The sequence below is a fragment of the Equus quagga genome, chromosome 15 (assembly GCF_021613505.1).
Source record: "Equus quagga isolate Etosha38 chromosome 15, UCLA_HA_Equagga_1.0, whole genome shotgun sequence".
In the NCBI taxonomy this organism is placed as follows: Eukaryota; Metazoa; Chordata; class Mammalia; order Perissodactyla; family Equidae; genus Equus; species Equus quagga.
Window position 1 is genome coordinate 80,647,350 of NC_060281.1, and position 69,572 is coordinate 80,716,921.

At 56.3% G+C, this 69,572-nt stretch overlaps 2 protein-coding genes across 7 annotated transcripts in view; one reads left to right on the forward strand and one right to left on the reverse strand.

Annotated features, from left to right (window-relative positions):
* Positions 1–6,961: 6,961 nt before the first annotated feature.
* TRPV4 (transient receptor potential cation channel subfamily V member 4) lies at positions 6,962–43,433 on the forward strand. Its single transcript, XM_046640915.1, has 16 exons — positions 6,962–7,019; positions 20,944–21,360; positions 25,691–25,863; positions 29,860–30,012; positions 30,742–30,882; positions 31,548–31,846; positions 33,275–33,454; positions 34,759–34,917; positions 35,152–35,244; positions 35,422–35,495; positions 36,202–36,367; positions 36,614–36,680; positions 38,993–39,309; positions 40,606–40,733; positions 42,137–42,258; positions 42,711–43,433. The coding sequence occupies exons 2-16, from the start codon at positions 20,975–20,977 to the stop codon at positions 42,851–42,853; spliced, it is 2,601 nt and encodes an 866-aa protein (XP_046496871.1). The 5' UTR covers positions 6,962–7,019; positions 20,944–20,974; the 3' UTR covers positions 42,854–43,433.
* A 9,107-nt stretch (positions 43,434–52,540) lies between these two features.
* The window catches only part of FAM222A (family with sequence similarity 222 member A), a 55,338-nt gene continuing 38,306 nt past the window's right edge, over positions 52,541–69,572 (reverse strand). For 5 of the 6 annotated variants that reach the window (XM_046640482.1, XM_046640483.1, XM_046640481.1 and 2 more), the window contains exon 3: positions 52,541–55,010. In XM_046640482.1, the coding sequence (XP_046496438.1) occupies positions 53,731–55,010 (1,280 nt within the window). In that variant the 3' untranslated portion in view covers positions 52,541–53,730. Of the gene's footprint in view, positions 55,011–55,375; positions 55,766–69,572 lie in introns of those variants that run through there. The other variant, XM_046640485.1, reaches the window with a different exon arrangement.

Sequence of the window (69,572 nt, forward strand, 5' to 3'; positions counted from 1 at the left end):
CAGGATTACATCAAATAATGTCTGTAAAATGCCTGACACAAAGAAGTGTTCAAGAAGCGGCTTTTATTAATATGTTTAACTATTACGATGCTGCAGCTTATAAGGGGTTCCTCGGGGGGCGCCCCAGCCCCGAATGCAGTTGAACCATAGCAGGCTCCCTTACTCCTTGTTCTTAAAGATACGCAGCACCCCTGTCAACACGTCAACAGCAGCCGCCCAGACCGCGTCGTGCAATCTGGCTGCCTCACCCTGCCCTGATCCATCGTGTGACTCTGGGCAAGTCCCTTCTCCCCTCTGGGCCTCAGTTTCCTCATCTGTAAAATCAGAGGGTTGGACAGTTCAAAGGGCCCCCGCAGCTCTGACCCTCCGCAGTGGACACTCCTGTCACTGTACCAGCCCCTGGTTTGTATCCATAATTCCAGTGAAGTCAACGCTCCATCCACAAGCAGGGACTTCGGTCTGTCCTTGTGACATCTAAAAAAAGCACTTAACACAGGGCAGGGCACCTACAGGATACTGGATAAAGGGCACCTCTGAGGGTCGTTAACCCTTAATCGGCCCTCTGTCCAGCCCAGAGAGGAGTGTCTGGAAGGCAAGTCGTTCAACGCCTGTTTGCTGAGCACCTACTCCATATGAGGCCCAGGGGGTCCTGCAGGGACAGGACGGGGAAAGCCCCACATCCGAGGGCCCCGGTCCACCAGAAGAGATTCAGATGGGGGAGGGTGGGAGGGCCTCTCTGAGGAGGTGATGTTTGAGCTGAGATCTGAAGGGGGAGAAAGAGCAAGCCATGCCCAGAGGCTGGCTACAGCTAGTGCAAAGGCCCTGAGGCAGGAGAAAAAGCAGCAGTTCTAAGGATAGAGAGAGGCCAGAGCAGCGGAGCCTGGAGATCAAAGGGGAAGACAGCGAGGGACAAACCTAGAGATACCAAGGCCAGCGGGAGCTTGGTTTTCGTTCTAACAGCAGGGGAGGATGTAAGCCCCTTTGAATAGAGGGAGACAAAGTTTACAAAGCAATTAGCTAGGATCTCTGGGTCCCTTCCCGGGACTCAGAAAAGGCTGTCTCCCCACCCCCGCCTCTGCCTCTTCCTGGCTGGGAAAATGGAGCCTTCGTCACCTATGTGTGTGTGAGGTGGGGGCCAGGCCTCTGGGTGTCAGGGGCCTCTCTCCAGAAGGTGCTCGTTCACCCACTCATGATTCCATTCACCATTCCATGGATCCCCAGGAGCCCACCCAGGGACCCCAGCTGGGAGACCCTGAATTCCTCCAACATCGCAGGTGCAAAGGCTCGGATGCCCCCCTCCCTCCCTCTGCCACAACTTCAGATGACAGCTGATGTGGATTACGGCTGCCGCAGGTAGAGAAGCCCAAGGTGACCTGGCCGACATGCCGAACTATATGACCCAGTGGATTTTTATGGTATGAATTAGGGCTGCCCCAGGGAGAGAAGCCCAGGGCATCCTCACCTACATGCCGATCTATATGACCAGATTCGTATCTAAAGTTATATGACCGCACAATAACCAGACCCCATCTGCACTGAAATCATTTAATGACTTTTTACATCATCTTTTCTTTTTCCAGTAAAAATAAGTCACGTACTCGTGCCTTATAAATTTAGCCCTAACCCTCAACTCAGGGCAGCAGCAGGAGCTCTGACTGCCCATGGGTCCTGTCCCCATGCAGCAGCTCTTTACTGCCCGTGGGTCCTGTCCCCATTCTATTCCGTACTATTCTCTAAATAAAAGAGCACCACTGCCAGACCTTGAGAGTCCAAGAAATCTTTCTTTCGACTCTTCGGCTCGCCATCCCCGCATCAATGGCCACACCCGCAGGCCGCCAGGCCAGCTGCCCAGAGGAAGGGGGATCACAGCCAGTGCCCGCAGCTGAGAGGCTGTGCCCATGGCGACGGTCAAATGAGGGGCAGGGCTTCCTCCCCACCTGGCCTCAGGTTTCTGCCCTGGGGAGGGGAGAATTCCAGAAGAGCTCCATTGACGTGTCTGACTGGGCGGGGCCTCCAGTCTCTGGGACAATGGCCAGCTCTTTGCAGGACCGAGGTTGACAAACCAGCTGATTGTCCCCAGCCTGTTTGTATTCTATCTCCATGGCTTCTCGGTAAATGTGGGGGGATGTGATTTCACGGGGTGGCCTGTTGTCCACTGGGGCAGGAAGGAGAGAGACCATCAGACGCTCCCACCTTCCTGGCTGTGTGACCTTAGGAAGGTTCCTTCACCTCTGTAGGTGTGCTTCCTCTCCTGTAGCTGGGAGGAATCCTTAAGGGCACAGCCCTACACAGTGCCTGGCATACAGCAAGTGCTGCATAAATGCATACATGCTAGCCCTGTACTTCCCCCTTGCTCTTTCCCCAATTGTTTCTCTCTTTTTTCTTCTCATCATGCTTTGAGCACATTCACAGCACTCATTGGCAAAAAAAGGTCCACTCTCCCACACAACCACAGCCCCCCATCTCATCCAGGTGGGTGAGAGCAGGGCTTCCCTCGTCAGAGGTGAGGGGACTGAGGCACATGGGGCTGTGTCAGGTGGCTGCTATAGGGGCTGGAGGGTGCAGTTTGAATTCACACAGCCCTGGGTTCAAATCCTGACTACTTCACCAGCGGGTACCTCGGGCAAAGGGTTTTCACTGTGCGGAGGCTCAGTCTGTCCGTCTGTGAAAAGGGCTGGAGAAGACGCACCTCTCTGCGGGGTGGAGAGGCTGCTGTGAGCGGCCGACGCCGGGCCTGCAGGAACCCACCCCACGTGGTGGTTTCAGCCGCATCCCTAACTGAGAACGACTCCAGGCCCCCAAGTACCGGACACCAGCCCCAGCCAAGCTCTGGAGCTGGGAGGCCCCCAGCCGGGCTGAGAGGGTGCCCATGACGAGAAAGAGAGAAGAGAGTGGGGCTAGGATAGCACGGGGCGTGGGGAGGGAGAGGAAAGAAGTTTCTGCCTGGGCATGTGGGGGATGCCCACAGTCTTCTGGACTCAGTAGTTCCCATCTGTAAAATGGAGCCAAGGAAATGGGGACAGTAATGCCAACCTCACAAGATGACCGGGACAGAAGATGTTAAGTAGTGTGAGGGAGAGCGTTGGCAAACATGAGCGCATTCAGGAGGGGTGTTGAGTTAGTCTGGGTTGGGGGAGCATGGCCGGGACTATTTACTGAGCAGTGACTGTGTTCCAGGCCTGCCCAGCCCTCACCGGCACCATCGTATTGACTCCTCCCAATCATGCGAGGCCGGCGTGCTTCCCCTCCCCGTTTTATAGATGAAGAAGTGAGGCTCAGAGAAGCAGGGTCACCTGCCCGAGGTCACACAGCTTAGAAATGTGATAGCGCCACACCCTGATCTTTTGATTCCAGAGACCATGTTCTTTTTTAAAAATCTTTTTTAGCAGCTTAAATGGAATATAATTCACATACCATACAATTCACCCATTTACAGGATACTATTCAATGGTTTTTAGTTTATTCACAGATGTGCGCAACCATTACCACCAGCAATTTGAGAACATTTTCATCGCCCTAAAAAGAAACCCTACACTCTCCAAACCCCACCTCCCCAGACCTGGGCACCTATTAACCGGCTCTCTGTCCCTGTAGATTTGCCTCTCCTGGGACATTTCATAGAAATAGAATCATATGATATGTGGCTTTTGAGGTCTGCCTTTTTTCACTTTGCGTAATATTTTCAAAGGTCCACCCATTTTGCAGCAGATGTCAGTACTTCCTTGTTTTTATTGCCGAATAATATTCCACTATATAAACATACCCCATTTTACTGACATACCCCATATCACTGAGTTGTTTCTACTTTTTGGCTATTGTGAATAATGCTGCTCTGAACATTTACGCACACGCTTTTGTGTATTTGTCTGTTTTCCTTTCTCTCGGCTTCATCCTCAGGAGCAGACTTGCTGGGTTCTATGGGAACTCTATATTTAACATCATGAGGAACTGCCAAATTGTTTTCCAAAGCGCCACACTGTTTTACATTCCCACCCGCGGTGCTTGGTGACAGTTCCAGTTTCTCCACATCCTTGCTAACACTCATGACAGTCTGTCTGTTTGAGACTGTCTTCTCACTGGCTACGCTCCACTCTAGAGTCTGCCAGGCTTGGGTTCCAGTCCTACCAGCAGTGGGATCCCAGGCTGGTGGCCTCTCTCTGTCCTTTTATAGAAAATGATGTAAGAATCTCTCCTTTCCAGGCTGTCAGGGGATGAGCTGGGTTGGTGGCAGCATCAGGGCTATACCAACTGTAAACGGAAGTGCACACGGCTTGTTTTTATAACTGGGTGCCTGGGGGGTGGGGACAGGTGCACCAAAGTCCCTCAGGTGCCAACGTATCTGCCTTACCCATCTCTCCCCAGCACCTGGCACTGAACCCAGCATACAGTAGGCGCTTACTAAGAGCAGACCCTCGGTGCTGCCCGGGAACCTCCCTTGGTGGAAGTGGCCGTGTCCCCCTGGGGAAAAGGGCTGGGCCCACCTGTAGCCCCCACTGGACTCTCAGCCTGTGCTAAGGGCCTTGAAATCTTTTCCTTCCCTAAGAGGAAAAATTCTTTCCGTCTGTCAAGAGTCTCTTGTCCTTCCAGCGCAGAGGCTGGAGAGGTTCACCAGCAAGAAAAACAATAAAATAATGGCAGCCACATCCCAGCAGTGGCCCTTGTTCATATTTAGTAAAACCAGCAAGTGTTCGCTGGGTGCCCTGGGCTCCGTGCCCAACCTTCTCGTCCTACTCACCCCTTCCAGGCAAGGCAGACCTTCAGGCTTTCAATCAACCAGTATTTTTCCCCATTTTTTTTTTTTTATTGGGGTAAAATACACATAAGCAGCTCTGCCCTCTTAAACCGATTTTAAGTGGACAGTTCAGTGGCATTCACACTGTTGTGCAACCATCCCCACCATCCGTCCCCACAACTCCTCCTCTTGAAAAAGGAAACTCTGCACCCATTAAACACTCACTCTATTCCCCCATCCTTCCAGCCCCACCAAGCAGGATGTTTTGGGTTTTTTTTGAGGAAGATTAGCCCTGAGCAAACATCTGCCACCAATCCTCCTCTTTTTGCTGAGGAAGACTGGCCCTGAGCTAGCATCCGTGCCCATCTTCCTCTGCTCTATACGTGGGACGCCTACCACAGCATGGCTTGGCAAGCGGTCCCATGTCCACACCTGGGATCTGAACAGGCAAACCCCGGGCCGCCGAAGCGGAATGTGCGAACTTAACTGCTGCACCACCAGGCCGGCCCCAAGCAGGATGTTTTTAAGCACCTACTAAGTGCTGGGAGCTGGTCCTACAGCTGCAAACAAGACAGACAGACACAGTCCTGGCTTCGTGGAAACTGATACCAGTTTTTTGATTGAGGACATTGAGGTGCTAAGAGGAAGGTGCTCCTGCTCACGGCTCCCACCTGATCAGACGCAGGGCAGAGCTGGAGCCCAGGCGTCTGGCATAGAGGCCAAAATCCAGCCTCCAGGCCCCTGATGAGTCACTTCCTTGCATGGGGGTGTCCACTGCCCTGTCTGTGAAATGGGGTCAGGAGGGAGTTGGTCAGCTATGTTGATGCTGAGGGCTCATGCCCCTTCTTGACTTTGGAGCAGAGCAAGCACCAGCCCCAGCCCCATCTCCTCCGGTCCCCTCCATCAGCCTCCTGCTGGCCTGGGTCCTCCTCGTCATCTTCTTGTCATCTGAGAAGGGCCTTCCCACAGCAATGGGCCCCAGACTAGGGTTGCCCGTTGCTCCCGCTTCCCGTCCTGGCTCCACCACAGCCCCAGCCCGGGAAGACCTCCAGCAGTAGGCTTTGTCAGAGAGGCCGAAGGGACGACTGTTTACATTCCTCGCCATGGCCAGATAGCCGCCTGTTTGCTGTTTGAGATTCTGGGAACACAGAGGGACGAGATTCTCTTCCCCACCCCCTCCTGGAGGGAGCAGCTTTTGGAGAGGCCACAGTCCTCTCCAGGCCTCAGTTTCCCATCTGCAAAGTGGGCACAGGGATCCCTACCTCACAGCCTGGTGGGGAGGAAGCTTACTTGCCATCCCCCCTCTAACAGGTGCTTGGCGAGTTCATTATTAGGGTTTATTTTTTCATAAATGTTTCCCACCGGTGGTTTGAACACATCCCTTCTGTTGAGGTCCTTTCTCTCCAACAATTCTAAATTCCACTTTCTAGCTACTGAGCCAACACCTCATGGGAGCTATCTCAACCTGCAAGCTGGTAGCTGGGGTGGGAGGGACCTACCCCACTGTCTTACCAACGGGGGAGTCAGCTCAATTTAGTAAAAACAATGATAAAAATGGCTAAAAACGTTTCTTGGGCTCTGCACGGTGCTCCCAGCATCTTCACGGTGACTGTGAGATGGGGACCTATCTACACGCCTCTCAGTAGGGACACTGAGGCACAGAGGTGAAGGGCCACTACGCTTCCAATCAGTCCCGACAGAAGTGAGCTGCCCGTCCTGCGGGGGTATTCAAGTGGCTGGAGTGGAAGATGAGACTACAGGTGGGGTCGCGTCTCAGTGCCAGGCCGTGTGCTAAGCGCTGGATAAAGAGAGAAAGAGAAGGATGGGCCCTGTCTGTAGCACCAGGGCCTCCCCTATTGGACATGGAGCGGGCCGGACCCCCAGAAGAGCAGTCTCGGAATTGTCTGCTGAACAAATGAATGAATGAATGAATGAGCCAACGCGTAGAGGAACCAGCCACAACCACCTGTTCTCAGATGAGGACGCGGTCCCAGGCCGGGGAAATCAGGACCCCGAAATCTCAGGATTCCATCCAGAGCCCTCTCTCCGGGAATCGTGACGCCCATGGTCCAGGTGAGGAAACTGAGGCCCCCCCGGCCCGCGGAGGCGGCGATCGCGGGGCGGGGCGGGGGCCGGCGGGGGCGGGGGCGGCCGGGCGGCGCGGCGGCTGGAACCTGAGCCGGGAGGAGGGGCGCGGGCGGGGGCGCGGGCGGGGGCGCGGGGCGGCGGGCGGCCGGGATTCAGGAAGCGCTGCGCTCCCGGCCGCCGGCGCCGCGCTGTCCCGGAGGTGAGTGGGGCCTGGGCCCTCGGGACGGGGACCCCGGGAGGGACGGCCCAGCCGAGATCCCCTCGCGCCCCTGGGGACGTCTCGGAGGCTCCGAATCCCGGCCCCGGGCGCGGCAGGCGCGGGGCCCCGCTGGGTCCCCTTGGGCCGAGGACCACCTCTCTGGGCTTCAGTTTGATCGCCTGTGAAATGGGCGCCACCCTGGGCCCTGGGGGTGCGGGTCTGCGGGGGGCATCCCCGAGCCCCAAGCCCAGGAACCAGAGACGAGGCGGCCCTGCAGCCCGCGCTGGGGGCATCCCCATTTTGGGGGCTTGGAAGCGGGAGTTGGGGGGCCTGAGGTTAGCCCTCCGCCTCTAAGCAAGCAGCAGGAACTGGTGAGTCTGGAACTTCCAAAGGCCGCTAATTAGTTACTGAGTCCTAGAGAGGACTCTTCCCCTGGGGGCAGGGAAATCTTTAACCTCCTGCCCTGCCCGGGAGACTCCTGGGAGGTCCCTGAGGACAGGGAGAGACTCCCACACTCTCCACTTGCCTGGAGATACCACCCACAGACACGTGGATTGAGCCACCCACCTCCCCTCTTGGCCTAGCCCCAGCCGGTTGCTCCGTCCGTCCTCCCCACTTTGTAGTTGGGGAAACTGAGGCTCAGGTTGGGGTTTTAGCCAAGTGGAATTTAAGCCCAGGGCTGTCTGGCCCCAAAGCCCTCAGGGCCTGGTGCACAGGGGGTGTCCTGGGAGCTGCTGGGGCAGGGGTGGGCCTGTCGTTGCTCCGGTCAGCCTCTAAAACAAGGGCCTCTGCTGGGGGTGTCGGTGGGGGTGGGGCTGCGATGATGGGGGTGGGGGCGCGATGGCGAGTGTGGGCTTTGTTCTCCATGCTAAGAACCACTGAGGATTTAAGCTTTGCCACTTTATCTCTGGGGCGAGGACACGGGTCACTCGGGGACTGCCCTCGAGGAAGGTTAAGAGCTGGCCTCTTTAGAGAGGTCAGGGGGAAGGGGCAGCCCCCCCCCCCCATCTGCCAGGTTAAAAGTGGGGTCCGTGTGGGGGCTGTGTGGGCGGAACCAGCTGTAAAATGGGACTGCCGGAGGGTGACCCCGGGTGAGGACAGACGGCCTGACTCAGAGCTCAGTGAGTGCCAGCCCTTTATCCTGCTTGAGCTGGTAATTTTTGCCCCAAACATCTTGTTAATGGAAGGGCTGAAGAAAGGTAATTGGCCACTTCCACATTTCTCTTGTTTATTCTGTTGGGATAACCGTGGGAACCAGAACAGCTGGGGACCCCCTTTTCCTCCCCTTATTGGTATGTTAGAGTGGGGAATGGCAGCTGGTGGTCATGAGCCAGTCAGGTACCCATTTGTAAAACCAGGGCGGGTCGTTCTGAAATGGAGTCTCCCAGGCTCATGGACGGGGTGCCTGGGAGCCAAGGGTGAGAGCGAGCCGGGAAGGTGCCCGGATGCCCCGGGCGAAATCCGGAGCCGCCACCTTGCATCCGGGTGAGGGGCTGTGGACACTCCTCTGGCCTCACGTGGTGTGAGCTGGGCCTCAGCCATTTCCTCCTTTGCTAAGCAGACCGCCCTGGAAAGCCCACCTGTGCCAGCCCTGGGCTGGGCACTGACATGCACCTGGAGCCCAGCCAGCTCCAGCCCGAGGGGCGTAAACTGAGTGGTCCAAGGGAGACAGTGAGATGGGAGGAAGGGCTGACCCCTGACTGCTGCCCCCCTGATGCTGGCATTGCCCCTCATGCCAGCCGTGGCCTCCAGGCGGGCAGCACCCTCACCTGACCCTGTGGGCACCCAGAAAGGTGAGCACATGTGATAGATACTTGACAGATGTATGCTGTCGAATGAATGGGGGTCAGGAGAGAATACTGAAGGGTGGGAGAGCAGATAGGGAAGGGATCAGGGAGGGCTTGATCAAGGTGGCGTTAGAGCCACACCTTGAAGAATAAACGCGGATGTCGGGGAAAGAGCATGCAGGTAAAGACCTGACTTTTACCTGTTGCCAGGTGGGTAAACCTGGGGCTTGTAGAGCCAAGAAATTGTTCCATTTGTCTGGAGTGTGTGACGGGAACAAGAAGGGCTAAGGATCAGACAGGCAGGGGCTAGATCAGACCAGAAGCCCTAAAAGTCCAAGCTAGGAGGGACGTGCCGGACGTGTGGTCTGGAAAGGTCCCTCTGGCTGCAGAGTGGGGGCCAGGCTCCCCAGGCCGAGGAAGTGGTCCATGCAAGAGATGTAAGGCCCTGGGTAGGGGGAGTGGAGAGGGGCGGCTGGAGGAAGACGGAGGAGGGAGAGAAACACAGGAGACGTGACCTCGCTGCCTGGTGCTCCGTAAATCTCTATTGCACGACCGAGTGACTGAACACATCATTTTGAGAGGGCTGAGTCCTTCCAGCTCCTTCATTCCTATGCCCCATAGGCCCCCAACCTGCTGTTTGCCTCAGTTTCCTCCATTTGGCTGTTGGAAAGACACTCCAGGCCCCTTCCCAAGTCACAGGGACCCGGGAAGCAGCTCCTTTTCTTGTCGCACTCAGGATCCAGGGAGCCGAGAGGACATTTCATGCCGGCGGGCCCTCCGGAATGCCCCGCGTCAACGGTTTGGAGTGGAATTTACCTGTTAAACATTAATTCAGATCTCTTGAGATACTTGTCGTCCTGGGCCCCGCAGCTGCCACTCTGAACACTGGGTGTGCTGTTCTGTCTGGCTTCATCCAGGCTTGGCTGCATTAGTAGTCATTATGATGGTAGCAAGCATTTATTGAGCACTTACTGTGTGCCAGGCACTGAGCCAAACACTGTCAGTACAATTGGATACAAAATGACGATTGTGCCCATTTTTGTGAGGGAGGAACTGAGGTCTGGGTAGTGAAGTCCCCTGCCCAGGGTCTCTTCGCTGGGGAGGGCAGCGCTGGGATCTGCTCTCCCTTTGTCTGATTCCCAAATCCATGCCCTTACCTTCCAAGCTGGCCTGTCCCATTCTTCTGGACCCCGAGCCACAGGGAAGCTACTCTGCAGTTCAGAGAGGAGAAGCTGAGTTGCTCAGACAGACCCGGCCTTCAATCCAAGGCCTGCTGCTCTGGTACCAGGGAAGCTCGGGCAAGTCACCTGGGCGTCTCTGAGCCTCAGTTTCCTTATCTGGCAAATGGGTGTCAAATGGCTCTCAGTTCCTGCTTTGCAGGGACCGTCCAAGGCACACAGATGGGGCTCCGAAGCACCATCTTCTTCCTCACCCCGTTCCCCGGCCTGTTCCAGGGCGTGTTTTCCTCCCGCGCATGCCTGGGCGCCCTCGGAGAGCCCCTCCGTGCCAGGCGGGCGGGCGGGCGGAAGGGAGCAAGGGCAGATCCAGACTTGCGTTTGGACCGAGGAGCTGCGTTTCAGCCGTGGAACATTCACGGGCCTCGACTGAGCGCCAGGAGCCCTCAGTGTTTCCTACTTGGGTGACTTAATGCTTAAAAACCAGCGCCAGAGCCTGGCCACTGGGTTCGGATCCCGGCTCCCCGTGAGTTCCCTCACTCCCTTGGGCCTCGGTTTCCTCGTCTGTAAAATGGGATGATGATGGCGCCTGCTTCGTGGGTGGGTGTGGACTGTCTCTGGCCCAACAGGGACTGTTTAGCTTGTAACCAACGTCTGTCACCCGATGTTCACTTCGATGGTGTCACGGCCTCACCCCCACTGGAGTTGGGTGGGGACCGGAAGGCTGAGTCCCATTTTACAGCTGAGGAAACTGAGGCTCAGAGAGAGAAGCGGTTTACCTGGGGCTCATGGTAGACCTGGACCTGGAAGCCAGATGCGAGTGACTCTGGTCCCCTTGGGTCCCTGAAAAGCCCAGTGGCCAGCTCAGCTTCCTTCCTGGAAAGCCACCTTGGACTCACCTCTGTTGGAGTCTGACCCACCTCGTTCAGGTCCCGGCTCTGCCACTTGCTGCTGTGTGACCTCAGGAAGTGGCTTAACTTCTCTGTTCCTGGGGCTGCCACCCGGGGTTTGCTGGAAGTCAGAGCTCTGGCAGCTTGAGGGGGATTCGGGTTATTCTGGCTGCCACTCCTGCCCCAGCCTGGATGCCTCCTGCCTTAGGTGTCGTTGTGTCCTGTGAACTGGCACCCTGGAATGAGGAAGGGAGGCCAGGACCTCCCTTTCACTGTGACTATGATTTCCTTCTTGCCTCTGCACCCCTTCCTGATAATTGTCTTCCGCTTTCCACCCTGAGCCCTGGCTGCTGCTGGCTGTGTGGCCTCAGGGAGGTCACCCCACCTCTCTGAGCAGATTTCCTCATCGGTGAGGGAGGGTCACAGAGACTGTGCCAGGGGCGTAGAGAGCCCTCCATGAATGCTAGTAGGTCTGCCCCAGATGAGGTCAGAGGGTGGGAAAGACCACAGAAGGAGGTGGGGGCCCCAGGGGCAGACAGGCGGGCCATTTACCAAATGGGAATACTCTTATTTTTCTTGGGGTGGTGAGTAATGGCCCCCCTCCCCCGCGACCCCCCTGCCCTCCCCTGCACAAAGGGCCTCAGTCTCACCGGGGCCTGTTTTTCCCCGAGGGTGGAGTGGCCTGGGTTCCACCCGGCTGACCAGGAGAGCTGGCCACCTTCTGGGACAGCTCCTCGTGGGGGTGTGTGGGGGGGGTGTGTGTTTATGGGGCGGGGCCTCTTCCAACACATGCCCTGGGTGCGCCCCACGAGCTCAGGGGAGACCCCAGCGGGCAAGGGGCCGACTACCCTCAGGTGGGGACGTGTTGGCCTGGTTCCCTCCTGTCTCCCCTTAGCATAGAGGAGGTGCCCGGAATACGTGCAGATGGAGGGAAGGAAGGAAGGAAGGAGTGAACAGACCCATCACCGAGGCAGGGGCATCAGGAGAAACCGCCTGCTCGGACCCAGTGGCCTTGGGCGAGTGCCCTGGCCTCGCTGAGCCTCTGTGTCCTCAGCCATAGGATGGACCCATGGAGGCTCTTACCCTCACAGGGGGTCTCGAGGCATTCGGTGCTACGTTAGTTATCCGTTAAAGGGTGGGAGGGGGGCAGCTGGCTAGCTACCTGGTTAGTTGGGCTGAGTTTCAGCGTTCGCACCCGTCTGTCCTGTGGGGAATGACTGGGCTTGTCTCTGAGTCCCTGCGTCTGTGTCCATGAGTTTGCTCATTGATTCCTTGAGTCCATTCATTCAGCAAGTGTATCTTGAGCAGCTACTATGTGCCAGGCCCTGGTCCAGGCCCTGGGGACCCAGCAGTGCCTGGAACAGAGGAGGTCCCTGCCCTCCTGCAGCTTGAGTCTGAGTTCCCGTCGTTCCACACACCGTCCTTTGGGGACTTTACGAGGTCCTGACACCCACAATGACCAAACAACCCACTGACAGGGGCTGCCATTTGCTCCCTCTTAGAAATGAGGAAACTGAGGCTCAGAGAGGTGAAGGGATCCACCTGGGGTCGCACAGCTACTAAGTGGCAAAGCCAAGTTCAAACTCCGTCTGTCTGCCTGCAGCACCCCAGCTCCTCATGCCCATGCCCGCCTGCCCCGGTGAGCTCCAAGGGCATTAGAAAGGTGGCCCCAGGGAGAGGGCATCCTGGACCCCAAAGGGATGGACTGAAGTGCGTTTAAAAGCCGATGGTTGGAATCCTAGCCACGTTCCCTTCCTGCTGAGTTGTGACCTCAGCTGGGTCTCTCGGTCTCTTGGAGCCTCAGTTTGCTCATCTGTGAAATGGGGATGGCAACAATGCCCACCTCAGACTGGAGGTAAATGTGAAGGTACTCAGCGCATGGTAGGTGGTGGGTAAATGTCAGCCCCGCGCTCCCGTCCTCCTGGCAGTTAGTTTCTTTGTCTGGGGATGGAGACAGTAGTATCTAACGTCTAGAGCTATTATTTGGGTTAAGCGGAAGGTGCTGGGTGAAATGTACCAGTGCAGCAGGCACCGCCGATGGTGGGGTTTCGGGCATTGGCCTCGGCTGCAATTCGAAGCAGGTGACCAGAGACGGCAGCCCGCATTCGGCACAGGCTGGTGGTGAGGTGGGCTGCGGCGGAGAGAGGGTCTCAAACCTGCTTTCTGCTGCCTTGGGCTCCCTTCCCCGGGCTCCCGCCCAACTCGTCCATCCCACGGTGTCTGCCCTCCTCTCTGACTTGGGAACCTTGGGACGTTTGTGCGTGGGAACGAGGTGGAGGGGTGTGTGCATGGCTGGGTGGGGGTCCTGTCCCCTCTGGGTCTCAGCCTGTCTGCTGGGAGATAGGGCGGTGCCTGTCCCGGCAGCCTCCCCGAGGTGGCAGAGATGGAACCGAGGAGGTGAGGAAACCCTTTTGGAAGGCGAAGGCTCCGAGCAGAGTCACCAGCCGGGCCTCGGAGCCGGTGGGTCCAGCCCCACTCCGCCCTGCGCTCCCTGGACCTCGTCTTTGTTGGTCACCTACTGTGCATCAGGCAGTGTCCTCAATGCCTGAATTAGCGCGTTCAAGCCTCACCACTCCCTTTGGGGTAGGAGCTCTCATTTTATTTTTTAATTGAAAGCATGAATATTCAGTACGACAGTAATTATAAAGCCAATATGGGGTCACCCCTCCCAGGTGGCAGTAATGATTTCCCCCATTTTACAGAAGAGGAAACTGAGCCCCAGAGAGGCAAAGTGACTTACTCAAGGCCACCCAGCCAGTGAGGGGCAGGTGGGGAACAGAATATAGGTTGGGCGGTTTCTGAGGCTACAGAATTTTCTCTGGCGGTGGGGGGGAGCTCTGTGGCTGTGACTGTCCTCCAGGAGAGGGGCTGGGCCGGGGAGAAGGGGGTCCCAAGCTTTTGAGGTCTCCCTCCTCCTGGGCTGGAGCATCGTGCTCGTGCTCCGAGCGGAGCTGAGTCTGAGGGGTGGGATCCTGGGGCTGTGCTCTGCCGGGATGGGGGTGAGGAAAGGGAGGAAGAAGCCGGGGCCTCCTGGGCCAGAGGCGCCATGTCCTGGAGCCTGTGCTGTGTGCCAGCCCCTTTATGGACGTTTGATCCCTGTGACGTCCCCACATTGTACCGAGGAAACTGAGGCTCGGGGAGGCAGAGCCGCTTGCCCAAGCTCACCGAGCCAGGAGGCGTTAGTGAGATGTTGTCCACGTGCCATACAACTCACCCTTTCGAAGAGTACGATTTAGTGGGTTTTCTGCATATTCAGAGCTGTACAGACATTACCACTGTCTAGTTCGAGTACGTTTTCCTCTTCCCCAAAAAGGAGCTCCAGACCCATTAACAATCACAGCCCTTCCAATCTCCCAGCCCCTGGCGGCCACTAATCTGCTTTCTGTCTCTGTGGATTTGCCTGTCCTGATGTTTCATGTAAATAGAGTCCCAGGAGATGTGGCCTTTTGTGCTGCACGGCGCATGCTCTGAACCCATTCAACCACACTGCCTCCCGGGGGTTCGCCCAGGCCCGGGGACCCTTGGACGTGAGTGGGTGCCCGTGACAGCTCGGAGGGGTGGTTGTGCACCCTGGCGGGAGCCCTCCACCAAGGACTTGTGAAATGACCGGGTGACTGCTGTGGCCGCACTGGCCGTGCCCTCTGTGGGGCCCGGTGAGTCACCCCAGCCCTGCCCCGCCTGGGTGGTGCGAGCTTGAGGGGGGCGCCCTCCTGGCTAGGGGGACCTGACAGGACACTGGGGCTCTGTCTGCCCTGGACAGGCGGCCACTGTGCGGCAAACAGGAAGCGGGCTGGGCTGAGACCTGCTAGGTAAATACAGGCTGGCTGAGGAGGGTGCCCGGCGTGGCGTGATGCCCCCACTGCTGCCGCCCACCAGGGGCCGGGGCCTCGGGCAGCCTGGCGGGCAGCAGTTTTGCCAACAGGCTGGGCTCCCAGCCGGCTGCTCCCAGTGGCGGCTGCTCTGAGGTGGCTGCCAGGGTGCCAGGCTCCAGGCCCAGCTGCTCCGCCTTCCTGGCACTCATACCTTCCTTGGTCCTCCGTCTGCTTGTTCATCCATCTCTAATAATAATAATATAATGATACCAAGGATGCTCACAGTGGCCGTCCTTTACCGACTGCGTGCTCTCTGCCAGGCCCTGGGCTCAGCTTAACCCTCACACCAGTCCCCTGGGAGAGATGGTATGATCATCACCATTTACAGCTGGGGAAACCGAGGCACAGGAAGGCCAGGTAACTTGCCCAGGGTCACACAGCTGGTGAGCTGGCAGCCACCCACCCCTCACCATTCTTGCTTCACCCCCTTCTTCCACCTCACCCGTCTTGAGGCCCCTGGTCCTTGTAAAGTACCCATTGAAGGCACAGGTCCTGGGGCCACACGGCTTCTAATCCTGCTTCCCCCTTGAAGGAGCTGAGCAACACTGGACGAGAGACGCCACCTCTCTGAGCCTCAGTTTCCTCCCCTGGAAGGTGGGGGGTTGGACAGAGCTGGTGTTTCCTCTCCAGCACCAGGAAACTTCAGGCTCCCTGGCCACCCCTCCAAGACTGATCTGGAATGACAAGTGCTCAGAGTCATGTTTAGTCTACGTACCACGGGAAGGGGAGGCCCCACAGATTGGGCAAGGAGCCCCAGGATCTGCGGGGAGAAAGTGCACTGGAGGGCCAAGCTGGTGGCATAGTGGTTAAATTCACATGCTTCACTTTAGTGGTCCAGGGTTCACGGGTTTGGATCCCAGGCACGGACCCACAGTTGCTCATTGTGCCATGATTTGGTGGCATCTCACATACGAAGTAGAGGAAGGTTGGCCCAGATGTTAGCTCAGGGATGATCTTCCTCAAGCAAAAAGAGGAAGATGGGCAACCAATGTTAGCTCAAGGCCAACTTCCTCACCAAAAAAAGAAAGCGCTGGGTCTCTCTAAGAGCCCAAAAGCTCCCCCCTGCTCTGCCTGCCTCCTACCCACCCACGCATCCACCCACCCACTTACCCATCTTTTCTTCCTTCCCACCTACCTTCTCCCAATGCCTCAGGCCTCACCATTCCTCAATGTCCCCTTAGAGGCACCTGTTACTCTAAGAGTGAACAACAAGGGAGCTGATCTAGACTGGGGAGCCAGGAAGGCTTTTCAGAGGAAGTGCTGGCTAAGAGGAGACCTGAAGAATGGGAGGCAGCCAGTGAAGGGGAGTTCCAGGCAGAGGGGACGGCCAGGGCTAAGGCTGGAGGAGGGAAAGGCCGGCTGTCTTCCCTCCTAGACTGTGAGTTCTCTGAGCTTCCACTCTTTCGTGCTTCCCCGGTGCCCTGCAAACAAGTGGCACTCCACAGATGCCTGTTGGGGTGAATTGATCCCAGGAGGGAGGGAACCAGCAGGAACTGGTTCTCTGGAGCCCTTCCCCGTGGGGTGGAGCACCTGCAGGCCCACACTTGCCCCCGTGTTTAAGCAGCTTTCCTTGGTCGCAGAATCAGGAGGACGGGATTTGACAAATATGTGCCAGGGTTTCCGTGAGATCGGGCAAAGCCACAGGGGTGAGGGGGAGGGGAGCGGTGAGGCCAGGCCCCTCCCTCCACCCTCTGTGTAGGGGGCGGGGATGGAGCCGGAGACCTCCGCCCTCCAGGGAAGGCCCCTGCCCTTTGCTTTGTCATGCGATTTGCTGCTTAGGGAGGGGTGCTCGACACAACTCTGGTTATTCCCACAATGACCCAGTTAAGATTCCCAGGGCAGGTGAGGAAAGAGAGACCCAGCTCTTGAGCAGGGGGTCTGCCAGCCAACTCCCTGATCTGTCTGTCTGACGTCAAAATGCTAGCTCCCACTCTGTGCCCTTTCCTCAGGGCATGGGCCCCAACTGCATCCCCAGGGGCCATCAGAGGAGAACGCATGACCCTTGGGCAGAGAGGAGGGCTTGGGGACCCTGGCTGAGCCCTGTGTCCCCTCCCCCTGCTGGGGACCCCTGCACCCCTTAACTCGGCCACTCCGGAGTCCTTCGGGTCTACACAGCTCTTCACACCGTCAGACACGACTCTGCTTCTTTCTTTGTCTAGCTGTTTACTTTGTTGCCCCCAGAAGGTCAGCCCCAGGAGGGCAGGGATTCCTCCGTCTTGCTCACCTCCGTGTCCCCAGTGCCTGGCACACAGTATGTGCTCAATAAACCCTTGTTGACTAAATGAATAGGCGAATGGTTTCTAATCCTGCTTCTTGGGCCCAGAGATTCAGATCCTCTCTCTGTCCATCCTGCCACAACTGCCCTCTGTGCGCAGACTATAATCTCAAATACATACTCAAAAAAACGATTTAGATGCGTAAAACAAAAATGTTTGAAAATCGCGGCTTTAAATGAACTCCATGGGGACGCAGTGTGGGAATGTTCACACTCATGCGTAGACGTCCTGGGTTGAGTCCCTCAGGCTCGCCTGGTGCCCGCTGGGTCCTGCCTGCTGCAAAGGCATTCCGGTGGGGGGTGGTGAAGGGCCCCGCGACGCCCTGCTCGCAGCGGGCACACGCACCTGCATGCACACGTGGGGAAAGACGCAAATGAGCGCACACAACATTCACGCGCACAGGAGGCGCACGAGGCCTCCCTGCCTCCCCCTGGCCTGCGCCCCTCCTTCCCCCCTCCGTCTGGCAGGGGTTTGGAATGTGTAATGACAGCCTACGGAGCAAATTAGAACAGGGAGTGAGCTCTCTCCCCGACCACAGAGAACAGGGCAGCATGGGGAGAATCTGCCACAGAGCAGCCGGGCAGGCTGTGTGTGCGTGTGTGTGTACACATATGTACATTTGTGTGTACATGCTCACTGGTGTGTACACGTGCTTGGGTGGCGTGGTGTGGAAGGAGTCCAGGGTTAGGATCGGGGGTCCTTTATGGCCAGTCACTCCCTGGGGAGCCTTTGTGGCTCCTCTCGGATCCTCAGTTTCCTCAGCTGTAAGATGGGAGTAGTGCCCCAGCTTTGTGCACCAGGCTCTGGGGGGTTAACCGAGGGAGAGGCCGGGAGGGGCTGGGTGAATCCGACCGTGGGCCGTGGCTGCCAGGCTGCAGACTACAACACTTGTGTGCGTGGGAGGGGTGAGGAGGGCAGGGAAGGGGCCTGTACCACGGGGTGATGAGGACGATGACGGCGTTTATCCAGTGCTGACTAGGTACCTGAGAGACACCTGACCTGCCTTATGTCATGGCAGCCCTACAGGATAGCTGTTATTGTGACCCTCCTTAACCAGGAGGGAAACTGAGGCTCAGAGAGATGAGCATGGACTGTAGCCATAATCGTCACCTCTCAGGGCTGTCGTGCACCTTGAACAAGATACAGTAAGGGCTTGGTGTGGCACCAGGCCAGGCCCAGTCAACCGAGGGGTTAGGGTGGTCCAGGCTCTGCAGCCAACTGCCCGGATTTGAATGCAGGCTCTGTTGCTAAGCTGCTGTGTGGCCTCAGGCAACTCACTTAACCTCTCTGAGCCTCAGCTTCTTCATCATCTATAGAATGGGAATTATAGCAATACCTACCTCCAAGGGAGGGTTTCTCAACCTCAGCACTACTGATGTTTGGGCTGGATCATTGCTCGTGGTGGGGACTGTCCCGGGCACTGTAGGATGTTTAGCAGCCACTAGAGGCCAATAGGCCTCTCTCCTCTGCACAGTGTGACAACCAAACATGTCCCCAGACATTGCCAAGTGTCCCTGGGAGCAGAATGGCCCTGCTGAGAGCCCCTGGCCTCGGGGTGCAGTGCGGACCTGGCAAGGGTGCGTGTGTGAGGCACTGAGGCTTGTGCCGGTGGACCGAGGCGACATGGTCACAGTGCTGACGGGGTTATTTCGTAATTACCAGTTCACCATAATTAAAACGCTAAACGCGGTCGCCATGTGCCTCGCCCGAGGCTCCCTGAGCGAGTGAGTGGCTCAGAGGGGGTTTGAACCCGGGGCTGGCTGACTTCAGAGGCTCTGTTGTGGAGCCCCCAGGAAGCCTGGATGCCATGCGGGTTGGGGTCCCTTGGGGGGGGCTGCAGTCATGGCAGGGATTGAGGGGCTCTCCCGGCTGCCTCCCCTGGCCTGGGGAGCTCCCTGAGGCGGGTGTCCATTAGGCCCTGCCCCCGTGGGGTGAGGGGTCCCTGGGGAGGGGTGTGGTATTAGGGTGTGGACAGCAGAGGCACGTGCCTGGCGCCTCCTCTCCCTCTGACCCCGGGGTCCCCGATGAGGCCACCAGGGCTGTGCCTGGGAAACCCGCTCTTCCCCCTCCATGCCTGCACCCCAACGGACACCCCTCCCTGCCTCAGCATGCCCCCTGTCCCTGCAGAACCAAGGCCACACTCACATGGCGGCCTCGAGGGGCCCCGGGGCCCGGTCTCCCTCCCCCACCTGGCAGGTGGACTGGAGCTAATGTCTCCTGAGCTCCTACCGGGTGCCAGCCCTGAGTGGGCGCTTCAGATTCCCGAGGTCCCTGTCATCTCCCAAGAACTCTAGGAGGGGGCGTGGTGACCCTGGCTTTATGAGTGGGGAAGCTGCGGCCCAGAGAGAGGAAGTGACTGGCCTGAGACCACACAGCTGCTAACTAACCAGGGCCCAGACAGAACCAGGTGTATCTGATTCCAGAAACCACTCCTGGCCCATCCTTTTCCCTTTGATTATATCAGCGACAGCCCCCCGTTTAGTGCCAGGGGCGGCACTGGGCATGTCCGATCTCATTTCATTCTTCCCAAACCTGTGAAAAAGCTGCTGCAATTGTACCCATTTTACAGATGAGGAAACTGAGGCTCGGGAGGCTAAAGTGACTTTCCCGAGGTCGCACTGCATGTAAATAGCAGGGCTGGGCTTAGAAGCCAGGCCTGGGTGACTCACAAGTCCAGGCTGTCCCTCCCCACTGGGGCCCAGGGGCGGCCAGTCCCCAGTGGGAACTCTGACATCTGTGTGCCCTGCCGTGCCCGCCAAGAGAGGCCCCTTGCCAGGCCCTCACTTCTGCGGCCCAAGCCTTCCCTCCTGGCAGCCCAGGACAAACAAGGTGGGAGCCAGTCTTTATTGGTGCCTCTGCTGGTGTGTCAGGCGGGGAGGGAGAGACTCAGAAAAGAGGGTTTTTCAGACATCTCCTTGCAGCCCGGGCGGGATGGTGGGAGTTCCAGGAAATGGGCCCTCAGTGCCAGCACCACCCGCCCAGCCGTGCACCGCAGAGGCCAGGGGCTGCCAGTCCGCCAGCAGGGCCCTGCCCCTCCCTGCCCTTCTCCTGGCGAAATGCTGGGCCCGGAGCCGTGGGTTCCAGTGCAGCTCTTCTCCCCACCAGCTCTGTGACTGCCCCTCTTAAAGCTCCAGTTTCCTCACCTGAGAAATGGAGACAAAGAACTCCTTTGTCATAAGGTCGCTTGTCCCTGCGGTGCCCTTCCAGTTGCTGGGGACACAGGAGGGCACCAGACGGCTCATTCCCTGCCACCCGGTGCTCGCAGCCGGGAATTAACTAATCCCGTGAACGCGCAGATGGGGAGGGCTTCCCGGAGGAGGGGACAACTGAACTGGGAACAGAGGCCGGTGGGAGTTCACCAGGCGGAAAGAGGAGGGAGGGGTCAGCCCTTGGCACTGGGGGAAAGTCAACTGAAGTCTTGGAAGCTTGATTTTCTGTTCTGTAAAATGGAGAGCGTGCCTCCCAGTGGTCAGCGCGGTGCCTGACATCCCCATTTCACAGGTGAGGAAACCGAGGCTGTGAGACGTTGACTTGCCCAGCATCACGCAGTTGCTCGGGGTGGAGCCTGGCTTCGAACCCTGCTCTGTGGAGCTCTGAGGCTGGTTGGGTTGGTCAGGCGTAAGCCCCAGCCTCCGGGTTTGGGGTCCAGGGTGGCTCTGAGGCCCGTCCTCCTCCAGCCGATGCCCAGGGAAGCTGGACCTGAGGCAGACAGGCCTTTCCAGGCCTCTGAAAGAGGCTCCTGTTGCAGCTCCCGCCTGGGGCCGGCAGCCAACCACATCTGGGAGTGGCCACCCCACACCCCTGTCATTACAACCGTGGCTTTGAAGCGGCTGGCAGCAGTGCTGTTTGCCTACGTGGGAGGGGGCTTCCTGGAGCCCCCACCAGTGGCAGACTCTGCCTGACTCCCCTCCCGTTCCCTTGCAGGCCGAGCAGTGCAGACGGGTGCGGGGTCAGAATGGCGGACCCCAGCGAAGGCCCTCGCACAGGCTCTGGGGAGATGGCCGAGGCCCCCGGGGATGAGAGTGGCATCCCTGGTGGGGAGGCCTTCCCCCTCTCTTCGCTGGCCAATCTGTTTGAAGGGGAAGACGGCTCCCCCTCGCACTCACCAAATGATACGGGTCGCCCTGCTGGCCCCAGCGATGGGCGGCCAAACCTGCGCATGAAGTTCCAGGGCGCCTTCCGCAAGGGGGTGCCCAACCCCATTGACCTGCTGGAGTCCACCCTGTATGAGTCCTCGGTGGTGCCCGGGCCCAAGAAGGCACCCATGGACTCGCTCTTTGACTATGGCACCTATCGTCACCATCCCAGTGACAACAAGCGGTGGAGGAAGAAGGTCATAGAGTGAGTATTGCTGGCTGCCTGGCCAATGGTCTTCTCTGTATTGAATTCATCCACCCACCCACCCATCCATCCATCCATGCCTCATCCATTCATGCATGCATGCATCCATCCACTCATTCATCCATCCTTCTTTCCACCCACCTGTCTACCCATCCATGCCTCCATCCATCCATGTATCCATTCCTCCATCCATCCACTCATTCATCCATTCTTTCTACCCACCCATCCATCCATCCATGCCTCCATCCATCCATCCATCCACTTATCCATGCATGCATCCATCCATCATCTACTCATTCATTCATCTGGCTACCTGTCTTTCCACCTGTCCATCTACTTGTCCAATCCATCCATCCACCGTCCACTCATTCAAATATCTATTTACCGTCTGTCCATCTGTTGTCTATCTGTCCAGCCATCCACTATACAACCAACCTTCTATTTATCCACCATTTACTCATTCAAACATCCATCCATCCTCCCATCTACCTAGTGTTTCTGTTCATCCAGTCGTCAGCTATCTATCAAACTATTTATAATTCATTCATTCATTTCATTTCTAATGTCTTTCTTTTTTCCTTCCTTCCTCTTTCTTTCTCTCTCCCCCTCTTCCTTCCTTCCTTCTTTCTTTCCTTTCTTCTAATCACCAGTTCATTCACCCAGCTATCTGCCCGTCCATTTGTTCGTTCACTCATTCATTTGCTCAGTCACTGACTCATTCACTCATCTTTTCATCCATTTGCCCATCCATCCATCCATCTATCCATCTACGTTCTCCTGTTGGCACACCCCCCAGCTGCCCGTCCTGGGTCTTCTCTAAGCATCACCTTCATTTCTGGGCATCTCGTGGCCTTCCTGGGACTTGGGGAGAGTTCAAACCTCCAGCCAAGGCGTTAACCCTTTCTTTCCCGTGAAGGAGGCTGGCTGAAAGAGGAGCAGGAGAGTGGAGAGAAGCCCCTGGCTGGGGTAACAGCACGTGGCCATCTCCACGGAGTGGTCTATGGCCATGGCCATAGAATGATGCCTTTTATGCCAGGCCTAGCTGGGGACAGGGAGCCTCCAACCCCCGAGGTCACCTCCCGCCAGTGGGCTCTGCCGAGCTGAGTCCTGCAGCCGGGACTCCAGACTCATAGGCATTTGCACGGCACCTTCATGTCGTTTGTGTGGCACTCTGCAATCCCAGGCCCCCAGGGTTCTGTTTCCAGCATAACCCTGGTGTCTGTCACCTGCGGACTCCTTGCCTTGCAAGGTTGAGTTCTCCTTCCTGGTTGCTTAGGGAGTCTGGGGACTTCCCCAAGTTTTTGGCAATTTAGGGGAGGGAGTGGGGCTTACAGTCTCATTGTCCCCTCTGCTCCCAGCCTCTGCTCCTGGTGGCCTAGTGCAGTTTATGATCCTCTCTAGGTCTGGACCCTGCTGTTCCTAACGTGCCCTGAATTGACCCAGACTTGGAAACCAGCCCCTTTGCTCCATCAGCTACTCATCCATTCATCCAGCTACCCATCTTTCCACCTGTCCACCCGCTTGTCTGGTCCCTCGGTCCCTCATCACTCACTCAAATATTTATCTACCCGTCTATCCATCTGTCATCTATCTGTCCTGCCATCCACCCACGGAAACCCCAGAGAACCCCTCTCAGGCCCCTGTGTGTTTCTGGAGGGCAATCTTGAAGTCTAGAGGTGTCCTCTGCTCACCTGGTCCTCCTCTGTCCCCTTGCTGGTCACAGACTCATTTATGCCCTTGAATGAAGCCCATTCACCATCTCAGCCCTTGCCTGGTCAGGAGCTGTCCCCTTTATTTATTGGCTGAGTCACTGATTCGTTCAGTGAGTGTTTCTCTAGCACCCACCACGTGCCGGGCAGTGGGTGGGTCCTGGGGCTCCGGGGGTGAGCCAGACGGGATTCCACCCCGTCAGTTTAGACACTGAGTAGCCTTCATTGCCACCTCCAGTTTGGAGGCCAAGACAGGTACTAAGCAAGTAAATAAGCACAGGACTCTACAGTTCCAGCTGGGGGACGTGTTAAGGTGGGAGAGGGGAGCTGGTACAGGAAAGGTGGTCCAGGAGGGCTTCTCGGAGGAGCTGACATTTAAGCCCAAAGCTAAGGGGTGAGAAGGGGCAGCCACATGGGGGAAGGAGGGGTGGGGAGTTCCAGGTGGAGGGAGGTGCACAAAGAAGGGCCCGAGGCTGGAGAGGCTCGACGTGTCCAAGGAATGGGGCCTCATAGTCCGCACGCTACTGAACGATCTGCGTGGCCTCTGCTCACGGTGGAAACAGGCCCAGGGTAGCGAAGTGCCCCATCCCTCGAGGTCCTGTTGGAAGCTGGTCGCTCTGTGTCTCCCTTTCCCCTCCCTCAGACCCCCTCCTTCGAGCCCTCATCCCCACCCTGTGCCCAGACTGTCAGGGCTAACGGCTTTGGAGGGGCCGTGGAGGAGCTGGGGTGTGGCTGCATGGGTGACAGCTTCAGGCCCCAACGGCTGCCTCAGCGAGGTCTTTTAACTTTGTTTGTTGGCTCCAAAGTTAAGCTCAGGAGCAGGTAAAATGGGGGCTGCACCCTTCTCTGTGCCCCCATCGGCAGGAGGGCCCCTCTCTCCCCCTCCCTGGAGGCCCTGCCCCACAGTGGAAAGTCTGGGGACCGGGCGGAGGAAGGAGGGGGAGCAACTGTCCACTTGCCCCGGCCAGCCGCCGGCTTTCTCTGCCCCTGTAGCCCCCCCTCGAGCCCCCCCCCCACTGCCCACAGCCTGCCGTGGCCTCAGTCTCCCCTCCCCCTCCAGCCCACCTCCTCTCTGTCATGGTTCACCCTCTGCTCCCCCCTCTCCCCTCTCCCTCCCTGTCTCTGCCTCTGTCTTTCTCCCCTCTATCTTCTGGTTCACGTAACAGATTCTCACTGCACCCTGGATGTGCCAGGCCCTGGGTGGGTGAGGATGTGACAGAGAGGGCTCCTGCCCTCGGGTGCCCCCGGCCAGCTGCACCCAGCTCTCTGTCTCTCAAAACCTAGCACACAGCAGGTGCCCAATTAATGTTGGTTGAATGACCAAATGAATGTCTGTTTTTTCTTTACGTTCTCTTTCCATCTCTTCCTTTCTCCTTCTCCTTCTGTGTCATGTTCTTTCTCCTCCTGCCTCTGGCTCACCATTTCTCCCACACACGTACAGGCTCTGGACACAGTGGGGGCTAAATAATAAGATTAATATCAGCTAACATTTATTGCGTGTTTACTCTGTGGTAGTCCTTGAACTAAGCACCTCTGTGCATGGCCTCATTTGTCTCAAATGTTTGTTGAATGAATGAATGATTGAATAAATGAATGAGTTACTTTATCTTTTAGTCTGGTGTTCCTCCTTTATTTTCTCAGTATCTTTATCTTTTTCAGTCTCTGATTTAGTATAAGTACTGGATAAAAATGGAAGGGTGGTTAGAGGGATGGATGGATGGATGGATGGATGGGTAGTTGGGTGGCTGGGTGGCTGGATAGATGTATGGGTGAGTGGCTGGGTGGATGGATGGGTAGAGGGGTCGGTGGGTGGATGGATGAATGGATGGGTGGTTGGCTGGCTGGCCGACTGGGTGGGTGGGTAGGTGGATGGATGGATGGATGCATGGATGCATGGATGGATGGATGGATGGATGGGTGAGTGGATGGATGAATGGGTGGGTGGATGGGTACATAAATGGCAGATGGATGGATGGGTGGGTAGGTGAGTGGGTAGATGAATGAGTGGGTGGGTGGGTGGCTGGCTGGATGACTGGGTGGCTGGCTGACTGGCTGGATGGGTGGATGGCTGGATGGGTAGATGGGTAGCTAGATGGGTGGCTGGCTGGCTGGGTGGTGGATGGGTGGGTGGGTGGCTGGCTGGCTGGGTGGTGGATGGGTGGGTGGCTGGCTGGCTGGCTGGCTGGCTGGGTGGATGGCTGGATGGGTAGGTGGATAGTTAGGTGGGTGGCTGGATGGATGGATGGCTGGCTGGGTGGCTGGCTGGATGGGTGGGTGGGTGGCTGGCTGGATGGGTGGGTAGATGGGTGGGTGGGTGGATGGGCGGGTGGGTGGATGGTGGGTGGGTGAGTGAATGGCTGGGTGGATGGCTGGGTGGATGGGTGGTTGGCTGGGTGAGCGGATGGTGGGTGGATGGATGGGTGGGCTTGTATGTTTCTTTCTATCTGTCTCCACCCAACACATAATAGGTACTGGGTATTTTGTTGGATGAAACTTTCCTTTGTGTCTCCAACTGTCCCTTCCATCTCCGTCTGGTCCCTCTCGAGGGCCCCTAAGTCCAGGGATGGTGGGGTGGGCAGGAGACAAGCTCTCCCATCACCCTGCCTCCCTGCTCCCTTCAGGAAGCAGCCGCAGAGCCCCAAAGCTCCCGCGCCCCAGCCGCCCCCCATCCTCAAAGTCTTCAACCGGCCCATCCTCTTTGACATCGTGTCGCGGGGCTCCACTGCCGACCTGGATGGGCTGCTCCCCTTCTTGCTGACCCAGAAGAAGCGCCTGACTGACGAGGAGTTCCGGGGTGAGCCACTCAGGCAGGGATAGTGGGCGGGCCAGTCAAGGGTCGGGGGAGGCCTGGCATCAGGGGCCCCCTTTCCTCTCAGCATCTTCCCTTGGGTCAGTGGGCTGCACCGGCCGGGAAGGACACTGGACAGGGAGTCTCGTCCTGTGGGTCCTTCACCATATTACTTAACCTCTCTGAACCTTCGCTACCTTCATTCATTCATCCTTCATTTCTGAAAAGGTTAGCATCATGGGTAAGCAGAGTCTACCACGTGGGTTCACATCTCGCCTCCCCCACATAGGGGATGCGTGGACTCTGTGAGCTGCAGTTTCCTTGTCTGTGAACTGGGGGTAATGCCAGATGGCCCCACAAATCAGTCTAAGATGTCAGGCATGGTGGCACTTGCTGCAAAGGAGGGCCTGTCCCCGGAAGGCCGGGCGCCGTCTACAGCTCGGGGCTGATGAAGCGTCCGCGATGTCCAGGGGCCATTGTTTGACTTCAGGGACTTCAAGGACATTAAATGCCAAAACAGGGTGGCCGAGCCTGAGGTCTATTTTTCACGTAGACTGTAGACCTTTATCAACCGGATTCGTTGAACACCAGAACGGTACAGTGCAGGGTCGTTGTGTCCGTCAGAAGAGAATTACCGGATTTATGAAAAATATTCACTCAGGGTGCCCGCCAGACGATGTGGTCCCTTGTTTGGGTCACAAGTGTAGCATTGTTGGGGGGGGTCCCCTCTACCCTCAGAGTGTCTCAGTGATGGTGTGAATAATCTTACTTGGAGATAACCCACATTTAAGCCCTGGCCAAATGGCCCCGCCTGGCCCCCGAGTTCATACGTGGGGAGCCTTGGGGCAGAGCGAACCCCGGTGAAGTGGGGACCTCGTACCTGTGCCCTTAGCAGAGTAGAGCAGCGCCAGGCTGGGCTTGCCAGGGATTCCGGCTTCTACTGAAGGCAGGACCGAGTGGGGGGCTCTTAGCCTGGACCGGGAGCCCCCAGGCGAGTGCGTGTCTGTGCATGAGCCCAGGGGGAGCCTCCAAGACAGGCTTGGGGGTCCCTGAAACTGTAGAGAATGGTGCCTGTGTAGAGAGGGGTTTGCCGTGAGACCCATTAATTAAGCTCGTGCCCCTCGTTTATTCTGGCCCCTTCTAAGGCCCTGGACCTAATTTTGAACTCATAATTGTGTTCGTTTTCATAAACAGGACCCCCAAATTGTGTAGGCTTCAGGCCCCGCAAAACCTGGATCCGCTCCTGCCTGTTTTTCTAGCCAGAGGCCCATGAGCTCATCTGATACTCAGGGGAGTCAGTGACACCCCCTCACCCTCCCTGAGACCCCAAAATTTGACAGCCTCCAATTTGGCATTAATTTAGGACCCCTCCCTCCAACAGCCCCCTGGGCAGAGCCACTTCGCCACCTGGTGGTTGAGTTGTGGAACTGCATGTCCCCATTTCTGGGAAGATGCTGTTCGGCCTCTCATCCCCGGACCCAGGCTGGCAGCCCGCCAGCCTGCTATAGCCCGGGTCTGGGACTGCGGAAACCCAAATTCAGAACTAGTACCGTAGCCCGCACAAACCACTTGGGGTTACCCGTGGTTCGGAATTTCCTGTGGTGCCCACCTCGTCCCTTCACTGAATGTTTATTGACTCAACAAATGGTTATTGGGCACCCACCAAGTGTCAGGAGCTGCTCTTGGCATGGGGCGAGCAATGGTGAGTGAAGCAGCCATGGCCTTGTCCTCAAGTTTCTCACAGTCTCCTCGTGAGACTGACATTGATCAAGCAATCCCAGAAATAAATACACAGTGGAAAACTGTAGTGTGTCAACAAGAGGCTGTATCAGAGGATTTGACCTAGTCAGGAAAACCTGGGAGAGCTTCCTGGAGGAGGTGACACTTGAGCTGAGTCTGAATGAATTGCAGTTAACCAGGTGAAAAGAGGAGGAAGGATGTGAACGGATAGCATATGCAAAGGCCCTGTGGCTCATCATGATCAGAGTTGTTGCTCTGGGGTGACCACTCCAGCTGCTATGTGGAAAGTGGATTGAAGGAAATCAGAGAGGCTGGGAAAAACCAGACAAGCGTCTTGGGCAGGCAAGAGAGATTGTGGTTGGACCAGGGTGGTGACAGCAGAGATGGAGAGTGGTGGAGGGATTGGAGAAACAGGAGGTAAAATCGATAGTATGTGCTGGAGGGTGGATGTAGGGGAGAAAGAAGGACAAGCACAAAGGTGACACAAAGGTTTTTAGCTGGCTGGGGACACCCTTCTCTGAGAGGGGGACATATGCCATCTGGGAGAGCTGAGTGTGGACAGAATCCCCCAGGGCCTTGGCCAGCACTGGGGCAGCTCCCTGCCCATTAGCAGATGGGGGACGGGAGTCCATTATTCATTCAAGAAGCAGTTACCTGGTGTTGACTCAGGGCTGGGTGCCAGGGGCCCTGCGGGAGGCAGCCTGGGACGAGGCTGGTCCACGTAGCCTCACGCCGGGGCGCTGGGCCTGGGGTTCAGGTCTCCGCGAATCTTTCAAGTGCTCTCCACTGATTCCTGGCGTCCAGAGAGAGGATGTCAAGCAGCTCCCCTGGAATTACAATGGCAGCAGTCTGAGCGATCCTGTCCGCCGGCTCCTGTCTGCCTGTCACTGGGCTCAGAGAAACATCTATTGGCTCATTGATTTCCTTTTTTGGGCTCAATTTTCTAGAAAGGAAACTGTAGCAGAGTAAAGATCGCACAGAAATCAGAGGCAAAGACAAGATTGAGCCCCAAAGTGCCTGGCTCTAGAGCGGGCACTACAGCCCACTCCCGCATCTCCCACCCCGACCCACCCCTGCATCTCCCCGTCCCACTCCTGCATCTCCCACCCCGACCCACCCCTGCATCTCCCCATCCCACTCCTGCATCTCCCCATCCCACTCCTGCATCTCCCGCCCCATCCCACTCCTGCATCTCCCCGTCCCACTCCTGCATCTCCCCGTCCCACTCCTGCATCTCCCCGTCCCACTCCTGCATCTCCCCGTCCCACTCCTGCATCTCCCGCCCCATCCCACTCCTGCATCTCCCCATCCCACTCCTGCATCTCCCACCCCATCCTAATCAGGACCATTCCCGATCCTGTCCTTGCATGGGGCCATTCCCGGTTCCCCAGCACCATTTTGGCCTGTCCCTAATTCACAGGGGAGTTCTCTTTTCATTGACTTGCTCTTTAAGATATAAATCAACTCCTGTAACCATAAACATTACTGCAAGCGAAAGGAAATTGCAAAACGACATTAGCAAGCATCAGTGGGCGGTGCTGAGGGTCTGTTAGGACCAAGTGGAGCCGGACTTCTTGAGAGAGATTTGACAATGGGATAAAACCTTGCCCTGAGCGGGCCTTCAGTGTTGCTATTGCTGCGTCCGGGGGAGTCCCCGACATCCTCTCCCGTCCCTCCTACGGTAATTCACGTCCCCCCTGGCAGGCAGTCCACACCTTGGGGAACACTGTACCCCCTCTGCTTCCTTCTGGCACACTAGTTTCAATGCTTCATGGGAAAAAGATCTATGTTCCAACAGGTGGGCCTAGGCTGCGCGTGCTGTGTCTGGCTTTCAGAGGTTCATAGTCTCCGTTAGCATATTAAAGGCTCTGAGAAGTCCTGCAGACGACATGGTTGGCTTTGTTAACCCATGTTTGATTTTTTAAATTCCCTTTAGATATGTTTTGGTAAATCCTGATCTCTCTGTGAGATGTGGGAGATGCAGGAGTGGGATGGAGTGGGAGATGCAGGAGTGGGATGGAGTGGGAGATGCAGGAGTGGGATGGAGTGGGAGATGCAGGAGTGGGATGTGCGGCGTCCCACATTTTTAAGAACTACTGCCCGCCTGAGTTCATTTGACCCTCTCGGTACCATGGAGGCAGACAGGGAAGAGGCTCAGAGAGGAGGCGTGACACGGTCAGGACCTCTGGCTCCCCGCCCAGGCCCCTGTCCCCTGCCGGGCCACCCCTGAGCAGCCCTCAGCCTGCACGTCTCTCCCCGCAGAGCCGTCCACGGGGAAGACCTGCCTGCCCAAGGCCCTGCTGAACCTGAGCCACGGCCACAACAACACCATCCCGGTGCTGCTGGACATCGCCGAGCGCACCGGCAACATGCGCGAGTTCATCAACTCGCCCTTCCGCGACATCTACTACCGAGGTGGGCCCGGCAGGTGACGCGGGGGCGGCAGGCACCATCCTCTGTCTGAGTCCCAAGAGCTTGTACCCAGGAACTGATTGTTGAGTGAATGAATGAATGAATGGAGGAGCAATAACTACCCCTTTCAACTTGGATGTTCCGTTTCAGAATCAAAGGTTCCAAGATCCTCAGATGCACTGAGGCTAATGACCCGTGAACCTGGAATTCTGGACCTAAGATGCTGTGGGCCCGGAGGCCCCCAGGGTGTAGGATAACAGTTCTCTGAGCCAACAGCTCTAAGAGGCAGAGGTGTCACGAGTCCCGGGTCCACGGTTCTAAATTCTGAGGTCTGTGAATCAGGCTTGACCTTTTGGATTCCGGGATATGAAGATTCAGCCTGTGGACTTTATATCCTGAGTCCAAAATTCTGTGAGACCCCCATGCTGTTGTTTCCTCTACAGTTAGACTCTTGTGAGGCTAAAAAGTTCCCAGATTTGGGATCGTACAAGTTGAATGTCCTTTGAGCTTAAAATTCTCTTCCCTGAGGCAGCAGATCCAGGACTTGATGCATCGACCCTCCATCCGGGGAGCATCTGCGGGTCCGTTGGCTGCCCTCGGCTGGGGCCGGCTGGGGCTCTGGCCTCCGCTGCAGCCTCCACTCGGTTTCCACACTCTGCACCCACCCCCCTCAAGCCGGGCGGGTCTCTGCCCTGACGGAGCCCCCGTAACTGTCCCCCACCCCCTCCCCAGGTCAGACTGCCCTGCACATCGCCATCGAGCGCCGCTGCAAGCACTACGTGGAGCTCCTGGTGGCCCAGGGAGCTGATGTCCACGCCCAGGCCCGGGGTCGCTTCTTCCAGCCCAAGGATGAAGGGGGCTACTTCTACTTTGGTGAGGAGGGGACTGGTGGGGCTTGGGGGCACCCAGAGGAGAAGCTGGGGGCTGGGGGCTGCACGGTGATGTCCACAGCCCTGACCCCTCCCCAGACGCCCAGGGCCGCCCTGGCCACGGACCCAGATGGCGCCCTGTACACAGACCGTGTGCTGGTCTCTGTCCCTGAGGTCTCGCCTTTGAGGAACAGAGCATGAGCTCGCTTCCCTGAGCCTCAGCTTCCCCATCTGTACAATGGGCATCATGAGAACCCCTAGGGTCGTGATGGGGTGTCAGCCCCACATCTTATCAAATGCACCCTTTAATCCAACTTAAGCTGGGACCAACGGTCGGATTGCTGGGACTAAAGGGCCACCACCATGTCCCACTTGGACCAGTGAAAGATTTTGAATTTTACCCCTGCTTAATAAAGGCACACGTTCTGTGGGGTTCAGGGACAAAGTCCTTAAAGAGTCCCTCGTGGCCTCCAGATCGCGTGGCCATGCCCCCAAAGAGCCACACCGTCCCCCCAGCATCACCCACAGAAACGTGTCATCACCAGGGGACACGTACATGTGACCATTGGCACCGCGTCCAATGTCCTGGGGGCTGTGCCCCGAGCATCCGCAGGCCGAGCCCCGCCCTGGGCCCCCCCCACTGAGCTCCCCAACCCACGCCTCCTCCAGGTGAGCTGCCCCTGTCGCTGGCTGCCTGCACCAACCAGCCCCACATCGTCAACTACCTGACGGAGAACCCCCACAAGAAGGCCGACATGCGGCGGCAGGACTCACGCGGCAACACGGTGCTGCACGCGCTGGTGGCCATCGCCGACAACACCCGCGAGAACACCAAGTTCGTCACCAAGATGTATGACCTCCTGCTGCTCAAGTGCGCCCGCCTCTTCCCCGACAGCAACCTGGAGGCCGTGCTCAACAACGACGGTCTCTCGCCCCTCATGATGGCCGCCAAGACGGGCAAGATTGGGGTGAGTGTGGGGCCGGGGGGCACGGCTGCCCCACCCCACTGCACATACACACACAGACAAATACACACATACACACACACAGGAGGGGCTGCTGCTGGTATTCATTATTATTAATTTGCACACCCCCTCCCATCATGCCAACCCCAGTGTGCAGCTGTCCCAGCTCAAGAGCCTGCTCTGGCTCCCTACTGTTCAGCCACGCTACTCAACTTCATCCCAGAGCCTCTGTCCTCATCCCACCACATGGATGCTCACGCCCGACTCCCACCAGCTAGGACAAGCCGCTGATGTAAAACTGAGTCCCAAGGCTGCAGCCCTGCTGTACTCCCGTACACTCCACTGTTGGTGTCATGACTCAGCCCTAACCTGCTGAGTGGCCCTGCCCAGTTCCTTCCCCTCTCTGGACCTCACAGCACAGGGTCTATGGCAGGATTTCTCAGCCTGGAGACTACTGACATTTGGGGCTGGATGGTTCTAGGATGGGGGGTGTCCTGTGCATTGTAGGATGTTTAGTGGCATCCTGGCCTCAACCCGCTAGATGCCAGGAGGACCCCCACCACTTGTGACAACTAAAAATGTCTCCAGGCATGGCCAGATTGTCCCTGGGGGCACCATTGCCCTGGCTGAGAACCCAACCTGGAGTGCTCCGGAGTCAGCCCCACCTGGGCCCACCGCCTGGCTCTACCGCTTCCCAGCGTGTGACCTCAGGCATCTCACCTGCCTCTCTGTACCTCAGTTTCCCTGTCTGCAAAATGGGATAATAATAGTGCCCTGTGGGATCGTGTGGTTCTGACAACTAAACAAGATGCTCCACTTCAAGCTCTTAATAAAGAGCCCAGGATGAGTAGAGAGTGGGGGTTATTGCTGCGCTTTGAAAATATAATGAAGTTACTGAAATTGTAATTGATACCTGAGTCCTGGAGCCATGGGAAAGGCCTGGCTTTAAATTCTGGCTTTGCTCTTCGAAACTGTGTGGCCTTGGGCAATCCCCACCCCCTCTCTGTTCCTCAGTTTCCCTGTGTCTAAGCGAAAGATAGTCGCAGTGGTATGGGAAGGGCTGAATATGATAATTATTACTAGAATTAACATATTCATGAGGTTGTCTAGTTGCTGTTTTAATTACATAAAGAAGATATTCATTCCAATTCAGACTTTCAGGGCTGGCCTGGGTTCAGCCTGGCTTCAGCTGACCGCCCGTGTGGCCTCAGGGGACACCCTTCTTGAGCCTGCGTTGCTCATCTGTAAACCAGGATGGCAGGAATGACAATGCCACAAGAAAGGGCCCGGCACCCCCCTCCCTCCCCTCCATCCCGCTCTCCCGGGAAGCACCACGTGCTGGGCTGCACTGGCCCCCGGGGCCCCTCTGATGAGAGGCACCGAGCAGCGGGGTCCTCTCCGGGAGCCCTGACCCTCCTCGCTCCCACGCAGATCTTCCAGCACATCATCCGCCGGGAGGTGACGGACGAGGACACGAGGCACCTGTCTCGCAAGTTCAAGGACTGGGCCTACGGGCCGGTGTACTCCTCACTCTACGACCTCTCCTCCCTGGACACGTGCGGGGAGGAGGCCTCCGTGCTGGAGATCCTGGTGTACAACAGCAAGATCGAGGTGGGCCCCAGGGCAGGGGGCGGGGCCCGGGGAAAGAGGGGTGCAGCTGACAGCCGGGGAGGGGCCTAGGCGTCTGGCACTGGGGGAAATGGGAGGATTGTAAGGGTCAGGCTTCAGAGACAAGAGGACTGGGTCAGGATCCTGGCTCTGTAACGTGCCTGCTGTGTGACTCAGGACAAGTGCTTCAACCTCTCTGAGTCTTGGCTCTCTCTTTTGTAACATGAGGATAAGGATAGAGCCTATCCCATCTGGTCGTTGGGAGGAGCAAATGAGTTCGTTTTAGAACAGCCTGGCACAGAGTAAACGTTATGTGTCAGCTATTATCATTAGTAGTCGTTACATGAAGTTTTGAAAGCTCTTTTTTTCACTTAGTAGTTTTTGCGAACATCGTTTTGCACCATTAAATATTCTCCTGGAATATCATGGCTGCGTGTAAATGTACCACATTCTAATTAACCATTCCTCTCTTCTTGGTCATTTGGGTTTGTTTCTGCATTTAGCTGTCAGAGTAACACTGCAATCGCATCTTTCTGGCTACATCGTTGCACAGATCTGGGATTATAAAGAAAACTCAAGTCATTAAAGGGACAGCATGCTATACAAATGGGGCAGAAAATGCTGGGGCCTGGGTACAGAAGGTCTCCCTTCCAGCCCTGCTCTGTTAGCCTGGACAGATGCCTTCCCTTGCTGAAGCTCACTTCCTTCATCTTTGAAATTAGGGACCGATTTGATTTAGATTAGGGGTGGCTGGAGGTTTAGTATGTCTCGTGCAAACTGATTGATTGGTAGAGTCTGCCTGGGGAATTGTATAGAGAACTACTGTGCAGGACTCCATTATTGATGTCTGCCCTGGGTTCAGAATTGGAACATTGTGCGGAGTCAAGTGTTTATCATCCTTGGGCTGAGTTTCCCACTCCCACTTCCAGAATCAGAATTTCTGAGGTTGGAGCCCAGGGGTTTATATTTCTAGCAAGGTACTTAGGTGATTTTGCTGCCAGCAGCTCAGTACCATCCACAGATTGGAGTTTGGGAACCATGAGAATAGACGTTCTTTAAGGAGCTTTCCGGCTCTGGGTTCCACGAGTCTAGAACAGGCTGAAGGGTAAGTTGAGGCAGAATTGAGCAGAGCCTCAAATGCTGAGCCCGGGAGATTGGGGCTGATTCTGAATCCCCATCCAGTCCCCTGCGAGTCCTTGAGTGCGTGCGCTCAAGAATGGGTTCGGAGGAGGAAGTGGGGGAAGGGGTGCTGGAGTCAGCCCGTCCGGATCCCCCATGTTGAGAAGGCGGCCCGTGACCCCCCACAGAACCGCCACGAGATGCTGGCTGTGGAGCCCATCAACGAACTGCTGAGGGACAAGTGGCGCAAGTTCGGGGCCGTCTCCTTCTATATCAATGTGGTCTCCTATCTGTGCGCCATGGTCATCTTCACCCTCACCGCCTACTACCAGCCGCTGGAGGGCACTGTGAGTGACCGCGAGCCGGGCAGGCACTGGGGCACAGCCGGGTCCTCCTGGGCCCGGAGAGGGAGGGGCTGCAGAAGACAGGAACAGGATGGGGAGGTGCTCCCCAACGCCTGGCGGAGGAGGGGGAGGGAGGAGGCCCCACAGGATCCAGATGTTTGGGGCATGGGGGAACATATGGATCTGGGGCCAGATGTTGGAGGGGCTGGTGAGGACCTGCGTGCCCCTGTCCGCCAGCCGCCATACCCTTACCGCACCACGGTGGACTACCTGAGGCTGGCCGGCGAGATCATCACGCTGTTCACCGGGGTCCTGTTCTTCTTCACCAACGTGAGTGCTTGGCCCCCAACCCCACCAGCCTGCCCGTCCTCCTCCTCCTCTCCTCTTCCTCCACCTCTTTTGGCTCCCCTCTCCTCCTCTCTTCCTTCTCCTCTCAGTTCCCCCTTCTACCTCCCCTCTGCACTCCTGGCGGCTCCACCCCATCACGTGCCTCCTCCCCTCTTACAGATCAAAGACTTGTTCATGAAGAAATGCCCTGGGGTGAATTCTCTCTTCATCGATGGCTCCTTCCAGCTACTCTAGTGAGTACAGGTGCTGGGGCTGGCGGCTTCTGGGTTGGGCTGGGACATCATTCAGATTGGGGTGGGGAGGTGACTCTATGAGGAGTGAACTCAACCAGCCCAAACAGCTGTAGCCCAAAGTCAGGACAAGGCCAATGTCAAGCAATAGGGTCTTCAGGCTAAAGCAAGATTCTGGTTGCTAGAAAGTTACCATATGCACCATGGATAAAAATAATTTAACCACTTATGCTGGTGATCGACTGCTAATGTATGCCTGGAGTGCCATGTTGAGAAGAATCTTGAGGCTGTGGCTGTCTTTAGTGGGAAAGAGTGCTGTGCTCGATTAATGATGTCTGCCTGGGGCATAGGATGAGTTGATGTATGTGTGCTACATCTTTTCCCTTTCCCTTAGAGGTAGAGAACAATGAAATTCACCAAGCCACAAAATCTCCACCAAACACCACTGCATCTTTCTCTAGCAATTCCAAAGGGCATCCCTTTGGGATCTTATAGGGCCTCAGGACCATTACACACACAGTAATTGCCAATTACTTGAGCATTTTGGTTAACAGAATGCTGGGGAACCCAGTGAATCCACTTTGTCTCCCTTCTGGGGGTCTAGAAGACATTGGGGTGTCCTGGTACCCTGGAGGGCTTGGGGGCATGTGTCCGCCTCCAGGGCCTCATTGTCCCCTCTGCCCCCTCTCGTGGTCTCTGCTGCCCTTAGCTTCATCTACTCCGTGCTGGTGATTGTCTCGGCAGCCCTCTACCTGGCGGGGATTGAGGCCTACCTGGCCGTCATGGTCTTTGCCTTGGTCCTGGGCTGGATGAACGCCCTTTACTTCACCCGCGGGCTGAAGCTGACGGGGACCTATAGCATCATGATCCAGAAGGTATGGGCCGGGGGACCCTCCGGATTGTGTTCCTGGAGGGAGCCACACCCCCCTCCCCCACGCACATCTTACATGTGCAGACGGTGCCCTCGGACCTGAGGATGTGGGGTGCCGTGGGGGCCGCAGCAGGGCCTGGACTTCGGGGAGGGGCAAGGGTGGAGCTGGAAAGATCTGGGGTGGAGGAGTTGGGAAAGCGGGAAACCATGTGTCTTAACTCTGCCTCCACAATCCCGCTGGGGTCTGTAGATCCTCTTCAAAGATCTTTTCCGCTTCCTGCTGGTCTACTTGCTCTTCATGATCGGCTACGCCTCAGGTGAGCCCGGGGCGCCCGAGGGGCTGGCGGGGTGGTGCAAGGACTGGACCGGCGGCCGTGATGGGTGGAGGAAAAGGTGTTTGCTGAGTTGTCGCTGAGAACGAGGCACTGGGCTGTCCTTTCCCATCCCCGCCTGATTTAATCCTGCCAACAAGTCGGTAAGGTGAGTGCCTTTATGATGCCCTGTTACAGATAAGGAAACTGAGGCTTAGAAAGGTTAAATAACTTGCCCAAGTTCAAATGCTAGGAAAGGGTAAAACTGTGTTAGACATCGTTGCAAAAGAAGCCACCCAAAATTAGTGGTTTAAAATCACTGCCGTTTATTATTGCTCCCAGGTCTATGGGTCATCCGGGGGGTTGTGCTGACCTGGGCCAGATTTGCTAATCCTGAAGGGCCCCTGTGTCTGTGGCAGCTGGTGGGTTGGCTGCCGGCTGACTCGTCCAGCTGAGGTGGCCTCAGTGGGTGACTTTGCTCTCTTCCCCATGGTCACTCATCCTCCAGTCGGCAGGCTTGGGCTTGTTCACATGACGGTCTGCGGGTTCCTAGAATGTGAGCGGAAGTGTTCAAGGTCATGGCCTGGCACAGCATCACTTCCGCCATACTCTATGGGCAAAAGCCAGTCTCAGGGCCACCCTTGTTCAAAGGGTGGGGAAACAGATGCTCCCTCTTGATGGAGGATGCTGCAAGGCCACACTGAAGGGGTGTGGATGCAGGGAACAGTGAATTTTAATAAAGAATCTACCAGCCCAGTTCTTTTGTAAAGCTCAGTCCTGGCCCCCTCCAGTGTATGCCTTCTCCATGATGTCATGAGGCTGTGTGACCTCAGTGGCACAGGCCATGGGGGAAGGACCAGGGACGAGGACACTCACCAAGCCATTGGGCTGGTTCTCAATGGATGGGTGATCTGCCATCCAATGCCCAACATCCAAAAGGGAGTGGCCAACTCAGGCTTCCCCAGGCCACATTCGCACCTGAGAGGTTGGTCTGGGGACCAGCACTGAAGCAGAAATCTGATGATGGTGCTATTTTAACCCAGATGGTGCTGAGGCCCTGCATGAGTTATTGTGGGGAAGCAGAACTGTAGCCATGGCTGGGGAGACAGGGACAGGGTACGTCTGTCCCCTCCACAGAGAGCACTGGGAAGAACTAGACAGTGTCAAGCGTTCCGTAATGGCTTTAGGAGTCCAGCCCTCCTGCAGTCCTAATTTTAGAAAAAGGCAGAAGCTTAGGGGTTAAAGTAGCAACTTAGCGGTCGGCTTGGTCCCAGGGCTTCTCCTGCTGGGGGCCACTAAATCTCCAGTCTGAGGCTGATATGACATAAACATGACACGCATGCCCATGTTCCCCACTTTTGTGCCCATAGCAGACATTGCTAATGGATCACAGAACGATTTTTTCTGATGAGCCCAGACAAGGTCTCAGAATCCTTCGCAGCACGTGTTTCAGCAGCTACTACATGATAGAATAGCGTTCTCCTATGACTTGAAACCTACTTACTGTATTTCCGGCTTGAAGGCACTGTGACAGTCTGTGCCCCACTGACGGAAGGGGCTCAGCCTCCTCATGCTCCCTGCCCAGGCTGGTTTAGAGGCAGGTTGTTGCTGCTGAACTGTGTTGAGAAGGCCTCTGAGGCTTCGCCTGGGCTTCGTGGGAGGGGATGAGCACAGTGATCAGTTTGTGATGTCTGGAGGGGGCAGGGCCGTAGCCAGCACGGCTTCTGGGACGATCAGGACTGGTACCTCGTTTCGGCTTCCACTCTTCCTCTCGGAGCTGGTGTGGGCCAGGAAACAGGAGCATGAGAGAGAATCTGCCCCCGGAATGCTCGCGTTCCAGGCTCCCAAGACCTCTAAGGATGACGGGCTGGATTAGGGATTCTCGGCTTTGGCACAGTTGCTGTTTGGGGCCGGGTCATTCTTTGTGGTGGAGGCTGCCCTGTGCACAGTGGGATGCTGAGCAGCATCCCTGGCCTCCACCCACGGGGTGTCAGCAGCGGCACAGCCCCGCCAATTGTGACAACCGAAAATGTCTCTAGACATTGCCAGATGTCCCCTGGGGGAAGAATTGGCCCAGGTTGAGGACCACTGGACCAGACCCTGGGAAGCTCTTCCCTGTTAGCAAGAGTTTGTGGGAAGAGCAAAGGCTTTGGATCCCGGAGGACCCGGGTTCGACCTTGGGCTTGGCTGACGGGCTGGGTAACCGTGGGCCGCTGCTCTCTCCTCGCCAAGCCTCAGCTTTGCCCTCCATCAAATGGGATTGATGCTCCCACCTCTCAGCCTGCATCCTCACGCTCGGCGACTGTCACCTCCCGCAGCCCTGGTCTCCCTCCTGAACCCGTGCGCCAACATGAAGGTGTGCAACGAGGACCACACCAACTGCACGGTGCCCACCTACCCCTCGTGCCGCGACAGCGAGACCTTCAGCACCTTCCTCCTGGACCTCTTCAAGCTGACCATCGGCATGGGCGACCTGGAGATGCTGAGCAGCACCAAGTACCCCGTGGTCTTCATCATCCTGCTGGTCACCTACATCATCCTCACCTTCGTGCTGCTCCTCAACATGCTCATCGCCCTCATGGGGGAGACGGTGGGCCAGGTCTCCAAGGAGAGCAAGCACATCTGGAAGCTGCAGGTGAGGCCCTGGGACTCCCATCGCCACCCCGCCAGCCGCCCTTCTCCTTCCAAGATGGGGAGACCTGACCCACCACACCCCCTCAGCCTCTGCTCTGGGCCAGCTGCATCATCTCATTTTGCCTCCACTTCCCTGTCTGTAAAATGGGCATTGAAGGCTGCTGCCCGCTTCCCAGAGCTGCCTGGTGCATGTCCAGGTGGCTTTTTGCCTGGCCATCAGCAGTGGTCTAGGTTCACCTTGTGGTCCAGCTCGCAGGACACAGTCGGCTTCCCCAGCACCCCTGAGGGAGCTCTGTTGGTGCAGGAGGTGCTCAGAGAGCATGAGCATTGCAGCAGGGCTCCCTCGCTGAGCCGGGGACAGCTTCTGTGCCCCACCGCGGCCCAAGAGACGAGGCTGGCATGGGTATAGGCGACCCCATATTCTCATCAGAGGGGCTTCCACCAGCCCAGGCATAGCTTCCTGAGCGTGCTCCGTCACAGAGGAGAAGCCGACGTGGACATGGGCCTCGTTGGCCCAGGGGAGCTGCTGCCCTTGCTTCCTGAAGGTTCCTATGCAATCCTAAGAAGCAGAGGCCCTGGGGGTCCCCACCCACCTGGGCCACGTGCCGTTCACGAACCTCATGGTTCACAGTCAATGGTGCCATCACAAGGTCCAGAAATGAGCACCTACCCTTCAAGGAAATGGTGCAGTGAGAAAAAAACCCAGGATCATCCTGCCAGGTGTGGGGCTCAGCGAAACATCTGGACCTGCTCTTCACCTTGACCCACACTGCTTACTTCCCCGAGCCTCAGTTTCCCCACTGAGTGTAACTCATGAGATGCAAACTGGCAGCCCGTGGACTGGATTTGACCAGCAAAGATTTATTTTTTCTGCATTACGATATTTTTTAAAAATTTAATGCAAAATTTTATAATTAAGAGATTTCTTATAAAATGCCAGATTTCTGGCCTTTCTTGAAAACTTAGAAGCCAGGCAAGGCAGGCCTGCATTCCTGCCTGGCAGCGCGGGTGGAAGAGAGCACATGGGCCCCCTGGTTTGCCCTAGTCCCCACCCCTCCCTGGTGATTCCCAACACTGAATGGTGACTGCTGTGCGTGGGTCATGGGGCTCGGGCTGTGGCATTCCTCCATCTGGTCTGCTTCGCTCCTTTGTTCTCCTGCCAGGCCTCTGTGGGTGTTTGGGTTTCTAACCCGTTTCTAGGGGCAGTGGGAGCTGGAAAGTCTGGTTCTCTGCCTGCCCCGGCCTGTCCCGTTGTTTCTGTCTCACCAATGGCCTGCCCCACTCCCCCTTCCCGCAGTGGGCCACCACCATCCTGGACATCGAGCGCTCCTTCCCCGTGTTCCTGAGGAAGGCCTTCCGCTCTGGCGAGATGGTGACCGTGGGCAAGAGCTCGGACGGCACTCCGGACCGCAGGTGGTGCTTCAGGTGAGGCGGTAGACCCGTCCTGGTGGCTCAGGCCACCTTGCGTTTTCTGCCCATTGCAACTTCCCGAGCCACCGAGGCCCCCAGGGATCCGACCAGAGTTCGGTTCCACTGGGTGATCTTGGGCAAGTTGGTTTACTCTCAGCCTCGGTTTCTTCATCTGTGAAATGGGTCAGTGATAGCACCCCCCCCCCCCAGGCCAGCTGTGTGGGTTAGCATGTATGATGTGCCTGGTGGGCGCCCAACGCACACTGGGGCACCCGCACAGCAGCTGGTGTGACTGCTCCTCTGTCCCTTGCTGGGGGTGGAGGGGGTGCCCATCTGAGAGCATCACCTCTATTGATGGAACAGCGGGGTGAGCTTCGGCTGGAAGGGGAAACTGAGGAAACAGCAGCTTCCAGGGTGGAGACATTCCCAGATGCACGAGGAATCTTTTAAGGTGGTGCATTCTTTGTAAAGTGATTGCCAGCAGAGAGCACAAGCGTGACATCTGGAGTCCGGCCGAGTCAGTTCCCCATCTGTGAAGTGTGGACCTTAACAGCAGCCACCCCATAGGCCAGCGGCTCTATCCTGTTCAGTTCGAATCCAGAGTTCAGATCCTGACTCTGTAATTTATCGGCTTGGGGACCTTGGACAAGCAGGTTAACAAGCCTCGGGTTCCTCATCTGTGGAGTGGGAACATTGAATGTGTCTTCTTTGCTGGGTCCTGACATGTACAATTGCTCAAAATATGGAGGTTGAATGAAAATAACAAAAAAATAATTTTAAAAAGGAAAAATTATATTGAGCCAATTTGGGCCCAAGAGGCTGTAACTTGACTTTACAACGGTGTCCCAATAATAAGAGGAGAGAGGATCGAGACGGAGGGTGTCCACTGCAGAGGACTGAACAAGCAAAATGTGGTCCATGTGTACAATGGAATATTACTCAGCCATAAACAGGAACAAAGCATGGACACGTGCTACAACGTGGATGAACCTTGACAAGACTGTGCTGAGTGAAAGCAGCCGGACACAAAGGGCCACGTGCTGCATGATCCCGTTTACATGAAATGTCTGGAAATGGTAGATTCGCAGAGATAGAAAGTAGAACAGAACTTACCCGGGGCTGGCGGGAGGGAGAATGGGGAGTTATTGCTTGGTGGGTGCAGAGTTTCTGTTTGGGGAGATGAAAAAGTTTTGGAACTAGGTAGTGGTGATGGTTGCACGATCTTGAGAATATAGGTAATGCCACTGAATTGCACATTTAAAAATAGTTAAAATGGCAAATTTTATATTATTTTACCACGATTAAAGACAAAAAGGAGGATGTGCTGGGGGAGGGAGCAGGGAGGGTGCCGGGGGGCAGGGACGGGTGCTGCCTCGGTGGGGGCTCCCCCGACCCTCTCTGTGCTGTGGCCCCGCCAGGGTGGACGAGGTGAACTGGTCCCACTGGAACCAGAACTTGGGCATCATTAACGAGGACCCGGGCAAGAACGAGAGCTACCAGTATTATGGCTTCTCGCACACCGTGGGCCGCCTCCGCAGGGGTGAGTGGAGGTGGGGAAGAGCCTGGGGCGTGGAGGGGACCCCTGGTCCATCCTCACCACTCATTTGCTTTGAGCAGTCCTGTCCCCTTTCTGGAGCTCAGTGTTCACGTCTGTGGAATGGGAGGGTCGGATGGGCTGCCCGCTGAGTTTCCCTTGCTGCTCGCGAATGCTGGAGCTCCTCACACCCATTCCACTGAGTGCCTGAGACACAGTGGAGGGGACGTGGGTGCTCGGGCATTCTGACCTGGGCTTGAATTCTGATTCTTCCATTTACTGTGTGCTCCTGGACAGACACCTTGCCCTCTCTGAGCCCTAGTTCCATCTCTGTAAAATGAGGATGATAATACATAATCCTTTAGATCACTGTGGAGTGCCTGGTACACAGTAGGTGCTCAATATATGCATGTGCCTTCTCCGCCAACCCTCATCCCTGCTCCTCGTGCTCACTGCAGATCGCTGGTCCTCAGTGGTGCCACGTGTGGTGGAACTGAACAAGAACTCGAACCCGGACGAGGTGGTGGTGCCTCTGGACAACATGGGGAACCCCAGCTGTGATGGCCACCAGCAGAGTTACCCCCCCCAAGTGGAGGACTGATGACGCCCCCCTCTAGGGGCCGCGGGCAGGGGCAGGGTCTCCAACCTGCAGCCTAAGCCCGTCCCCTCCGCCTGCCCATTTCTAGTCCACCTGCATTTCAGAGGCGCCTCCCGGGGTGTCCCCCCACATGCTCCTTTGACCCCCAGAGGTGAGGGCCGGTGGAGACACCGGGGAGGCCCCAGCACCCTCTGGTCCCCAGGCTCCTGCCACCAGCTCTGCCTCCTACCGGGTGCAGGGCTCCCGGCCGCCTGTCTCACTCCCATGGAGTCACATAAGCCAACGCTGGGGCCTCTCCGTCCACGGGGGCTCAGACCCGCGTCTTCATTATTTATTTGTTCTGCTCTCAGGAAAGTGACGTGACCCCACCCTCAAGTGGAACCTGGCTGAGGCCTCAGGACCCGGTTCCAGGTGCACTGAGGGCCAGGCCCCGAGCCCCAGCCTAGCCCAGGCTGCACACACCACCATGTGTAGCCCATGGGGGCTCTGCTGGGGGGCCGAGGCCCTCGGGGTGGGGCCACGCCTTCTGTGTGTTTTGTAGAGGGTCTGGGACTTGTCGGTGCTCAATAAATGTTCATTCATTGATGGTGGAGATGGTGGGGATGATGGTGGGGGGAGTGGTAACAGGCTCGGGGGCGACAGCAGGGAGATGGGAGAGCTAAGGAATGCCCATGCTGGGGGCACGAGGGCAGTAGAAATGACCTGGGGGTGATCAGGGGGCTGGACTGGGGGCGGTGGTGTTGGTGGGGGCCTGAGAGGCAGGGGTGAGAGTGGAGTGGTGATGGGGAAGGTAGACATGAAGGGAGTGGGGGGACAGTGATGCTGCTGGGGGGAGAGTAATGCTCATCAGGGGATAGTGATGCTGGTGGGGGGTAACGATGTGCTGGGGGGGGTAGGACAGCTGCTGCGTGGGGGCAGAGCAGAGGCGGAGATGACAGCTCTGGAGACGGGTGAGCCATCCAGTGTCAGCAGTGGACTGATGGTGAGGACAAGAGTGGCCCTCGTAAGGACGGTGGTGGCGACTGGCATGGTGAGAGTGCCTATGGATCCTGGGATGGGATGGGACCTCCTGCTTCCCTCCGTAGGGCCCACGTGCTGGTGGGGCTTTGACTGGTGAGCTGGAGCTGAAGGCCAACCCGATTCCCTTCCCAGGGCAGCCATTCACCCCGGGGTCACCCCCAACTGCCGATCAAGCCCCCGGGCAGCGCCACGCCTCCTGGCATGAGGAGGGACCCCCCGCAATCATCCCATCTTGCTGCTCCACCCTGGAGCTGAGGAACCTGCAGCTAGCTGAAGGGTCCCTATGACCTCCCCAGCTTCCTGGCCCTGGCTGGGGCTGGGGTCTTAGGTCCCCTCTGGAGCTTCACTTGGGAAGGGCGTGGGGCTCTGCGGACCTGGCCCAGGGCAGCTGCAGTGGGACACACACGCAGGGCGTGGGGTCTGTGCCCTCTGCCCAAACTGTGGCAGTGGGTTATTTGGGGAATTTTGGTGGAGTCGCTTTACCTCTCTGGGCCTCCGTGTCCCCATCGGTCAGAAGGACGAGAATCAATGACCTGAGGGGCGTGAGTCCATCCAGCTCTTTGAGAAGGAAGGAGGACCAATGGTATTACCGTCAAGGGTGGTGGGAGGCTGGGACCTTCCCGAGGTCCCATTCCCCCCTCTCTCCGTTGCCTCCTGGAGGCTGCTGGGCTCTCCTTGTGGTCCACGGTGGCCCCGCTTTTCCCATGGCTGCACGTGTCTTCATTCTAATCCAACACCCACACAGCGTGTCCTCATGGCAATCCGGCATTCTCAGTGGGGTCCCAAGAGCCATTCTGATTGGACGGACTTGGGTCACATGTCATTCCTGAGCCAATCCCGTGGGCAAGGGGTGAGACGCCCTCACTGGCTGAGCCAAGCCTTCTGGGTAACAGGATAGATCATAAACTCCGAGCCTCAGTGTCCTCATCTGTAAAATGGGGCCCAGCCTTGGTAACGATCAAGTGACTCCCTGGGCTTTTCAAAGAAAAGAGGATTGTTTGTGGTGTTCATACAGTTATGTGTTTTGGGCAGCAACTAGCAGAAAACTTACACTGGCTTAAAGAAAAAGGAATATTTATTGTCTCAGATAGGAGGGAGTGTCAAGTTGGGGAGGGCACTAAGGCTGGTTAACACACAGTCTCTGCGACTCATTGAAGGATCTGCCGCTCCTTTATCCCTTCGACATTTGTCAGGCTCTGTGCTCAGCGTCGCCCACCTGGGTGTGCTGGCTTTTTCCTCAAGGACACAACATGGCACCACTGTTCCAGGCATCACACCCAGAACCCGCTGCATCCAGAGGAAGAAGGAGAGATGGTTCTTCCTGTGTTGTGTCTCTTTTTATGCGGGAGGAGACCTTTCCCTGAAGTCCCCCAGCTGACCTCCCCTCTCGTATTATTGGCCAGAATTGTGTCATGTGTCCCAGGCTTTAGCCAGGCAGCACGCAGGAAGCAGTGGTTGTCCTAAAGAAGCATGGGGCAGTATGGAGGAAGGCAGTTTCCCCAGCCAGGTCTGGGTTCTGTGAGAAAGGAGGCTGGGGGACTCGATAGTGCATGTGCTACCGGCCTTTTCCCAGATGCCCCATCTTTCCAGTGGGAGTGGGCAACATTGTCAACAAGAACGGCTGTGGTGGGGCTGGCCTGGTGACATAGCGGTTAAGTGCGCACGTTCCACTTTGGTGGCCTGGGGTTCACTGGTTTGGATCCTGGATGTGGACATGGCACCGCTTGTTGTGGCAGGCGTCCCACATATAAAGTAGAGGAAGATGGGCATGGATGTTAATTCAGGGCCAGTCTTCCTCAGCAAAAAGAAGAGGATTGGCAGCAGATGTTAGCTCAGGGCTAATCTTCCTCAAAAAAATAAAATAAAATAAAATAATGGCTTAGTGGCTCATTCTGGGGCTATGAAGAGGTGACTTCTCTCGGGGGGGGGGGGGTTATGGGATGGGCCTGCCCACCGAATCAGAACTCCCTCTCACCTCAAAGAGACTCCATAACTTATTGAGGTGAATGCTTCATTCATTCATTTTTTGAAGAAATAACTGTAGGCTATGAATTTTCCTCTGAGAACATTTTTGGCTAAACATGTGGTAACTTTTTCAACAGCGATTTTCTAAAACTTTGATGGTTTGGGTGTTGAGTCTCTAGAACTCAAAAGCTGTTTAGGGGGAACTTAAAATATTTTCAAGTCATTGAGATTTTCTGTTTGTTACAGTTAAGACCTTAAAGATGACCTTTCCCATTGTCCTGCAAAGTGTGGGACAGGCACTGGTGGCATGCCTAAATATTCTCAGGTGACACATTGGAATTAGAATCATTTATGGGAAAACATACTCCACCTTTAGTTCTCTGTCTCTCCTGATTAGGGCTCAGTCTGATGCCTCTGTGTTTTTAATACCTTCCCCACACTTGTTAAAGTGTCTCTTTGAGTGAGAAAAGCCTGAGGTTCAGAACCTCTGGAGGCCAGAGCTAGAGCCATGGGGGGCGCTAGCTTCCCCCAGACCACCAGGACTGAGCATGGGGAGGGGCAGGTCCCGAGGAAAGTTGGAGTGTTGATCCCTGTGCTCGACTGCCTCAGTGGCCCCGATTCCCCACTCTTCCCTTTATCCGTGGCTTTGCAATGTGACTTTGTGGTGTTCTCCCACTGTGGGCAAGGTATAATTTCGCACACACCCCTGGCCTGACGATGTGACTTGTTTTAACCAATGGGCTGTTAGCAGATGTGCCCAGGCTAGCCCTGAGGAGGAGGATAAGAGACATGTGGAGCTGAGCGATGTCATCCCAGGCAAGGCCAGCCGAGATCAGAGGAACTTCACTGATGCATGACAAATGTTTTTATATGCTACTGAGTGCTTGTGATTTTTAAAGCACGGCCATCAATTTTGTGGCAATAGCTAGTGATACAGATGCTAGATGAAAGAGTAAATAGAACCTGGGCAGGCCAAAACAGTGGGATGTCCACTGCACTCCATGTTACAGATGGGGACACTGAGGCTCAGGGAGGCGAGGACTCGCCCAGGGCACCTGGCCAGTAAGTGGTAGAGGTGGCATTTGAACCCAGGCATTCTGCCCTCAGACCCCATCCTGACCCCTGGGGGGGTGAGAGGTGATGAGGCCAGGTCACTTGTGTGATGAAGACCTGGCTGTCACCTGCCACTTTTGCTGAGCCCCCGAGACTGTCAGCTCCCATTTAGAACCCTCTCTTGGTAAACGTACCCCTAAGTTTATTCCGACAAGGACTTCTCATTGTGTGCGTGCCTGTGTATCTAATCATGATAAACCACTTGTATGTCATATTTGACGGGAGGGTTTTTTTCATCCCAAGTTTAAAGCACTACTGGGAAATAATTAGAGCTACTGGAGTCAAAAACAATGGGACCCCATCAGAAAAGACAGTCTCAGAAACTCTGGGATCTTAACTGAACAATTATCTCTCATGCCTGTGAATAGTTCATTATTACATGCCCTGTTATTATTAGCTGTTATTATTGTTTCAGATGAATGCTGGGGATTTTTTTTAAAATCAAAAGCCATTTTCAACCACACTGTTCGTCTCCCCCCAATGTACACTTCTGACATTTCCGAACGTGATGATGTCGTGGTCGGCAGTCAGTCCCAGCTCCCCCAAATAACTGGGTATTCTGATCACTGCAGTTGGTTGGACAGGCCGTTGAATGCTCCAGGCCTCTGTTATTAACTTGTGACTCCCCGGTGAAAGCATTTGCATGAGAATCAAGCACCTCCTAGCTTTTATTTTTTAGGAATCCAAAGTCATCGGGGACAATGGGGAGATCTTTGTTCATCCCAAGCGTGTGAGATAGAAACAAAAGGAGGTGGTGGGGATGGAAGCAGAGGACAGGATGGCAGGGGCACTGGGCACTGGAGAGAGACCCAAGCCCCAGGGATAGAGGGCGGGAAGCTGGGAGTCCTGTGTTCTTGGAGGAAATCACCAAAAGGAGGAAGCAGAGGAACACAGATAAGGCACCCACCACGTGCTGGCCACCGCACTCAGTGGCTGGCGTTCATTGCACATGGTGTGGACACCTCTCCAGAAGTAACTCTCTTCCTTACTCACAGCAGCTCATTTTCTTCTGAGTTCTCCACTCTGCTCTATAGTCGTGGGCCAACCACTGCGACTCTGTTTCCCTTACCAGGTGTTGATAGAGGAATAGCCGTGGGAACCAGTTCTGCCCCATGAGACAGGAGGGGAAGTCTGCTGAAGGAGGGGGATTCTGGGAAAGTAAGAGAAATACAGGAAGACACTCCTCCTTTGTCGGGCACTGGCAGGTCTGGATGCGATGCCTGGAACTACAACAGCCTTTTTGTGACCATGCAGGGGTTTGGGGGAGCAGAAAGATGAAAAGGACACAGGACCTTGATGATACTATCGTGCTGAGAAATTAACCAGCCCTGCGGCCGCCCTACCTCACAGCTTCTTATCATTGCTTGAGAGAATGAGTTTTCTTTCTCATTTAAACCAGTGAGTCAAGATTTCCTGTTACTTCGGCCAAAATCAGGCAGATACGAGAACAAATTTTCATCCCCATCTTACAAATGAAGAAAGTGAGACCCAATGATGCAAACACAGGACACACAGCTTGGATGGAACAGCGGTGGAGCTGGGATTTCCGCTCTCTCTCTTAGGAGGAGAACCTTTCTGGGAGGCGGCAGGATTGTCTTTCTTTTTTAACTTAGCACCTTTGGCCTTTCCAAGGCACGCGCACATCCCATTTCTCCACCGCAAGAGGTTGTCCAGAAACCCGCCTTTGGCTGGTGTGGGGTGAGGCTGCGGATCCCGGAGACTGGCCACCAGGGGGCGCTGCAGTCACACCCAGACGCCTCCTCAGAGGAGACCGGGGGACTCAGGGGACACCGTCGGGAAGAGGCCCAGCTGAGTTCCCCATTAGGTATGCGCTGAAGCTGTAAGACTCAGAAATCCACCTACTCACCCACAAGGAAAGTAGGCAGCCTAGATCCACCCCTGGAAGGTCCAGGACCTGGTTGCTGTGCGCCCTCAGGCAAGTTGCCTCCCCTCTCTGAACCTCACTTTTCTCCTTTTCAAAATAGGGGTACTCATCCCCACTCCTCAAATGAAGTCCTCCTCTCTCTCCCTGGGGGTCTTCCCCCTCCTTTGGGCCTAGTTTGACAAGGTGGACAAAGACCAGTTAGGATGTTGTGGCTCCAGAGTTGAGGCCCAACGACTCCGGGTCAGCGTTGGATTCCAGTCCTTGCTCTGCTACAAACTCATTAGAAGTCTTTGTGTTACAGTTAGGGAAACTGAGGCCCAGAGAGGAGAGGGGACTTAGTTTCCCCAATTGCAAACAAGAGGTAGGACTCAGTGTTTCCTGAAGTCCGGTTTGTTCCTTGGGATCTTAATATCAACAACAAAGGTGATTTTAAAAGTTAGGGAAATGCTGGGTTAAAGTTGAAAGGGTATCTTGCCTGCAGGACTTGTCAGAGCCTTTAATATGCTCATATGATTCCTGGGTCTCCAAGGTGGAACGGGGTGGGGGCAGGATATGCATGTGTTTCTCAAACTCTTTTAACCTGGAAACCCACTTTCCAAGGTGAAAATCATCTGGACTAGGTCATGACAGAAATAACACACCTAACTTTTGGGGCCTCTTCTATGAAAGGGGCGCTGTGCTGCCTGGGGCATTTGACCAGCCCTTTGCTATGTTCAACCCCACACGGTCGTGCTTTGAATATTAACGTCACTCTACAATTGAGAAATAGGTGGCTCAGAGGGGGCGGTCCCTTGCCAAAGGCCACATGCTGGTGCATCACACCTCACTGGCACCCTCCCCGTCACTGGGGGCCACGGCTCCTTCTGACCTCTGGAACTGAAGCTCAGAGAGGCCACATGAGTCGCCCAGGGTCACACATGGAGTCAGTGGGATGCTGAGGCCGGGCTCCCTGCCTCCTCCTCTGCCCCTGCCACCCTGGTGAGCCGGTGATGGTGGTAATTTAACTAGAACACCTTTTGTCACCAGCCTCACCCACCCCACTGGCCGGACCCCACCTTCCACGCCAGCGCGGGGGACAGGTGGGGACGGCCAGGGACCTTGAAGAGTGCCCGAGACGCGCAGGCGCAGTGCAGCAAGCGAACCGGGCGCACGTGGCAGCCACGTGGGCGTGGCTGGGCGTGGCTGGGCGGGGGTGGTGGCTGTTTCGAGGCAAGTCAGGGTCTAACCTGCGTCAGCTTCCCCTCCCAGAGACGGGGGCGTGCCCTAAAGGCGGGATATGGGTCAAGAAAGCCGGGGGGCCACCTGGGAAAGGGGAGTGTCCCCTACACCGGCCCTCCGCTCAGGTATTTGCCGAAGCTCATCGGGGCAGCGCCGATGTCCGGCAGATGTGCCGTTGTCGCACGGTTGCTCTGCGCGAGTGGTGGGGACAGGTGAGGCCGGGCGCCAGCTCCGGGGGGCCACCAGCCTGGGCAGCTTGCTCTATGGGCTGTGGGCCGGCGACAGCTGCCTGGAGAGGGGATCCCAGTGCCCCAGGGAGACGCTTAGAGACGGGGAGGGGGGCAGCTCTGCCCGGGGCTGGACGGCATGGAGGATCCTGCCCCCCGCCCCACTCCTTCCCCCAGCGTGAAGTCCCGGCAGCTGGGGTGTGGGATCCAAGGCTGCACCTAAGTTCCAGGGCCAAATGGGCCACATTTGGGGCTTGGCGGGGGTTTTATCTTTTGTGCATAGCGCAGCAGTTAAGAGCTCAGATTCTGAGTCGGAGCCCGTGTTCTATCTTAGCTGCTTTTCCATTCTCCATCCTCAGCTGTGTGACTTGGGGCAAATGACTGCCCCTCTCTGGGCCTCACTAGCCTGGTCTGTGACACAGGAATGTGCACCTGTATCACGTGCACCTGCACAGGTGTGAGGACTAAATACCATTTAGCGCCGAGCCTGATGACCCGTCTGCCTACAGTAGTGGGCTGTTGGTAATTGTAGCAATGACAGTAATATTGTCCTTGTCACCTGCACTGTTTCTCCAATGTGTAATCAAAGGTGACTGTACAAATAAAGGGCAGGGGGGCTGCATGCCAGAATGGCGAAGCTGGAGGGCCCTTTGAGATCAGCTGGCTCGGCTCCCAGGGAGAAGGTGCCCCGCCAGAGCACCCAGGGAGCAGGTGCCAGGACTAGAACCCCAGCCCAGCCTGGTGTGCCACGTGCCCCCACCTGCCCTGCACGCAGACTGGCCCTGCAGAGGACAAGGAGGCTTCCCAGGAGAAGAGGCGGGTCCCCAGCCCTGATCTCCAAGTGAGAGGGGCCTGGCCTGGGGGTGGCTCTGATCTCCCTTCCTTCCCCGTCTCCAGATGCCCCAGTGTGGGTGGGCCTGGGCTCCCCACACACCACGTTGGTGCTGAGGTGGCCGCAGTCGTGGCCCCTGGGACAGGTCCTAAACCTGGCTGTAGACCCTGCCGCCCCGCCCCCTCCGGGACCCACACGGCGCCTTTGTCTCCTTGAATTCCAGCTCTGCGGCAGGCTGGGGACGGACTGGTGCAGGGCCACCCAGAGAAGCAATGGCAGGATTCGAACCCACATCCATCTGGGCCTGCTGGGCTCGCCTGCCTCCGGGGGCCGCCCTGGGCTTCAGTCCTGCATGAGGGGGAGGCCGGGGGAGAGGCTGGAGTGGTGGAGGCCGCCTGGTGCAGGGCGGGCGTGGGCTGGATGCCGTCCTGGGGCTGGTCTCTGATCTGTGTCCCTGTCTGGACCGCGGAGACAGTGGTATGACATCCCTGAGAGGGCTGCTGAGACTCGATTACGGAGGTCAGAAAAGCTCTTGTCGACGTCTGGTTTAGGACTGCTCCCGGAGGCCCAGCTCCTCACCCAGCAGGACGCCCGCCCCTGCCCTCCAGGGTGTGTAGGTTGGTTGAGCAGCTCAGGAGGGCTGGGCCTGCCCTGGACAGGCCCCTTGCTCTCGGAGCTGCATTTCCTCCCGGGCTCCGGGCCTGGCCGGAGAGAGGTGGAGGCCCCACCACAGGGTGCATCCAGGGTGTTCCCTCTGTTCCCGCTTCTGCCCTGGACCTCACCACGCCAGGCACCCGGACAGGGCTCTGTGCATGGCAGGGGAGGCCCACGTAACTGCCCAGATGTCAGGCCAGTGGGCCAGGGGAGGAGGTGGGGACAGGATGTGAGGACGAGTCCGTGCTATGGGGTTTGAGCTTTCCACAGACCTATTGTGTGCCTTCTGTGTGTACTTCACATCTCTGAGCGTCACTTTCTCCTCTCAACCCCCCGCTACCTTGCAAGGGGTGGCGAGGCTCCACTGAGACATGGTGTCGATGAGATGCCCAGCACACAGCAAGGGCCTGATAAATGCTGAGCACCCTGGGAGGGGTTGGGGGTGGGGGTGGTCTCCTGCAAATCCCCAGGCACCTGGGCAGGGGGTGGGTGTGTGCTGGGACTGGCCGGGGAGATGCCACTGCTCAGCCACTCTGGCCTGTCCCCAGCCATGCTGCCAAGCTTGGAGTGTGCCAGGCACAGAGGAAGAGCTGGGAAGGAATTTAGTGATGCCGGGCCCCCCCACCCCCAACCCCTCTGCACCATTCGGGGGACCAGCCAGAGGGGCCCGGGTTTGGTTCCCAAAAGAGCTGGAGGAGTGACTAACACGCCCAGCCGGGTGGCGCTGGCCACTGCACACCCGCGGGGAGGACGACGGAAAGAGCAAGACCCAGAGCTGCCAACGAGCCCACAGCCGAGGCACCGCCTGTTTGCCTTTTTTTTCTTTCTCTTCGTTTTTAAAACAATATAGTGCAGACTGCACTTCTCACAGTAGAATATAATGGTCAATTTTAGTATAAAAAAAAACATTCTCAGAGATTTGTAAATGCACTTAGTGCTTGAACAGGCCTTGGAGAAAGATACAGTACCGCTTCCGGAGCGCCAGAGGGGCCGGGACTCGGGGGCTCAGTGGGGGGACCCTGCCTGCCTTCCCGCGCGTCGAGGGTGTGGGATGGGCCTTCGGGCGGCTCGCAGGAAAGGAGTTAGATGGGGTCTCCCAAGTAAACCCAGTAGATTGCCTCCTCACTGGCTCCTAGGAGAACCCCTGAAGAAGGAAGGGTAGGGTCCCTCGGATGGGGTCTAGGATGGCAGGCCCATTGTTAGCCCCTGTGGTGCCTTTGTGCGAATAGGAAAGTGGCACCCCTTCCTCAGGATTCGGAAAATTGCCATAATAAATATACAAGTCTAGGATGCAAGTGGTGTCTCCTTGGACGAGGTGCCCTTGTGCAGTGCACAGTCTGCACAACTGTGCCCAGCAGCCCTGTTAGATGTACTAGAGGGAAGGAGGAAGGTGGTAGTCCAGGGTTTGGAGAACGGGGATGGGGGTGCGATTTTTCTGTGTTGGGATGGAATGGGGGGAGGGGAAGGAGAGTCTGGAGGAGGAGGAGCAGGGGGACTGCAGGTCCCTGGAGCCTCAAATAGAGTTGTCTTCACCCAGATTGGCCAGTGGGGGACACTGTGAGCCCAGTGATGTCCTATAGGCCCCCCCCCCCCCACACCTCCTCCCACATCCCCCCACCCCCGCCTGAGCCCCTCTCCTGGAGAGCCACAAAGAATGATTCCTGTTTCTAAGTGGTTTCTCTCTCGCGGCCTCTGCCAGCTCGGATGAAGGGAGGCGTGGACATCAGTGGCTGCCCCGGGGCCTCCCTGTGTCCTGGGGCAGCTGATGAGGGGGAGGGGCCTTGGTGAGCCAGGTCGCCTTGCCCCTCCCTGACGAGTGGCCGCATGGCAGCGGCTGGCCTGGCTTCCCTGCGGGCATCAGTGGGCACCCGGACTCGGGGCAGGGCTGGGTGCCCCTTGTGCCGCCCACCCTGTTCTGTGGCCTGCCCCTCCTCAGCACCCGGTCCATCTGTCCGTCGGGCAGGCCTTATCTGTAGACGGGCAGGCGGATGTGGGCGTGCTGGTGGTCGAGCAGCCGGGGCACGGCCACCGCCTCGTAGCCCTTGCCCAGCATCTGCTCCTTGATGCAGGCCGGCCGGATGTCACTGATGAGACACTCCAACGACTGCAGGCTGCTGCTGAGCACCGCCGTGTTGCACATGCCCTTGCTGGGCAGGCCTGAGAGGGCCTCTGCGGGGGGCCCCGCCAGCTCCCGGGCCGCCCCGGGCCCCAGCTCGGTGACCGCCACTGCCGCCGCCGCGGGGTTGTAGCAGTCGCTGGTGGGAGTCACCAGCACGCTGTTCCAGGGGGCGGTGAAGTACTGGCCCACAGTGAAGCTGGCGGGCAGCCCCACGCCACAGTTGAGGGGCGACCCGCTGGCCCGCTCGTACGCCCGCCCCCCGCAGGCCTCGGGGGACTTGCTGGCCACCGTGCCCCCGCTGTAGGCCCGAAGCGGCTGGGGCGGCGGTGGGGGCGGCTTCTGCGGCCACAGCAGGTAATCCAGGCCACCGTCCGCGTACCCTGCAGGCTTGGTGGCGCCGGCCAACGTCAAGGCCGGTGTGCTGCCCTGGCCCAGCTCGGGGCCCTTCCGGCAGTCAGGCAGGCCGCCGGGGGCCGCGTAGGCCATGCTGGGGAAGCTGGGCACCGGGCCGTGCTTGGCCGGGCTGGGGTGGGGGATGGCCACGCCCTGGCAGGCGGGGGGCACGGCGCCCGGGGCCTGGCACTGCTGGTTGAGCTGGTAGAGGAGGCTGTGGATGGAGGGCAGGTTGGAGGGTGGCAGGGGCAGGCCGCGGCCGGGCAGGGGGATGACCGAGGCGGCGGGGGCGGCCGCGGGCAGGCCGGGTGGCGGGGCGGGCGCCTCAGGCGGCTTGGGGTAGGCCAGCGGCCCCAGCGTGCTGGGTGCGGGGTAGGGCGCGATGCCCACCTGCACGGCGGCCGGCGACAGCTTGGTCCGCTTGCCCTCGGCGCTCTTGAGCACGCTCTTGGCGGGCCCAGCGGGCGCGGACACCCCAGAGGCGGAGACGGCGGCCTTGACGATGGCCAGCAGGCCCTGGTAGCCGGCGCTGTGCTGCGGGTAGGGGCTGTAGCGCTGGCCGCTGGTGTCATAGCCGTTGACGGTGCGGCTGAGATGCTTGTGCTGGGGCACACGGATGTTGGTGGGAAAGATCTTGATGGAGAGCGGGCTGTTGGCCACCTTCTCGGCGTAGGCGTCCAGCTCGGCCGGGCTCGGGTAGCGGGAGGAATGCATGGAGCTGGCCACTGTCTCGCCTGCGGGGACAAGCAAGGAGAGGGAAGCACAGGTGAGAGCCAGCCCTGCGACCCAGGGACCCCGGAGGCCACACCCCCACTGCTCCCCAGGACTCGCCCTTCCCTCGCCTGTTTCTCTGTTCATTCATTTGCTCCTTCATTCATTCCTTCTCTGTTTTTAAGCTTTGGATGAAGGAGTAGAGGACAGAAGGAACCACGCATGTCATGAGCTTGCTGAACTGTCACAGACAGAACACACTCACGTGACCCTAAGCCTAGGGACGGGACAATGCCTGTGCCCCTCCAGTGCAGTGACGGCTCTCCTGCTCTGACACCCTGGACTCGTTGTGTCTGGACGTGGTGAGATGGGCCCGTGCAGTGCACACTCATTTGTGTCGGGCCTCTGTCTCTCGAGGTTATGTCTTGAGATTGATCCAGGTGGCCGTGGGGGGTGGCGGTCCGTTCTTTCTCGCTGCTGTGTGGTGTTCGTGTGACTGTGTCACTATTTACTCATCCTGCCTGCTGTTGATGGCCTTGGGGTCACTTCCAGCACGGGGCTCATCGGAATAGTGCTACGGCCCCCGGTTCACGGATTCAGTGCGTTCTCTTGGGAATATGCCCAGGGGCAGAATTGCTGGGATGCGGGAGGGAAGAATGTTCAGTTTCAGGGGAAAATGCCCAAGAGACTGTGCCAGGCTGCCCTCCCCACGGCGGAGCACAGGAGTCCTGGGGGCTGCACACCCTCTAGGGCACTCTGTACGGCTGTCTTTCATTTTCAACTGCTCTGGGGGGTGTTCATTCCTTCCACCCCCTCACTTTCCTCTCGGTGCCTCCCTTCCCTCATCTGTAAAATGGGCTGATGATGACCTGCGACCTCCTGGGATGGTTAAGCGTTGCTGTGTGAACAGGGCCCAGCACGGGGCCTGGCGCAGAGGAGGAGGTGAAGCGGGAGCCGCTGCTGTTGGCTTCCATCCCCACCCTCAGGTTCCCTGGTTCCATGGCCAGGCGGGTGAGGAGGGGTTCCGCCCCCACTGGCTGCCCATCCCCTCCTTGAGCCTGCTGTCCCCTGTACGACCAGCGTGGTGGCCGCTGCCTTTTCTGTAAGCTGTCAGCTGAAGGGTGTACTCTGTGACAGGCTGGCTGTCCCCAATGCCAGTGGGCACAACTGGTCCTTGTCCAGGGGAGGCGGGTTGCCGTTGGGCAGACCCCCTTCTCCCATCCAGAGCCCCTCCCTGGTCCTGAGATGCTCCTCAGTGCTGCGCAGGACCCTCCCTGGGGCGGGGAAGGGAGCCGGGCCCTATGTGAGGCAGATGGAAAGACCCTGGCTTTGGAGCTGGCAGGCCTGGTGGATCCTGCCTGGTGGGGGGGCTGTGTGGCCCTGGGCAAGCTGTTTGTCTGGCTGAGCCTCAGTCTCCCCACCTGTGGAATGGGGATAATGATGGTGCCAGGTCTGTGGAGTGGCCTCAAGGACTGACTGTGCCAAGGGGCCCACCAGTGACTGTGCCAGGGGGGCTGGGGGGGGGGGGTTTCACCACGCTGAGCCTCAGTGGCCTCCTCTGTAAAATGGGGTTACACTGCAGCTAACACTACCTCCCAGGGTGGCTGTGAGTTACCGAGTCCTGTGGTGGAGCCCGTTAGCAGAAGGGGGTGCTCGCTAAGTGTGTTAATACCCTCCCCATCTGCCAGGGACAAGGGCCTTCCTGGGAGGGGAAGGGGCTCCTCCACAGGCGGGCCTAGTGTTGTCTGGGACAGAAGGCAGACCCCACCCCCTGCCAGGCCTCCCCACCAACTGGAAGGCCACGTTCCACATCCCATCCTTGCAGAGCCTCACCCACGACCCCTGTGGGCTCACAGCCAGTCGGAGCCCAATGCTGCTGTGATGGGAGGTGCAGGCGGCGTGGAGACACAAGGGAGCCTCACCCGGTGGGTGGGCGTCAGAGACGGCCTTCCAGAAGAAGCAGGCTCCCAGCAAAGGATAAGGAGAGAAGCATACTGCAGGCAGAAGAAACGGCGCGGGCAAAGGGCCGGGGGTGAGGAGGCACGTCCGGGCGGGAGGTGTAACTAACTGAGAGTAAGAGCAGAAGCCCGAGCAGACAGGTGGAGGAGAGAAGATGGGGAGCAGTGGTTCCAGAGGCGGGGGGCCCGAGCGAGCCAGAGATGCTCAGGGGTCCTGCCCCAGGACACACTGGCCGTGTCTGGAGAGGAGTTTGGTTGTCACAATGTGGGGAAGGGCCTAGGATGCTGCTAAACATCCTACGATGCCCAGGGCAGCCCCTGCCCCAAAGAACGGTCTGGCCCCAGTGTCAGCAGTGCTGCAGCCACGGGAGTGATGAGGCAGGCAGGGCAGGCGGGGCAGGGGTGGTGTTAGAAAGGTCACTCCCCTTTGCCCTCAGGGGCAGGGATGTGCCAGAGCTGGGCAGGGCAGCAGGCAGGAAGGGGTGGGCACCCAGTCCACTCCACCCCTGCGGCCTAACCTGGGCCTGGCAGGGGAAGCCGAGGCTGGGCCGGCCACGGGTCCCCATCCGGACCCTGCCTGGGGCAGCCCACTCCTGCGTGGCCTCAGATAAACCCAGTGTGGAGAATGGAAATGTCACTTTGGCCAACGGGGGAATCTTTCTCCGAGACTGGATTTAAACTACATTATACAAGCAATTTCATGGGCACTTAGCGCCGCTCGGAGAGGCCCGCAAAAAAGGGGCCAGCTCTTCATTTACCAGTCATAAATCAGCAGTTGCTATAATGAGCACAAAAATGTCACTTTTATGCAATTTTACAGATGAACAAAACTGGTGAAATTAACTGTGGTAACCTACTGTAGTCAGCAAAAGCGGCTGCCGGGAGGAAAAAAAAATGATATCTGTATATATTTTTGTTCCTCTTAAACTCTCTTCCCAAGCAAGTTTCTGCCATTGTGGTGTGAAAACTCATTTGTCCTCACCATTATACTTTCATTTGGAGTTTATCTTGAGTATCCAATGAGCCACCAACTGTGAAAATGATTAAATCTACAAAATCTATCTAATGGATGGAATAAATTAGGTGTTTAAAACCTTAAGAAGAAGAAGAAAAAGCAATGCCTGTTACTAGTTCCCACTCATTGAAAGAAGGGGCCCCCGATGGGTGAGCAGGGCACAGGGAGGGTGGGCTGGTCCTCCAGCTTTCGTGGGAGCTGATGGGGGTGCCCTAACACAGGTGAGCGCTTGGTACGTGCCAGGCTCTGTGCCGACAGCTTTGCTCCTGTGGTCTGGAGCCGTAACAGCTCTGAGAGGTGGGAAGTGGTCCCCATTTTGCAGATAAGAAAGCAGACAAGTTATGGCAGGCGGCCTCCAAGATCTGCCACGCCCCCCACCCCAAGGAGTCTGACCTCCTGGTAGTCACGCCCTACTGTGGTCCTCTCACTCCAGACACGGCTGTGTGACCTATGAGATACTGTGGAAGTGAAGGAGCGAGGCCATAAAAGGCACCGTGGCTTCCTCCTCCCTCATTCTCTCCTGGATCACTTGCCGTGGGGGAAGCAGCTGCCACGTGAGGACACCGGAGCAGCCACGGGGAGCCCCACGTGGAGACGAACCAGGGCCTCCTGCCAACAGCCATGTGAGCCTTCTTGGAAGCAGGTCCTCTGGCCCCGGTCAAGCCTTCAGATGGCTGCAGCCCCTGTCGACATCTGACTATAACTTGTAAGAGACACAGGGCAGAGCTACCCAGCTAAGCCGCCCCTGAATTCCTGATCCACAGAACCCGCAAGAGAGAATGCATGACTACTGATGTTTGAAGCCACCACATTCTGGAGCCACTTGTTACACAGCAGTAGATAACTAACACGGGCCCCCATTTTACAGATGAGGACACGGGAGCTCAGAGCTTCTGAGACCACACAACCGAGAGGGGCAGAGCTGGCATCTGGACGTGGTCTGCCTGCCTTGGAGGTCACCTTCACCCCACCTGTACCCCGAGGCAGGCCCCGGATGAAGCCGGGAGAGTCCCCCTTCTTCCACAGAATTAGGAGACGACAGTCCTGAGGAGGGACCATAATGTCAGCCTGGCGGCTCAGAGAGGCCTCAGGGCCAGGCAGCTCTCACCCTGCCCTCGGCTTTGCCTTGCCCCTGGAGCCCAGGTGTCACCTGGACACGGGCTGGATGCTCCCCAGTGTTTTGAACATGAGTGCCTTTAGGTGGGCGTGGGCCTGCAGGTCACCGGAGTCCCTTGTCTCAAACCTGGCCTGCTCGCTGTGCCACTGTGGCCCTTGTGGGCCTTAGAGTTTGCAACCCCTGCTTTACGCCTTGTTCCTGAGGGGCTTTCTCCTGAGCCACCCTGGGTGTCAGGACAACGAGGCTGTGGCCAGACAGACCCGTCCAGCCTGGGAACCCCCATCCACTGCCGGTCGGGACGCTTGGGAGAATTTGTCCTGTGAGGAACTAAGCCGGACAGACAGCCCTGTGGAAAGCTGCCTTTTGGAAGCCTCCTTCCAGCCCCGCATCCACCAGATGCTTCCCGAGCCCCTCATATGCCAGGCCCTGTACCGGGCCTTGGCGATGCCGCAGCAGTCAGAGCAGACCAAGTCCCTGCCCTCGGGGAGCGCGAGCACAGTCAACAGTGTGTAACGTGTCAGGCAGCAGCAAGCCCCACGTGCAGGAAGGAAGCGGGGTAGTGGGTTTAAAACATGTCCACTGATTCTGACAGTCCTCCCACAAAGAGTGGAGTCTAATTCTCCTTCGCTTGAACGTGAACTAGTTTAGCGACTTGATTCTACTGAATATAACGCGGAGGTGGTGCTGTGTCACCTTCGTGGTTGGGCTGTAGAAGGCAGTATGGCTTCTGCCTGGAATCCAGGTAGGTCTGTGTGTGTGTGCGTGTGTGTGTGTGTGTGTGTGTGTGTGTGTGTGTGTGTGTGTCTCTCTCTGTCCATCTCTGAGACCCGGCCACCGTGTTCTGAGGAAGCCCAGGCCCCATGGAGGGGCCGTGTGTGGCTATTTCGGCCAACAGCCAGCATCAACCACCCGATGTGTGAGGAGCAGCTTGGGTCTCCCAGCAGATGCACCCCACCTCCACCCCCCAAACGACATCATGGAGCAGAGACACCATCCCCGTCTCTTTTCCCAAGTATATTAAATGGCTGTTTGACACCATCGAGTTTTGGGGTAATTTGGCACACGGCCATAGTCCCTGGGACAGTGGGGTATGAGGGGCCAAGAGTGACAGGGTGGCGGGGCGCCTGGTTTGGACATGGTGGTTAGTGAAGAAGAATTCCCTGATAAAGTGGCTTTGAGAAGAGAGCGGAAGGAGGTGAGGGGGTGAGCCACGTGGATGTTGATGAAAGCGCGACCTCGGCAGTGGGGACAGCAGGCACAAGGGCCAGGGGCAGTGGGCAAGGCGAGTCTGGGGAAGCAGAGGCAGCAGGGGAGGGTCGTAGAAGATGGACCCGGGACGTGGGGGGCACGCAGTGCAAACGGGCTGGGCCTTGGGGGCCACTGTGAGGACCTGGGCCTCACTCCGCATTGGGTGGTGGGGAGCAGAGGACAGAGGTGCCCTGACGCAGGCCTTCACAGGACCCCTCAGGCTCCTGCGGAGAAAACAGGCAGGAAAAGGGGCATCAGGAGGGAAGTGTCCTGGGAGCAGCCCAACTGGCTCATGAGACAGAGCACCCAGGAGGCCCCCAGCAGAAATGCCCCAGCTGGGCATGAAAACTTAGGGGATGTGGGTGGGATGTGGCTCATGGGCCACCAGGTTGAGAGCTCTGGTGGCAGAGAAGGATTTATGAGCCAGGATTTGAGCCCTGGTCCTCTGTCCCCTGGGCCCCAGCTCTCAATCCCGGGGCACCACAGACGCCGTGTGTGGGCCGGTTCTCTGAAGCTGACGCGCCTTCCCCCGCTAACCAAAATCCCCAGGTCCTTTAAAGTGCAGCTTGAATGATGCCTCCTTGTGCTGATGGCCTGGACACCCCGCTCATCTGGTCTGTCCCCGTCTGCCTCCTCCGCCCCACAGGCGGTGGGAAGTGCCCCGTCTCTGGGGCCCCCCAAGTACCTGACCCAGAGTGGTGAATCTGGGGTTGGGTGGAATGGTGCATGCAGTGCCTGGCACAGAGTGGTGTCTGAGTCGTATGCTGGGAGAATGATGTAAGAGGGGTTGCTTACATCCCCCCACTCTGCTGCCTCTGACCCTCCAGCTCTCAGCCGAGATGCATGCCGCCCCCCGCCATCCAAGCAGCCTCCCCTCACGTTCTGCCCCAGGACTCCCATGCTGTAGCTGTCTGTCGACATGTCTCCTGGGCTAAATTTGGAGGCCCTGAGGGCAAACCCTGCTCCTTCTCACCACCCTATGCCTAAAAGAACACATGGAGCCACAGCAGGTGCTTGGGGCGCATCACATGAGTGACAGTGCAGAGCCTGGCGCATCCCCTGTTCCGAGGCCCTCGAGAGGCGAGGCGCCGGGGAGCTGCCAGACAGAAGCGGGACTCCCGTGTGCGCAGAGACAAAGGCGCCCGCCCTGTGAACTGGGCTGCTCTTGCCCCTGCTCTGCCTGCCCGCCGTGGCCCCCATTAAAGCCTTGTCGGGAAATTTAAAAGGCTGGCTGGAAGTGCTGGGAGCCGCCGCTGCCATTAAGTGAATGTTATGGGCCTTTTACAGGTGCGTTAAGTAGACGTGGTTATTAACGAGTATATTAAGCCAATTAAAAGCTGCTCTTTGAGTGGGGTTTAATGTCGCTACAGGGAGACAGGGGAGTGGGACTCGGCAGGGGCCTTTCAGAAGCCGTGAGGAGGGGGAGGGAGCGGGAGAGGGAGGGGGTGCGGGCTCTGCTGTAGAGACGGTGGAGAGGTGAGACACTTGGACTCCGGCTGGAGTCGGGGCAGGCGGTTTGACACCCAGCTTTGCCACTTGCTGTGGGTGACCTCGGGCAGCCACTGAACGTGAGCCTCAGTTTCTCATCTGTAAGGGAATGAAGGGGTGCACATGGCCCGGGCTGCTGAAGTCCTCGTGATCCTCTGTACCGTAAGGCATGTGGTACTTGCTCCTGGAGGGGGCAGGTGGAGGTGGGGATGGTGGTGGATGGGGCAGGGCCAGGACGCCAGCCCAGAATTCCTGCTCCTACACTCCAGGGCTCTCTGGGGGACCCCAGGCATCTACAGTGGATATATGCCAGACCCTCCAGGTACTGTCCAGAGGAACGCGGGTTCCTACGGATCCACCGGACACCCCCCTGGAGAAGTTGTTTCCTCGGTGGACCCCAGATTTTTTGACTGTGAGATGGAGGTAACTGTAGCTTTCCCATACGAGGGGCGGGAGGATTAAAGATGTGCCAGGCACACAGTGGGTGTTGAGCAAACGCCATCTCTTTCTCACGCTGTCACAGGTTTTGTCTATTGCCTCTTAAGGCTCTGGAAGTCACAGTGCGCATTATCTGTGCTGAAATGGGGGAAGGAGAGGAATCCAGGACAGAAGGGGTTCCCGGACATGGGGCCTGGCCTCAGCCCCCAGGCAGGAGCAGCACACATCTGCATTCCCCTTTGCTGCTGACACTCTGCCCTTGGAGGTGGCAGCCTCCTGAATGCTCAATTAATGTGACACTAATTAGCTGGTGGCACCGGCAGAATCCCTAATGAGGCTGCCCGGGGGGGGCGGGGGAAGCGGCGGGCCAGGGCAGACGCAGCTGTTCTCGGCCCGGGCTGGGAGAGCTGTGTGGAGGTTCAGGGTGGTTGGCAACCTGACCTGCCCTCAGCCCCAGCCCTCTGACCTCGTGGCAGCGGAGGGCATCTGAGGTCAGACCCGGCTGTGAATCCAGGTGCCCCAGGACCAGCTAGGGGACCTCAGAGACGTGACCACAGCTCCCTGGCCTCCATTTTCCCTAAGGGGACGAGGGAAGAGTAAATAAGAGGATGATGTCAGAGGCTTGATGCATACCGGGTGCTCAAAAAGGCTGGCTGCCTGCCTTCCAGCACATTCTGGGCCTGACTGGGCTGTTCAGGGCAGTGGTTATCGCTGGGCACTGCACAAGGATCCTCTCTTATTCTCTAACCACGTACATGCACACACACCTGTGTGAGCTCACAGACATGCTCCGAAGCTTGGGGCCACACGTGAGCCACACATTCCCAGACACTCAGGGATGTCCTGCACATACAGAGATGGGCAGGTGCTCACAGGCACATGTGTGTATCCACACGCGCCTTCCACACCTCCTGAGCCCCGGCTAGAGCCCTGGAGTGGCCGACAAGGTCCCTGTAGGTGGAGCTTGGAGCACTTTAATCCCTCCCCAGACTGACTTTCCTGCCCCTTGCTTGCACCTCAGTTTCCCTTACCTGCTCTCTGACCGGGCTCTGTCTTCGGGAGCCCACTCCCCCCTCTCTCCCTGTAGCCAGGCCCCTGGCTGTGTCTGTGTCCCCGTCTCACCCCACTACATTGCTGCCTGTCTCTGTCTTCATGGCGGCTGTCTCTGCCCTTGGAACTGCTGCCTCATCTCTCCCTCCTTTTGGCAGTGTACGTACCTACTCCCGTCTGTCTCCATCCACATCTGCGTTGGTCTGACTCATCCGCTCCTTCCCTCCTCACTCCAGTCTCGTCTCCAGCGCTCACTCCCGGCCTCACCCCCTCCCGCCCACCCCCGGCTCCCTGCCCATCCCCGTTGCAGTCTTTCTGTAGCCTGTGGAGAAAGGTTCTCTGTGGCTCTCTCTTTGGGACACTGGTCCATTATAAGTGCTTCAGACACCCTCTCTCAATTTTTGGCTTGTTCTGACATTTTTTAACAGTGTATTTTGCTGAGCCTCAGTTTTTAATTTTAATGTGGTCCGACCTGTTTCCTTTGTGCTTTTTTTCTCTCAGTTTGGAAATCTTTCCCGTCTTGAGGACGATATTCTCTGTCATTTTCTTCAAAGAATGGTATGGTTTTGCTTTCCACGGTATTAGATTTTTAGTCTGGCTGGAAGTCCCTTTTGTGTATGGTGTGAGGTAAGGCTCCAGGGCCATTTATTCCACATGGACGGCCAGTTGTCCCAGGGCTGCATGTCCATCCCCAGGGATCTGCAAGGCCTGCGCTGTCTTAGGTTGAGCTCACATCTGTGTCAATTCATTTCCAGATGCTCGGCTCTACCCCCTGGGCCCCTCTGACCCTGTGCTGATCCCACCATCTCAGCCTGAAGCCCCGGCAGTGCTAGCCCCTCCCCCACCCTTATTCTTCTTTGTCAAGGGCACCTCGGCTATTCTTGACCCTTTGTTCTTTATCAGTTTCAAAGTCAGCTTTTCAAGGTGTACACACCCACAGATGGTAAGGATGTAGGGATTGAACTGAATTGAATTTTTTCCATATTGAATCTGTCCATAACCTATATCTAAGTTTATTTAGGTCTTTAAAAAAGTATCATTGAATAAACTTATAGACAATCCCTAGATAGATACAAACTACCAAAACTGACTTAAGAAGAAATAGAAAATCTGAATAGACCTGTAACAAGTAAAGAGATGGAATTAGTAATCAAAACAGTATCCACAAAGAAATGCCCAGGCCTAGAGGGTGAATTCTACCAATCATGTAAAGAACTAATGGGAATTTTTCACAAACTCTTCTGAAAAAAGGGAACAGGAGAGAACACTTGCAAACTAATTCCGTGACGCTAGTATTACTCTGATAGCAAAACGAAAGACACCACAAAATAACTACAGCCTAATATGCCTTATGAATGGACATGCAAAAAATCAACAAAATACTAGCAAACTGAATCTAGCAACATGTAAAAAGCGTTATCCACCACGACCAAGTGGGACCTATCCCAGGAATGCAGGGTGAATGTCCAAAACTCAATTAATGTCATACAGCATATTGAGAGAATAAAGGGCCATCACATGGTGATCTCAATAGACACAGAAATTGGACTATCTGACATAATCCAAGGTCCCTTCATGATAAAGACCTCAGCAAACTAGGATAGAAGGGAACTTCCTTAACCCGATAAAGAATATCTAGGAAAAACCTGCAGCTAATGTCATATTTAATGGTAAGAGACTGAAAACTTTCCCTTTAAAATCAGAAAAAGACACGGATGTCCACACTTGCCACTTCTATTCAACATTGTACTGAAGATTCTAGCCAGGGCAATTAGACAAGAAAAAGAAAGAAAAGGCGTTCACGCTAAAGAACAAGAAGTAAAACTCTCTCTATTCACAAATGACATAATCTTGCACATGGAAAATCCTATGAAATCCACTAAAAAACCATTAGAATAAACAAGTTCAGCAAAGCTGCAGGATACAAGATCAACATACAAAACTTCAATTGTGAACAATCCAAAATGAAATCGAGGAAACAATTCTATATACAATCGCATCAAAAAGGACAAAATACTTAGAAATAAATTTAACAGAAGAAGAGCAAAACTTATAATCTGAAAACTACAAAATGTTGTTGAAAGAAACTGAAGAAAGTTTAAATAAATAAAAAGACATCTCATGTTTACGGATTGGAAGATGAAATATCAAGATGGCAAAACTCCCTAAATTGATCTACAGATCCAACACAATCTCTGTCAAAATGCCAGATGGCTTCCTTGCACAAAGTGACAAGCTGATCCTAAAATTCATGGGGCCCAGAAGAGTGAAAACAATCTTGAAAAAGAAAGACAAAGTTGGAGGACTCACATTTTCTGATTTCACTACTTATTACAAAACTACAGTAATCAAGACAGTGTGGTACTGGCATGAGGACAGACATACAGATCAACAGAGCAGAACTGAAAATCCACAAATAAACCCTCACATTTGTGGTCAATTGTGGTCAATTGATTTTTGCCAAGGGAGCCAAAACGATTCAATAGAGAAGGATTGGTCTCTTCAACAAATGGTGCTGGGGCAAGATAACCACATGCAAAAGGATGAAGTTGGGCCCCTCCCTCACACCATACACAAAAATTAAGTCAAGATGGATCGCAGTCCTGATCTAAGAGCTAAAACTAGAAAACTCTTAGAAGAAAACAAAGGAATAAATTTTCGTGACCTAGGATTAAGCAAAGCCTTCTTAGATTCAACACCAAAAGTCTAAGCGACAAAAGAAATTTTGAATTCATCAAAATTAAAACGTTTTGTGCTTGAAAGGACACCATAAAGAAAGTGAAAAAGACGACCCTAGAACAGGAGAAAATATTTGCAATCATGTATCTGATAAGGGACTTATATATACAGAACTTTTACAACTTAGTAATAAAAAGACAATCCAATTAAAAAATGGGCAAAAGAGCAGGATAGACATTTCTTCAAAGAAGATAGGCAAAGGCTAAGAAACCATAAAAAGATGCTCAACATCCTTAGCCGTTAGGGAAATGCAAATGAAAACCATGAGATACCACTTTATATCCACTAGCATGGCTATAATTAAAAAGACAGATGGTTAAGTGTTGGTGAGGATGTGGAGAAACTGGAACCCTCACACTGCTGGTGGGAATGTAAAATGACACAGCTACTTTGAAACAGTCTGGCAGTTCCTAAAAAAATTAAGCACACAGTTACCATGTGACCCAGCGATTCCACTCCTAGGTATATATGCAAGAGAAATGAAAACAGGGGCTGGCCCTGTAGCCAAGTGGTTAAGTTTGCACGCTCTGCTTCGGCGGCCCAGGGTTTCGCCAGTTTGAATCCTGGGCACGGACACGGCACCGCTCATCAAGCCATGCTGAGGCGGCATCCCACATGCCACAACTAGAAGGACCTACAACTAAAATAGAGAACTATGTACCAGAGGGCTTTGGGAGAAAAAGGAAAAATAAAAAAATCTTTAAGAGAAATGAAAACATATGTTCACACAAAAACTTGTACATGAATGTTCATAGCAGCATTCTTCACAATAGTCCAAAATGTGGCAACAACCCAAATGTCCATCAACTGATAAATGGTAAATAAAACACGGCATATCCATACAATGGAATGTTACTTGGCAATAGCAAGTACTAACATGTGGGGCTGGCCCCGTGGCCGAGTGGTTAAGTTCACGTGCCCTGCTGCAGGCGGCCCAGTGTTTCGTTGTTTCGAATCCTGTGTGTGGACATAGCACTGCTCATCAAACCATGCTGAGGCAGCATCCCATATGCCACAACTAGAAGGACCCACAACGAAGAATAGACAACTATGTACCGGGGGACTTTGGGGAGAAAAAGGAAAAAATAAAATCTTTAAAAAAAAAAAAAAAGTACTGACGTGATACTTCATGGATGAACCTTGAAAACATTATACTAAGTGAAAAAAGCCAGACACAAAAGGCCACATATTGTATGATTCCATTTACATATAAGAAACGTCCAGAATAGGTCTATCTATAGAGACAGAAAGTAGTTCCGTGGTTGCTTAGGGCTGTGAGGAAATGGGGACTGACCACTCATGGATACGGGGTTTCTTTTTGGGGTGATGAGAAAATGTTCTGGAATTTGATGGTGGTGATGATTACACAACTCTGAATTTATGCTAAAAAAAGTACTGACTAGTACACTTGGATGGGTAAATTGTATGGCATGTGAATTGTATGGTACCTGTTAATGTACACATAAAGCTGTTACCAAAGAAATTGTAACAGTATCTTTTTTGTAAAATGCATTTCCCAACTCTTTGTTGTTGGCTAGAGCAGGAGCCAGCCAAATCCGGCCCACTGCCTGCGTTTGTAAATAAAGTTTTATTGGAACACAGCCATGCCCATTCATTTCCGTGAGTCTGTGGCAGTTTTCGCGTGACAGTGCAGCAGAGATGAGTAGTTGGAATCGAGAATGTAGAGTCTGCAGGGCCAAAAATATCAGCTCTTTACAGAAAAAGTCTGCCAACTTCCGTTGGACAGGAATATAATTGCATTTGTATGTTGATCTTATATCCGCAATCTTGCTGAAGTCTTATTCTCTTGGGGTTTCTCTGCAGCTAGTTTCACTTCTTGCTCACCCTCAGAACTTGTTATTTATTTTCCCGGTCTTACTGAGCTGGCCAGGACCTCTGGACGGGGGCAAAGGCCGCGATGCAGATTCTATCAGCCTTGGGTGGGTTTGCTGTGGACTGTGCTTGGATGCCCTGTAACAGATGAAGGAAGCTGCTTGCCTTCCTAGTTTCCTAAGAGCTTATTTTTATTTAAGTCACAGAAGGGGGCTAACTGTCCGGCCCTCGCCTGCCCTGCCGTCTCCGAGCCTCTGTCCTCTCCCAGGCTGGGCTCCCCCGGCAGGGGCGGCACCGGACCCTGCTTCCACCCCCAGGCTGCACTCAGCAACAGCTACGTAATTGAATCTGCTGTGCGGCCAGAGGTTTGTCTTTAATTTTATTGGAATTTTAAATTGCTTTGTTTCTTCCGTATTTTATTAGTGTCAGTGGAAGCAGCTGCACCTGCAGGAATACTCACTAGGCTGGCTGAGGCAGTGGCTCCAGCCTTCGGGTGGGGGTGGGGGGGCGGTCGGGGTTGTTGGCAGAGGGTGGGGGAGGGGTGGGAGCTGGGGAGAAGGGCCGCTCCCGGATCTCCTTAGGTTAGCAAGCCCTTCGAAGCGTCTGGTCCATGAAGATGAGAGCGATGGGCCTGAGAATCTCCTGTCCCCTCATGGGTATGGGTGTGGGGGCAGGTAAAGGGTTTGAGTCTCCTCCCAGGCCCTGGGGGGTTCTCTCCTTCTGTTCTTACCCCCATGTCACAGTGGAGGAAACTGAGGCCCATAGAGGGCTGATCACTCACTCGCCCAAGACCACATACATGCCCCACTCAGGGCACAGCCAGGATTTGACCCCCCGATCATCTTGGTCCCAAAGCCTCAGGGTCCGGCAGAGCAAGGGCGAAAGCCCATGTCAGTCTCCGGGACAACTGCCACAGTGCCCCGCCCCCCGTGGTGCCTCTCTGGGGCTCTCTGCACAGCCTGTACTTTCAGCGGCATGTGACTCAAAGTTTATGTATCAACACCATGATGAGGAAATCAAATATTTATTAGCAGGGAAGGTCCTGAGCAGCTGAGAAAAACAGGTTTCTGTCCCAGGGGTGGGCAGGTCCTGTCTGGGACCCAGGGACTCTGGCCAGCTGGGAGCAGCCCACGATCTGAGGCCTGAGACAGGGGAAGGAGAATGGTCTTTCCTCCCCCCCACATCTTTTTTCCTTTGTTTTGTTCCAGGTCACTTTCTCCAGTCACCTGGAACAGGCTACAACAGCCAGCCACCCAGGCTCCTGGACACACAGCCACCCGTGCCCCCAGCCCCACCGCCTGCCTGACCTCAGGTTCCAGAGAGGTGAACTGCAGTAATTTCTGGTTTACTGGCCATGTTTTGGGCATAAGTGGTGGCCAGTCCTCAGTACAGCCCTGTGTCGTCAGGCTGCTGTGATCCGCTTTTACAGGAAGAGGACGGAGGGGGTCTCAGACTGGGCCACATCTTCTCCTTACTGGGCTCCTGACATATCATGGCAGACGGTCAGTGCTGGATGGCTTCTTAGGTCCGTCTAATCTGACCCCTTGCTTTGCAGAAGGGGAGCACAGGCCCAAAGAGGCCCATCGACTTGCCCAAGGTCATGTTGTACGTGGCCCAGTCGAGACCTTTCTCCCTTGGTGAGAAATGCAGCAGAGCACAAGGCCTGGTCACAGAGCTCAAGGCCAGCCCTTCCTGTCTC

What these genes read in the sequence shown, in the direction of transcription:
- TRPV4 (XM_046640915.1), top strand. Translation starts at nt 20,975, where the DNA reads ATGGCGGACCCCAGCGAAGGCCCTCGCACAGGCTCTGGGGAGATGGCC. An exon ending in CCAAGACGGGCAAGATTGGG is followed by an intron (nt 31,847 to 33,274) that starts GTGAGTGTGGGG and finishes GCTCCCACGCAG; the next exon opens with ATCTTCCAGCACATCATCCG. An exon ending in GACCGCAGGTGGTGCTTCAG is followed by an intron (nt 40,734 to 42,136) that starts GTGAGGCGGTAG and finishes TGGCCCCGCCAG; the next exon opens with GGTGGACGAGGTGAACTGGT.